Below are 72,089 nucleotides of genomic sequence, written 5' to 3' on the forward strand. Positions count from 1 at the left end.
ATATTTGATAGTAAAATTATTAAATAAATAGTCCCTAAACATAGCACAATGCTTTCTTTGTACACAAAATGGCCCACATTCATTACATTTACTTTTCATTTTATTGAAAATTCCAGTAACTAAATTTACTGAGAAACAATGCAAATAGGCATTCAAAAATAAAAGGCAGCTTAGACTAAATTTTTTCACAATGAAGAAAATGGTCTCCCTAGATGGGAAATAATTATTTGACACAAACACCTGAAAGAGATGGTAAATGCAAATGGAACTCCATTGAAAAGCCTGCCAAAGACAAACAAAAGAAAGAAGAACCTCTTGTGATTGGGCATTAAGGGCACTTCTCTACAGGTAATAATAGCTACATAAACTACAGTGGCCCACAGTGCTGCCAGATGTCACAGTATTTTTCTTCTCTGGGTAAAACCACTATGGGACTCTCTCTCTCTTTTCATATTTTTCATTAAAAAAGAATTATGAATATAATCTATAAACTCCCAAGCATAAATGAAATAAGGGTTGCTGTTAGAACTCTTAGAAGAAATAGATTAGAAACCAATGCTTCACAATATACTCAAAAGCCAACCCTTTTTGTTTCTCTTGCATATGTCCTTGAACTCGGAATATTTAATATACTAACAAAAACATGCACACATACATACATGCATGTACACACACATTGAATCAGATGTGCATTGCTTCAGAACTACTGCAGGCAACCACAATATTAGTTGCACTCTTCTAAAAAGCAGCAATACTTTTATGAATATTTAATGAAAATCCAGACAGCAACTGCTGTAAAGAAAATTCAAATATATGCAATCAATTGATAAAATGTAAATAGATATATATGTCAGTACATCAATTAAAAAGGGAACACAAAGTTTATAAACAATTTTCTAAGCTTTTTATATACTAACCTAGATCAAATAACTAATACCTTACCTTAAAATTCCAAATAATATTAATAAAGCACTATGATAAAAAGAACAAATCTCTCTGTAGCACTAAGATCTCAAGGAAGTGAATGAAATAAGATACAACATGATATACAACAAAGAACAAGTATAAAATGATGTAAGAATGAATGGCTTAATCTATAATACATATCTCAAAGGGAAACTAGGTTAAGGAAGTTCACAGAATACAGTGGTGCCATGGCACATATCGTTAATTCGTTCCGACAAGTGGACAGCATGCAACAATTAATGAATCATTTTCTCTTGCAGGGTGGCGTCGTGACTCATATAAGAGCTAGCAAAGTGCAACAGGTGGCAAGCAAGTGCCAAGTGTTGAAACGTGTTGTCGCATCAAAATGCAATGAGTACCAGGTTTGGAGAGTTCTGAAGCCAACAAGTACTAAGATATGACTGCATTTGCAAAGGGGACTTACCTTGAAATAAACAAACATATTTATCAAATGCAATTTACCTGGATTAGGATGGGCACCTAGGATGCAACTTTGAACTCTATATGAGGTTGATTTTTAGAGTATACTGGTGGAGCTTGTTACCAAACCAGTGCTATGATAGTACAATGCAAAATAAAGTGTGGATTATAGGCCTGTTATCCTGAAGACAAGTAATACAAAGGTAGGTACTACTACTTTAGAAAAAAAGATTCAACAATTCAACATATGATGACTATACAAGAATAAGAGATCCCATAGGGCATCTTAATTTCAGTAAACTATCAAGGACACTTTCTATGTAAAACAGATCATGTAAAAATGAAGAATTAAATTATTTAAAAAATTGGAACATTTAATATTATTTTCATTTAAAAAATTATTTTGTAACTGTGATGGCTGATCACTAAACCCCATTAATTGGAGTAAGGTATTAAGAAGAAATTGCAAGTGCCACCATATAAGACATCAAAAAGTAGGTAACAATGAACTGGACTTTGAAGGGACAATGACATTTCATCAGGGAAGCAGCGAAGTCATATGAAGTGTAAGAGTATAGAGCAGGGGACAAAGAGAAAGGTGTTTTCGCTGGGAAGGCAATATGGTCAGAAGAGAACTTAACAGCCTGGAGATGGTGCACACACATCAGTGTATGTGCATCGCTGCCGTATGTGTGCATTGGGAAGAGGATGTTTGTTGCCCCAGGAAGAGAGAATGAAAATACTGGCAGTGCTGGCTTAGAAAGGCAAAACCTCACTCAACATGTTGAACTGCCAAAAATTCCCAAATATGGTTGAGTATCACACTACTTTGAGAATTTTTTTAATGCAGATTCCAGTGTTCCATTCCTGGCTGAGGGGCATCCATTAGTTTTGCTCCACCCAAAGCCTCTAATGGTTAGCCGGCTTTAGGAACAGTGGCTACAGTCTATCAGCAAGAAATAGGCAGGGAAACTCTGACATGGCCCAAACCTGACATCTCCACTCTCATACCTGTGAGCTTAAGAGGCAGCGACAAGACCTTCACAGCAGAGCATTCAGAAGGAGATAATGGAAGTCACCTTTTCAGAGCTTCCCTCCCAGACTTCACTATCTGAAGTGGCCTGTCAGTTACTCTATGTCTCTTTAGTTTTCTTTTAATGTATTATAGCATTTTACTCTATTTGTTTATTGCCCAGTGCCACTGTCACCCTGTTCATATATAATCACTCGAATGAAACTTCAAAGAGGGCAAAACATGGCTGACAGTTTCACAGCTAATTTGCCCACCCCTCGGAAAGCTGCAGGGTACATAGGTAAGTGCTTAGTAATTGGTTATTAAGTTTTAAGGAAAATAACATTGTTAATAGTAAATAATTGTATTATTTATATAAATCAAATAAAGAACAGGTAAAGTTCTGCATCTAATTATGTGGTATTCACAACTGCAGTGGAATGATAAGCAAATACATTTTTGTGAAGATAGCAAGAATGAATTAGCCATACATTCTGGGGCTAAGTTGCCTGCTCATAAATAAAAGAAGGATGAGTATCAGCAAACCTTTAAGGTCAGTTTTTATTCATTTGATATTTGGCAAATTTGGATTTTGAAGAGGCTGGAAAATAATCTTCACATGCATTGAAACCATCTTTTGAGAGGACAGATGTTCCTTGTGGTCTCGACACGGCTGATGAGCACGGTTATAATGAAGGAAGTTTACAGCATGAAGTGCACTTGGGATTTTTTGTTCAATCTACTTTTTTTTACAAATGAGAACTCTAAAGACCAGAAAGAAAAATGATTTTTAAAAAGAGAAAAAGTTAATTAATATTAAACCTCGATTATCAAGAGCTACTTAAAATAATATTAAATTGGAACGAAATTTACCCCAGTATGTTTTGAAATGAAACTTTAACTTATAAAAGTATATTTTCTTTTTTCCAAAGGGCGTATTTTTATTTAATTTATTGTATTGTATTTTTATTGTATTTTTCTATTACCACTTACTGTCTTTATACTCTTTTCCACATCTGTCAACCCCTCCCCCCAACAATCGCCACTGTTGTCTGTGTCCATGAGTGCCTTTGATTCCATTCTGTTTATCTATATAAAATAAATTTTAAATCCCAAAATGAAATATAAATTACTCGAAGAGAATCATCAGGTAACAATACTTCAGATAACAACCATCATTGTACTGGGTATTTCCAGGACAAATAAGTTTACTAATTTGCAAATTAAAGAAAGAATATAACTATTAGAAACAAACTTACAACCCCTGTTGTGTAATGAGACATTTATTTTTAACATCTATGTCTGTAGAAATAAGGCTAACTTTCCTAATTCCCCTTTTATTATATTCTATAGATACTACATGATACATAAGTACAATTTTGAAAACACAACCAGCCAGTGACATATAACACATGAGGTATGCTGGTGAAGAGAAAATGTATATATTATCTGTTAAATTCTAAGACGATGACTTCAATTAAGCCAGCAGAATGTGTACTCTGTCTTGCTAGGAAAGCAGCCATCCTCTATTATTCAATCAGTCAGCAAGGAAGACAGAAAGATGAAACTATATATTGCGGTCTAGTCTGATCAATGAGCAATCCAATATACATTATTGCCAGTATGACCCATAATCCTTCTAAAACTTACTTCTCTAATGCTTCCTTAGGAAAGTATTCTCAAATAACAGAAGCACTTCTTCTTTATGAATAAAGTGAGTCCAAAAAGAGGCAAGATAAGAAAAATGGTGATTATGATCACAGACCCTATGGAAATATATAGCTCTATTTAGCAACTTACAAATTGTAGAGTTTTATGTAAAACATCTGAAAGTCTTTTATTTTTTGTGTAAGATGTCATTCATCTTCTCTAAAACATAAGTTAAAAAAAAACCCTATCAAGGAAGAGTATAAATAATCACAAGGGGAAAGTTAATCATTGGCTCATTCTTGAGCAAAAACAAACAAAAAAGGGACAAAGCCTGTGTCAGAATCGTGTAGCTTGTCCAACTTTAAAATATGTCCACTTCCAATATTCCTCCTTTAAAAATATCTCAAAGTCCTAACTTTTAGCAGTATAAAACAAAGTACTCTTTGGAGAATGAGTGACAGCAGCAGTATCAGTCCAACGCCATCTCGTTCAGAAAACAGAATGCATTAACAATAGATACAAATTTGTTTCCTGGAGCAAGGTTCTCAAAGTCAAAGAGGCTCTGAGAATTTCTTGGGTAAAAGAAGCACCTGTACCAAATACAAGTGAACAGAGTATGTCAACTACCCAAAGTTAATGTTTTTTTTGTCTATATCTCATCATTTCTCTACACAGCACAAGACGGAAAATCAGCAATAAACTGAAGAAAGAAGTGCGGAAACCTACTCGGGAGGGGACCTGAAACATACTAAGTACGTTTATGGCAGAATTAATTCCAACACCCAGGAGGAAGCTGCTAATGTGTGAGAGTGAGCTGTCAAGTGAAACAGGAATTTTTTTCCAGGCATTTTCTAATGAGTTTTAATACACCCCTAGTGTTTAAGACATTCTGCTTGTCAAGGTAGAACTCATTTTTAGACAATAGACGTTTTTCTTAAAAATCGTTATTCCATTTGAAAATATTAATAAAGTAGCCCACTTCAAATATAATTCTGTTTCTCCCCAAGGCACTTGATTAATTTCTTTTCAAAGCCAAATAAAGGAGAGCCCGCTGAAAGTTTGTAACATACTACTTTTCTTTCATTCTAACTCATGACTCGAATTTCACAATATTTTATCTTATCCTAGAACCAAAACCTAGATGTTTTAAAAATGCAAGTTTGATCATCAGTAAGACTTAGGTCATCTCATATGTGCCTGTGATTATGACATTTAGTATGTCACAGCTCTGTTCTTGTAAAAATATACTTTGTTTGCTACTTACCGCACTGAATCACTTATTTTGATTTTGTCGAATTGGATCATCGGAGGTAAATTAAGGAAACGTACCCTAAATTAGAGAAAACTTAAGATATTTAAATACTATTTAAATTAATCAAGAAAATTCAATTTAATTTCCATCAAAAACTTATTGATTTTTGATAGAAATGTAGGTATTCTCCATAACTCAGAGATGAATCAATTTTAATTGTTATATTTTAAAATGTAACAAACATTTTAAAGTTTGATTTTTATAAATATTGCAGTTATATTAGAAAAGAGAATTATTTTGTAATATACCATTAAAGTTATTTGTAGATTATGATTATAAATACATTGAGAATTTAAATCAGATCAAGAGATTTCTAACCACTGTGTTACTTATTCAACTTCCTTTTGTTTATGCACTTATTAGAGAATTACAAATTTTTAATTTTAGATACCTCATTTCCTAAATGATTCCTCAATTTAAATCAAAATAGCCCAAATTAACCAACAATCCAATAGCAAACCTATTTTCAGAAAAAGTAAAATGAATATCATACTTAGGTATCTAATATATTTTTAACATGATTTGTAGCTATGATTTAAAATTAAATTAATTTAAAATTTAATTTTAAAACAACTCCATAAAATTGTTATTTGAGATGAGTATTTCCTAAATTTTTATGTTCAAGTAATCTTCCACAGTTGTCAGATTTAAACTGATGTTCTGAGTTCTCAAAACCTGAAAAGTAGCCCTGGCTGCTGTGACTCGGTGAATTGAGCACTGGCCTGTGAACCAAAAGGTTGCGAGTTCAATTTCCAGTCAGGGCACGTGCCTGGGTTGTGCGCAAAGTCCTGGGTTGCAGGGAGGGCAAGAGGCAACCACACTCTGATGTTTCTCTCCTTTCTTCCTATCTCTCTAATCTCCTCTCTCTAAAATAAATAAATAAAATCTTTTAAAAAAACTGAAAAGTAATAAGAGAATGTTATACTTACACACTTCTTAAAACTTAAAATATTAGTGAGTTTTTACCTTTATATTACTAAGTTAATTATCCCACTATATCATTTAAGAAAATCATCTATTTTTTATTTTAATTGTTCAATTAAACAGACAATTAAACAGAAAAGACAGACAATTTTCTGTCTTTTACTGTCATCCCAGCCCACCTCATTTAAGAGCTTTTTAAATAATTAAAAGATTTAAATAAAAATTATTTTAAATATAAAATAATTTGAAATTAATATTCAATTTTTATTGAGTTTCTTTATTTCTGCTTTATTTAAAATAAAATACTTCTAATTTATTTAAAGTCTGTTAGGATAAGAATACATATAAAATAATTTTTAAAACACATGCTTAATTACTGGTGCAATAAACAATAGCAAAATTATGAAAAAATTTAGTGTAATTTTTAAAATTTATCTTTGTTTTGATTTGCATAGGTATGCAATGCTTTACAAATATAGTATTTGTGAATTTTCCCCCAAAATTTTAATTATAGAATATTAAAGAATAGTGCCAACTATGCAAGAATTATTTTGCTTTTAAAAATTAGATATTAGAATAGGAACTGACTAGAAGTTTGGCAACCAGGTGCATTTTTGGAAGAAGTCTGGATATGTCTACATGCCTGTGTGGGCACACATGCACCTCTGTGTGTGTGTGTATGTAAGTCACACGCAACTGTGTGTAAGTTATGAACTGGTACTTTCTGCTCTCTAGTGTCTTCTACTCCTTGAAATGTCTTTTTTTTTTTAGAAAAAATGTTAAACCCAAAGATTTTTTTAACACTGTTGTTATTAAATATACTGTATGATTATGAAGGGAAGGAACTAATGCAGCTAAGCAAATCAACAAGCAATGACAATATATTTAAAAAAACTGCTTCATGCCCATACCACATACTAGTAAACCATACTGTATCCTACATTATGTATATATTAGTTTACATGTGCTTTATCTTTATATATATTTATAGTACCCTATATTATATATTACATATATGCTCTACCTCTATCCCTATATATTATATAATATATATACGTGTGTGTGTGCTTTATATTTTTCACAGCTTCAGCAATGTGCCTGAGATGCAGTAGGAGGTATTACTAACATTTGGATTGAAAGAATAAAGTACTAAATGAAGCCCTTCCTAGTGAGGATAATGAAAACTCACCTCCCTCTTTATTTAGATTGTAAGGACTTTCAACTGTGACTCGTTCACAGGCTATAAGCAATGGCTACCCAAATATGTCCTTGAATAGACTTAAAAAAAATAGACTAAACTTGGTGAAATGTCTGTACTGCTTTATCTTTAATGGCAATCTAATTATTTCTTACTAAAAAATGTTATATAAACTAAGTCTAATCCTTATTTTGATACTGAAAAATATTGACCACATTTATATGCATAGACTACAGACCACATATACATATACATAGTCTGTTCAGAAAAATCCAACCATTGTTAATATAATGAGAACACTTTTTGCAACATTGACGTAACCTGTCAGCCAAGGAGAGTGGACTGGAATGTGCATTCAGGAACAATGAAGACTTCACTGTACCAGTCAATGAGGGTTAGTAGACACCATTGAGTGAGCATGTGTACTGGTGGCTCTCACATTTAAAATGACTGAGCCAGAGGCACCGATTATATTGAGGTGAGCATAGCTGCCTTCCAAAATGCCTGAGTCAGTAGAGCAATGAATCTGCATCAAATTTTGCATTAAGCTTTAACATTCCTCCATGGAAACTCTTCAGGTGATCCAGAAGGCTGCAGGTATGGGCAGCTGGTGTTTGGTAGCTTCATCAAGACAACACACCCACTCACGAATTACAACTTGTACAGAGATTTTGGCAAAATATCTAATTATGCAGGTAACTCAACCCCTCTACAGCCCAGATTTTGTGCCCCGTGACTTCTGGCTTGTCCCCAAAATAAAATCACCTTTGAAAGGGAAGAGATTTCGGAACACCAATGAGATTCAGAAAAATATGACAAGGCAGCTGATAGCGATTGGGAGAACTGTGTGAGGTCCCAAGGTGTGTATTTTGAAGGGGACTGAGAGGTCATTGTCCTATGTACAATGTTTCTTGTATCTTGTATCTTCTGCAATAAATGTCTCTTTTTTCATATTACATGGCTGGATATCTTCTGGACAGATATATACACACACAATACTGGATGGACATAATTTCCAATAATTACACTCCTTACATTGCTATGAAAGTCAGTGAGAAAGTATAACTTAGAAATATTCATTTTTAAAGCAATGCTTTAGGAACAAGTATCCATCATTTCTGGTGGTGAGTCTTTGTTATTATTAGAAATGAATAGTTAACTCTTCCGTTACTGTTATTGGCTCAGAAATTTTTTGTGCATTTCTTTGTTAGATGTATTCTCATGTATAGCCATTTTCGACGAGGTTATTTTTCTATTATGTTTTAACTGGTTATTGTTGATACAAAGTAATGGTATTGATTTGAGGATGTTAAGCTTGTATCTATCCACCTTGATAGATTCTCTTATTAATTCTAATAGTTTGTTCATTGATTTTCTTGGAATTTTGATGTTATCATAGCATCTACAAATAAAGAGCACTTTTTCTTATTTTTTTATTATTTAAAACCTTTATACCTTTTATGTAATTGTGCATTAGCTCGATCCTCCAAAAATATTCAAAGAAAGCAGTAAGAGCATATTTGTATTGTTGAAATGGACTTACATTTCCATCATATCTCACATTTAATTTTATGTTGCCTGCTGTATGATTGAGGATATTATCTAGCATGATAAAATTACTTTTTTCTAAATGATTAATAGGTATCTTAATACTTATTAAATGCATAGAAAATAAAATAACCCTTTGTTCAATCAATGCTTTTAATATTATATTCATAAAATATATTTATATTAAATGATATTTCAATACAAAATAAAAATGAACATTGTAATAGCTAAAGGCTGGGGTTTGTATCCTTGCTTTAAATTTCAGCAAAATAGGATTATGGGAATGATCATTGCTTTCAATGCTTGATTTGAACAAAAATATATGTCTTAAAAATGTTTTTTAAACAAAACACTTTCCACAAGTATGGAAAAGTAAATTCACAAGATAACTACAAAGTAAATTTTTCTTAATTTTTACTGTTGGAATATATTTCAGGATGTTTTACACAAGAATAAACTAATATTTACTTTTGGCACCAATTAAAGCTGAGTACAAAAATGTATCATGCATATTGACTCAGAATCCCTGGGAAAGTGACAGAGGAAATCAGTATGACTGAAACAGAGTTACTGAAATTAAAGTAACGTTGTGAGATACGAGGGCAAAGGACTGACTTTTACCCTCCTGCTCACCCTTTAACTATCTATACATTTGTGGGTTCATACTTTATTTTCTGTTGACAATAATTAGCCTACAAACAAAGTAAAAGCTGGACCACATGTTTCTCATTGGCATCAGAAATATAGCCTTTGATTTATTGTTTATTCCCTAGTATCTATTATCATGCTTCATCAATGAATTGTAATATTTAAAGAGAAAAATCACAATAAAATGAATTATCTGATACCCTAGACCCATTTATCCCTGCTTTCTTTTCTAAAGTGACTCCATAAGACTTTACAGAAATGTAGTGCTTTGTTTTTATTTTATTCTTATTTTTATATACTAAGTACATAAAATACCAGTTAATAAAAAGTAAACAATAAAAATAAGATTCTATTCTAAATCTATCCCTAAGAAGATGAAAAAACTCATATTACTTTTAAAATCACTTTAACAAAACAGAACTCTTAGTAACTATGTACATAGAAAGATTTCAAAATTGGATGAGTGTATGTACTTGTAAGTAGTTTCATTCATATATATGTATGTATGTATATATATCTGTGTGTATATATGTGTATGTATATATATCTGTATATATATATATATCTGTGTGTGTATTCACACACATCCACAGAACTCTATACTCACATATCAACATGTACACACATACATTCATATATTAGTGTTTTTTCTTACTTCATGTTAGTGTAAAATTATTTGTGACTATTTTTTATTTCTATCTGCTCTATCTATAATTTATAGTTCATTTACCTGCACAAACCAATTCTGTACTTTATAAAACTGGCAGCCCAATAACCACTCTGTCCTGAGTTTACACACGTGTGTGCACACATATGGGAAAGAGAGACTGAGAGAAACACAGAGACTTTGACATTTCATTCAAAGATTCTATAAGAATTTTCTTGCTGCACCAATTTAAGAATTATGAATCTATTTAAATCCTAATAGTCAGAAGGCTCTGAAAAATGTCTAATATCTACTTTGGAGAAAAACAATCCTCCAGTAAAAATGTTATTAACAACAACAACGAAAACGTTCTCAGCAAAATTTGAGTGTACTAGGAAAAAAGCCTTCTGCAATAAAATAATCCATTCAAGACACCTGCTAATCATTAGTCTTCTAGAAACAAGATGTGACTTATGAAACAAAGGGGGGATTCAATATCTTGTATTATAAGGCTTCAGTTACAAGTCATTATATTAAAATGGCCTAATTTGTCTTTTGATCAAATTATGGCAAGTTTTCTGAATCTTATTTATTTGTAACAAGCAGCTACACCCTGCTCCACTTTGAACATGTATGGAGAATTATAAACATTGTAAGACATATTAACAATGAAGAAATTATATTCAAATCATAAGTTATATTAACTATTGAACTTTTAATTTTACATTTAAACAAAAATAAACCAAATATCCACAATATTGATCTATCCTTATGTAATCATTTATTTAGTAATTCTTATGACTGTCCTGATGCATACCCTGAATTTATGTAAGACTGAGGATGGTGTAGAACATTTTTTAATGAAGGGACTGTAACAACCACATTAACCAACTGGAAGATCTGATAACAACAAGACATTTCTGAAAGTGATGAGTGTCTAATGAATAATTAACCTTAAATGACTTTTTCTGCTGTTGTTTAGATATTTTTTTCACTGCAAATATGTTGTTTGGATTTTACCAAACATTTCCTTAGATTTTATGGGTGAGTGTGTTTGTGCATAATAAGTGTACTCACATGCAAGTTGTTGACAGGGCTGGAGTTTCATCTGTCTAAGAAATCTGTCAATATATTCTGTTCATTTGCAGCATTTGCCAACAATGAATTCAACAGCGTATCTGCACCAGCGATTCTCAACTTGAGTTGCACATTAGAATTATATAAGAGCTTTAAAAAACCTGGTGACTAAGAATTAACCGTGACCATTTTATTCTGATCCTATGTAAATAGGACCAGGGCATGGGTTTTTTTAAAACCTTCACAAGTGACTACTTTCAGCACTTTGTATTTAAAATCACAGGTCTATTTATTTTATATGTTTCCTTCCCTTGGTTTCCACCAGAAGTCAACTAATACTATCAAATATTTTAGAATAATAAACTGCTCTCCTAAGATCAAGAATGAATCAGATGAATATACTCAGTTTAAAAGAGTCTTGTAAGTAGAGGCAAGTCTTGATTACAAGACTCCTGAAGGCTGTAAAAAATATTTAGAAGTTAGTAACCCTTTATATACTATAGATGCCAATGCTATGGAGAATAATGAGTATTCAAGTCTAAATGTAATGTCCTTCAAAGTATTGTAAATCGATACAGTTTTGCTATTTTGTTATTTTAATTACAGAAGATGAAAAGTAATTCGAATAGCCAATACTAAATGACCTCTATGTATAAGGCACTGTACAAGGAATATATTGCACATATATCTCATTAATTCTTACAATATCTCTGTGAAGATATTAAGTACAAAACTAAAGTAAATTGCTTTGTACTAAAAACATTCTGTAAATGGCAGGGTGTGTCTGAATCCAAAGCTCATATGCTTAACCTTAACTCCCTTCTTTTACACCAATAAAGCCCTATTAATATCCAGATTTCAATATGTACACATAATTAAACCTAATTCTGATTATGAATATTATTCTTAAATTTTTAGAACGGACAAACATTAGGTACATTCCAGTTCAAACTCTGTCCCTCAGCTTAAATCGGAAGAAAGATGAAGAAACTACAGCTCTGCAGTGTTTAATTTGCCTCGGAGCAGCACAATACTAAGGTAAAACGGAGTTATGACTATAAACCACTTCTCTCCTCCTTCCATCCTGGGTTCTTTATACTCTCCCACTGTGTCCGCTTTCATTTTTTATGAATTAGTACTGCATTTCCATAACAGATGATATCATTTAAAAACTTACTTTCAAAGGTGAGAGCATTTGTGGAAATTAAGGAGATCAAGTGCTAGACATAGACTCAGGAACTCTCACTTAAGGAATAATTAATTTGTATAATAACTTTCAACTGAGCAGTTCAACAATCTTATGGATAAAAATATTAATGTTCACCACACTGATATGGTTATATTTTAACCTCACAGAGAACTGAAGAGCACCTAACTTATGTCTTGTTACAAAAGTTGACTATGATAGTTGGATTTCAAACTAGTTTACAAAGCAAACTAAATGTAGTGGTGCTTCTAAAACCTTACAGAGCTTATGAATCACATGAGGACCTAATTAATGTGCAGCTTTGGATTCAGGAGCTCTGGGCTGGGGCCTGAGGCGCTGCCTTCAAACACGCTTCCAGGTGAGGCCAGTACTATTCAAAGTGTGGTCCATGGATCTCACTTCACAAGTAACACATTGCACCATCCTGTAACGTTTTTAACTAGAACTTCCATTAAAATTGTTTTTAAAATGAAAAAGAAAAGCTAATACAAGACACGCAGGTATAGCTGACAGGAGACCAGCAGATGTCTGCGGTGGAAGAGGTTATGCCCGTCTGCTACCACGGCTCCCAGTGATAAGGAGCCAATAATTCAGGAATTATGCAAGACTCTAAAAACTGTCATAAAAGCTCCATAATAGACATACTGCCAAAATATGCATATAAAATATGTAAGAGAATCCTCGCTTGAATTTAAAACGAAAGCACTTAGTGCAGGGGAGCTTTTAATAAATCCTACTTGATGATGACACTCACTTTCTAATAATGTGGATGATGATGGGAGAAAAGGCAGGCATGCATGCAATTTCATTTTATTAACTTGATGATATGTCTGAAAACAGATTTTTCACGACTTGGAAAAGAAAGTTTCCAAGGACTGCATTAGAATAACAAGCATGCCACATGAATAGTTTTGTGTCCTCGATCCATATGTTGTGATTAAGCCCTAAAAAACACATTGTCATACTGGTGTTTAAATAGTTCTAGAATACGAACAGTCCATTGAACTCTCAGCTTTAATACTGCATAGTCCTTTCTCATTTATCTAAACCTTGGGTGACTCTGCTTGTTTTTTTCTGTTCGGTAAGAAGGCACTGAGAGAAATGAACAGAACCGTGGGGTCACGGCAGAAGTACGGTGACAGACCCATCCAATGCAGCAGTTTAAAGTGCTTTCAGTGCATTAAGGCCAAAATGAAAACCCTTTCAGCACTTGATATTAAGTACATTAAGCATCCTATTTATGAGGTCTCAACCACCGCTTGCTGTGGTAATCATAATCATTTTTCACACCAGTGAAGCCTCTCAAATATTTAATAAATATTCCTCTCCCAAGATCCATATAGACTTGGGGCTATTTACTGAAGTACATCAAGCATCACAAAGAGAAGCAATTGTTTTATGCTTTTATGTAGTGTTTTCAAGCAAGTGTTGTTCATCATCGAGAATATTTGCACACCCTTCCTAAGTCTATGTCTATATATTTGGTGGCCAAAATGGTTATAAGGCTGTTCTGGTCTGATCTTTTCAAATCAAAAACATTCAAGGGTTTCCAAACATGACTTAGGAACAAGGTACACATTTGTCCTTTCCCATTAGCATCACCTTGGTTTTAATCTTCTTAGTCAAACCATTTTAATAACCTCATAAATGGTTATTCTGAATCCAGGCTTTCCTCCTGTTAATCCATGCCACGTAATTCCTAACATTAACCTTGCTAAAGAGTAGTCCTATGGCTCACCCACTCAAGGTCCTCAGTCATTCCTTGGTGCCTACGGAAGTAAGCCCAAAATATCTAAACCTTTACAGAGCCATACCTGAGATCCTCCAATCCTACCGCCAGCCTTATTTCTTAGTTTACTGAAGTCACAACTTACTTTATGCCTTATACTCTTTCTCCTTTCCATTTCCTCCAATTGTTCCCTTGTTTCTGCCAATTTGGATAATTCCCGTCTCTCGTGACTATTTTGTATATCATCTTCCCCATCTTTCCTCATGAGTCTTTCCTGATTTTCCAATGAGATAATATTTGTCCTTATCTTTCATTCTTTACTTTTGCCTTTCTCCTTTCATCCTGTAACACTGTTCTTCTTTCAAGGAACCTTTACTATATCTGCCTTATACATCATAGGCTCTTGTTCCTGATGACAACACATTTAACTATACAATTCTTATAGTGGATGATTAGTGTGATAATTATATAAGCACTTGAAATTACTTAGCTATTTTAACAGAAGAAATATCACAGAAGGTTCATTGCAATCATGAGGACTACAGGAATCTGTTCTGTTAAAATAAGAAATTCAATTAACTAGAAAACATTTCCATCTGAAGAGACCTCACAATTTGATTTGCTGTCCCAGTTAAACATGAGGGTGGCAGCCATTCCAGATGGTAAAGGCATATTTATACAAAGTTTTACATACGGAACTTCAGTGTAAGAAGGGACATTTAAGTTCATCTAGTTTAAGCCAATGTCTGAATCATTTCTTCTCCAATTATCCATCCCAAATTCTACTTGATCCCCTCCACAAAGTGGGAATTCACTATATGTAGAATAACATTTTCATTTGAGGAATAATTCTAATTTTCAGAATATTATTTTTAAAACACTTCTTTGTCTCGTGAACATTAGCCTTTGAAATGAGGCTCATTCATTTTTGTTTTTTAAATAAAGTACTCTGATGTTTTAAAACTATACCTTTGGGCATCTGAAATTTTGTCTTCTCCTAATACTCAATTCTTAAAATTAATTTGTCATGATTTGTTCTCCTGTGGCTTCTCCAGAACTTGGCCTGTGCGTGTAACGCAGTTTGTCAATACCATCTCTAACAGTTTCCAGACGTCAGGAAAGGCTGAAGAGAGCAAAGTTAAAATAGTATGATCACCTTTCGGTGACAGGATATTATACTTGTATCCACCCAAAGTCCTCATTAATATTTTTTATAGTATTTTGATGTAATCACTTTTGAGCTTAGCATAACCACAAACTTTTGGTTCAGCTCTAAAAATCGTAGCCTTCATTTTATAAAGTAATTCACTTTTGCTAGCATGGAAAATACTTTTCCTAACAGTAATTTTGGACATTTCTTACTGGGAAATTCTTAATACTATTACTGGTCTTCCAGGTTCTTAAAAACATGGCATCATTTCCTTAGTACAGTGCAGGTCTCTTCACGCTAACTGCAGTTTTTGTATTCAGAGCCGAATGAGCTGTTCTGAGTTGTGCCAAGGAAGTGGACTGTAGCCATTCATTTAAATTAGAACAAACAAGAAAATTTATCACCACTTATAACACAGCACTAATTTATTTTCCACGTCTAAAAATATAATTATATGGTTTTGTAATATAAAAGGCATTACTGGATATACTTAACATAAATATTTTGTAAATCTAAACTAATTGAAATGCATATTTTAAGAGCAGAATGATTTTAAAATTACAAGTTATATAAATTAGGATTTCAGGAAAATGCTGTCAAGCAAATATTTATGGAGCACCTGTAAAGAACCCTGTTGTAGGTTCAGTGGGGTAGGGTCACCACTAAATTCAACGACACACTTGATATTTCAGGAGTGGAAGAGTTGGATGCTTTCCACAGAGTCATCCATGTTAACAGAGATCATTCTCAATTCATACATAACTGTAGCTTTACCCTCAACACTATCCCAAGTTTTGGCTTGGGAGAGCAAATGTTGTCATAAGAAGAAAAATTCCCTTCTTCTATAGTATCTCCAAGGGGAGTTTGTGCCCCAGCCATCCCTCCAAAATATTTTTTTGGTTTTACTTCTCAGGCACAATATCTATTTTTTAAAAAATATGAGATTTAATTAAAACAAATATTAGGGACACTTTTCAAAAGAAATAAGTCAAAAAAATATCCAACTCTTCTTTAAGGAGAAGTTGGTGGTTCCGTATGGAAATGTGGAGGGTATGTCCATCCACTTTGCCCTCACAAGACACTAGAAGTTCTTCTTGAATACTTTAGATGTACATTGACACTTAAAAATATGGTTGTAGTGGTACCTCCACCTCGTCCATCAGCAATCTTCCTAAGATTCTGCAACACCACCAGCAACCCAGTCCCCCAAACATAAAGTTTTGGATGTTCATCTCGGTTGCCTATACTACAGAAATAGTTTTGACATTGATAAAGAGACTTCTGAAATATTTTTAGTGTTAGTTTAAACCAACTCTTCCCTACTCCAATTAAAGTGCCTACGTGCATATATCTGAAGATTTCCACGTTTACCATAATTACAAGGTATTTATGAGGAGGGCAAAAATAAAGAAGTATTCTACACTTAAATGGTGAAGATCCATGTTCTATAAAGTTGAATAGCTTTCATAATGCCCCCAGTCAGAATAAATAATTTTGTGGGTGGTCATATGAGGCCAGACTTAAATTTTTCAAAGTATATTTAGAGTCACTTAATGACCTTACATTTACATCTAGACAGACTTGTACAGAGTTTCTGAATGTCAGAGCAGCTCAGATGACAGATGAGAAAGTCATCAAGTCATTCTGAATCCCAGAAGTCTGGCTAGTCTCCCTATAAGCTTTGGAAAGGCCTGGAGCTTTTTTGCTCATTCCTTTAAAAATAACATGAAGCAGGCTGGCAGGCATTTCAGCAGCAGCTGAGTGAATTCCGACAGTCCGTGTGTGCTCCCTCATGCCAAGTCTAAACTGACATGAAAGAGGGGCTTATCCCTGCCTCCTTAATCATATGTGCCTGGAATACGTAACTTGAAAAATTCAAAGTTTCTCGTCCTTTCTCTTTAGACAGCAACTGTACATTACAGTCATCCTTTTTAAAGGATTTGAAGGAAGAAAGAAGGATGTAACATAGTTTCCATAATTTAACTATGTTATCACTACATTTTCAAGAATACAGAATTATATACTGATATAGTCCATAGCAGGGTTCCCCATAATTAGCCTGAATAACTCAGATTGACTCAATTCTAGCAATATGTGTGCTATCTAAAGGATTTTTTGACTGCATCATTCAATTTTTAGATCTCTTATTTATTCATTTCTTCAACTGTAAAATGCTTATACACCTCCTTTCCTATGTAATAAGCTTTGTTTTTAGTATCTTATGAGGTAAAAATAGGCTTAGAAAACTGTAGCACTCTCAATTATTATTGATTTATTGTAATAAGTCATGGTGAATACTGAAATAACATTCCATTGTAGTCTATGTCGGGTTTTCAAGTTTTGGTCATTTTCCAGAGTTTTATTTTTCTTGATTTTTTAAATTTATTTTACTGCATTTTCTGTGTACTCTGGATCACATGTGCCCAACCAGCATCCTGCATGTGGAACACAGGTGTCCTTAAAGGCACTGATCCCCTGACTCCTTGGCACAAAGGCAGTCTGAGCCTCCTACCTGGGGCATTCAGGCCTAAGGGGCCTCTGGGCTGCCACAAGAGTGAACCACACTCATAGGTCAGCAGGGTCCTCTCAGTGAGCATTAGGAGCAATGTCCAGTGATTCAGAGCTCTTCACTCCACACTGAGTGTGCCCTGGGAAACGCTAGTTCTCAACAGGCACTTCTGCAGCCCTCTACAGAGTACACTGATTTCCAAGAGGGCTGATGGGACCACTGAAGGATATCACACTTTTAGTGGTCAAGAAGTGGGGAGGCCAACACAGAGTGTCTCCTGGGCAGATGGAGAGATCAGCTGGGGATTCTTATTAAATTAAATGTGGCTGCCCTGCATTTTTCTCTTGAAACAAATGAGGAAACTTTCCATTTGCTGCTGTGGTGTATAGGTATGTGGGATGTGTATGTGTGTATGTGTGTGTGTGTGTGTGTGTGTGTGTGTGTGTGTGTGTAGTGTCCAAGAAAAGCACAAAATTACAGTTTTAGTTTCATAGCATTGTGGTCAGAGAAGATGCTTGATATGATTTCAATCTTCTTAAATTTACTGAGTATTGTTTTGTGTCCTAGCATGTGCTCTATCCATGTGCACTTGAAAAGTAAGTATCCTCTGCTGCTTTGGGGTGAAATGCTCTTAAGTATCAATTAAATCCATTTGATCTAGTATGTCATTTAAGGTCACTCACTGTCTTCTTGTTGATTTATCTGCCTGGAAGATCTATCCATTGAAGTCAATGGCGTGTTAAAAGCCCCAAATATGACTATATTACTGTTGATCTCTCCTTTTACCTCTATCAAGATTTGCTTTACATGTTTAGGTGCCCCTATGTTGGATGCATCAATGTTTACCAGATCTTCTTGTTGAATTGTTCCCTTCATCATTATGTAGTGTCCTTCTTTGTCTCTTACTATAGCCTTGGTTTTAAAGTCTATTTTGTCAGATACAAGTACTGATACCCTGGCTTTTTTCTCTTTTCTATTTGCATGAAATATCTTTTTCCAACCCTTTACTTTTAGTCTCTGTGTAACTTTCAATCTCAGATGGGTCTCTTGGAGGCAGCATATATATATGGATGGGTCTTGTTTTCTTAGCCATTCAACCACCCTCTGTTTTTTGGTGGGAGCATTTAAGCCGTTTATATTTAAGGTGATTATTGATAGATATGTATGTAGTATCAGGGTTTTTTAAGATTTTATTATTTATTTTTAGAGAGGGGAAGAGTGGGAGAAAGAGGAGAGAAACATCAATGTGTGGTTGCCTCTTGTGAGCCCCATACCGGGGACCTGGCCCACAACCCAGGCATTTGACCTGACTGGGAATCAAACCAGGGACCCTTTGGTTGTCAAGCCAGCACTCAATCCACTGAGCCACACCAGCCAGTGCTGTAGTGTCATTTTATTATTAGACCTTTTTCCTTTGGTTTTTTTTTCCTCCTTCCCCTTCTCCTAGCAAACTCTTCAAAATCTGTTGCTGTACTGGTTTGGTATTAACAAACTTCTTTAGTTTTTTGTCTGGAAAGCTCCTTATATCTCTTTTGATTTTAAACGATAGCCTCACTGGGTAAAGTAGACTTGGTTTTAGGTCCTTACTTTTCATCACCTTGAACATGCCATGCCACTCCCTTCTGGCCTCATACGTTTCTGATGAGTAATCAAACATCAGTCTTATTGGTGCTCTCTTGTAGGTAATCATCTGCTTTTCTCTTGTGGCTGTTAGGATTCCGTCCTTATCTTTAAGCCTTGTCATTTGAATTATGAGGTGTCTTGATGTGGGCCTCTTTCAGTCAGACTTATTTGGGACTCTGAGCTTCCTGGAAATGTGCAACTTTTTCCTTTACCAGATTAGGAAAATATCTGGATATTATTTCTTCAAATAGGTTCTCAATCCCTTGGTCTCTCTCTTTCCCTTCTGGGGTTCCCATGATGCAGACATTGTTACCCTTCATGTTGTCCAAGATGTTTCTTAAGCTCTCATTTTTTTAATTCTTGTTTTTTCTTTTTGCTGCTCTGATTTTTTCTACCTTGTCTTCCAAAACACTGATTATATCCTTTGTTTCATCTAGCCTACTGTTTATCCCTTCCAGTGTGTTATTTATCTCAGATATTGCATTCTTTAATTCTGACCGATCCTTTTTTATGATTTCCATGTTTTTCATGCTGTTGAATATTCTTATAATCATTACTCTGAACTCTCTATCTGATAAATTGCTTACTTCTATTTCATCTAGTTCTTCTAGAAAATTCCCTCATTCTTTCATTTGGTATCTATTTCATTGTCTTTCCTTCTTGGCTGACTTTGTATTTTCAGGCTTAGATGGTAAACTAATCATCCATTAATCTGATCAGTTGTTATTCTAATCAATCGCAGCAGTCAGGATTAAACACTATAGGGTGGGGCAGAGTAATTCCTGTGGATGGGGCTATTGCTTTCCCTCAGGCTGATGCCATTCAGAGAGGAATGTTATGCCTGAGAGAGATGGTTCCTACAGCAAGGGGGTTGACTCAGCACATGGATCCTGGTGGCTGTTCCTTCAGTCCTCTCCCCAGAGCTCCCAACCACAAACTCTCCTCAAGCATCTCTAGTCTACTCAGCCCTCCCTTTGCTGGCACCCAGGGTAAGTTGCTGCAGACAAAAAATTGAGCTTTGGACCTTTGAAATGCTGTCTGTATCTCCAGCCAACTCTCCCTGAATGACATAACCCCTGATGTTTTTCACAGCTAGATGTTATCTGGTTTTCTTTCTGGCTCTGGTGCTGTAGGCTGGGGAGTCCAAATTGGGGTTCAGACCCCACACTTCTCAGGGGGAACCCCCCACCCACTGAAATATTCCTCCAACACTTCAGCTACCACTCATGGGAGCCCAGCCAGCCCTCTCAAGTCTCCTCCAGACTCCCTACCAGACGTGTGATGCTGAAGTGTTTTCTTCTGTCCATCTGTGGTTGTAAGGCTTCTCTCTAGCTAGTGCTCAGTTGGTTATTCAAGATGGTTCCCCTACAATTTCATTGTAATTCCAGATTGGTCCTGGGAAAAGGTCAGTGTAGCTTTCACTTGCCCCACTTCCATCTTGGATCTTCCAATTTTTATATCCAGAATTGTAGTTCTAACATTGCATTTACATTGTAAAAATTATGGATTCATCAATATTTTGAATATTTGATACTAGCTTATTATTGGATTAGAAACTTGAAATCTTAAAAATACATATAGATGGAGAGCAGGTTCCATCTATAATCAGTGTTTTGGAAGATAACAGCTAGTGGGGGGAGGTTAGGGGGTGGAGGGATTGAGCAGAAAGGAAAAAGGGCTGATGGGCATGGGCAAGAGTGTGGTAATTGCTAGGGGAGGGGGTATAAGGAGACTAAAGGTAATGTCAAAAATACAATAAAGATTACATTAAAAAATAATAAAACTCCAAATAAATTATATTATTCAATCTATATTATCATCCCAAATGCTTTTGTTTTATTATAATATTTAACATGATGATGTAAAACTTTTTTTCACCAAGACTCACTCAGAGAAAGCCAAAATCCCCTTAGTTTTAACCAGTGCACATACATTTTTTAAAAATTCTACATTTATGCCCTGGCTGGAGTAGCTCAGTGGATTGAGCACTGGCCTGTGTGTGAGTGAAAGGACTGCAGGTTCGATTCCCAGTCAGGGCACATGCCTGGGTTGTGGGCCAGGTCCCCAGTACACAGCACACAATAGGCAACCACACATTGATGTTTCTCCCCCCCTCTTTCTCCCACCCTTCCCCTCCCTCTAAAAATAAAAATCTTTTTAAAAATCTATATTTACTATGTTTTTTATGTGGAAAAGGTGGATAGCACTGCTTAAAGATTGTGCAAGGGTTGTGTCATATGAAGTTGTAAAAAAAGTTTTATGAAGTCATTTAAAAAATGTTTATCTTACTGTGAAATGTATACTTTGTCAAGCATTGTAAATGTGGAAAAAAAAAAGTTTCCCTAAGGCTCTTTAAGTGATATTTACCCTTAACTAATCCCTTTTAAAGGAAAGGATTTTTATTTGGGGTAGAAAAATAAGAAGCAGTTGTTTAGAACTCAGGTACTCTACAGAGATAGAAAATGTTAAAAAGAAATAATTCACTGAAGACGTATTCTATTCCAAAAACTATGCAAGATTTTACATAAATTATTTTATCCAGTCTTAACAAGTGCATTTTAAATGAGGTCCTTATTTTCGTACATGGACACTGAGGCCGAGTAACTTGACAAAGATGATATGTAAATTCTTAAGATAATGAGGATTCAAATTCTGGACCTTCTGATTCTTATACTGTGTGACCTTCAACTCTTGGCTATTGAAGAAAGCTTATTTATTAACACTGTACGCATATTACAATATATAACTATATTTGCACACATTAGAAACTTAACGTTATACTTTTCTTCACACTAAAGAAAACATTTTTAATTGGAAGATAAATAATACTTTAAGATGGCAAAGTATTAAAGCAAAACTATATTATAGTAACTTGTCTAAACTGCAGTTTTAAAATACAAGAGTATAGCTGAGAGGAAGCTAATAATAAATCACAGAAAATTACTGAAAAAGTCAGATGGTAATTTAATTATCTACCTAACATTCACCCTATCATTAGTTTTCAGCGACAACTGAACACCACGTTATCTAGGTGTTAATGTTTATTTTTTAAAGCCATATCTTCATTGTAAATATAGATTTTATGCAGAATCACTAATAATACATTCAGAGTACAAGGGAACAAATTAATTAAAGAAAATGTTAACCATTCAACCAATGTAAGTTAAATTATCACTTTTCACACTCAAGTTCTTGGATAAGCATTATATTCATTGTTCTGCAGCTTCTCTTTCAATTCTTAAGACCTAGAGAAGATGACTCCCACTCCTAATACTTCACTGAAACTGTTCCACCAAATCTCCAATGATCTAAATGCTGAATTCAATGAACATTTTTCTATGAACTTCATGATAATGCACCACTGTACAATTTGCCACAATTAACCACTTCCTTTTTCCTGTAACTTTTCCCATTCATTACTTTATTCTTTTTAAGGGCTTGTGGTTTCTTTCTACAAGGTACTATTTTTTCCCTAATGTTTCTTAAGTGCTGTATTTTCACATATGCAATTCTTGGCTATCTTTTCCTTCAGGTTTCCCTTGGCATATTTCTCCAGGTTTATTTTTCTTATGCCCAAAATGTTAGCTATCAGAGTGGAGTCTTAACTTCCTTTTCACAATCTAGACCACATTTTGGACCACATGCATGGCTGGCTACTAGTTATCTCTTTTTGTGTTTCAGAGAATCTCAAACTCGGCTACCCACAAGTGGAACTTATCATCTTCTCTTTTACATTATTTGGAATCTGGTAAACTCCATCAGCAATTGTTTTTACCTCACATCATACATAAGTGGTCACTAAGACCTCTCAATTATATTAACTTTATCTTGAGAACTTTTGTTTACTGCTTTTCAATCCTTATTGCATTATCCTGATTCAAATACTAAGAATACCTTATGTTTATTATTGAAACAAACTTTCTTTTCTCAAGTTTGACCCTTGCTATGATATTTTATATTTGCTTCCTGAAGAGACTTTCTCAGTTGCCACTATAATCATTTTGTACCTGCACAGTCCAAACTCCTTACTATGGAATATAAGATCTTGGAAATTTTGCTTTTGCCCCTTTCTTCCTTATTATGAACAAGTACAGTGTTAGGCATTAATCTGAACATGTTTTCAACCATCTGGAATATTTTTCCTCAATTCCTGTCAGAGGAAAAATTGTACACATCCTTGAAGACAGATGTCAAAATTCATCTGTTATATAAACCAAATTCAATCCATCTCCTATAACATGATATATTTCTTCATTTGTGAACCAACAACCTGCTCTCCATGTATCCTTTTATCAGTGAACAAACTGAATCTAACCTATCCCTCTAAGAGTTGAGAGTTTCCGGAAAAAATGTTTTTTTTTTCTGCAAGTACACATAGTTCTTAGCATATTACATGAGTCCCATAATGTATAACAGATGTACAAAAGTTAAAAGATGGGCAATAGACTTTGTAAATTCTCACTTTTCTAAAAATTCCATTTTTATGTCACAGTCTTCTTGATGACTCAAAGATGGTCATGGCTGAGTTCTGACTGTATGCAACTTGATTCAGAAGAACTGACTATAAGACATGAAGTAAAACACTTGGTAAAATATTTTAAAATCTTCAGCAACTTACTCTCAGGTTTCTTGTATGTAAGAAGTAATATCAAATTTAGAACAATTTTTGAAGACTAGATCATTTATGTAAAAAATATTAGCATTCTTTAGCATACTGTATGTATTCACTACATTTGACTCTTTTATGTAAGAACTCCTTTCCCAAGACAGTACACTCTTGCTCACTGATTTTCCTTCATTTTCTTTTAAAAATATAGAGTGATATATAAATGTGTGTGAAAGTTGCCTCATATTGCAAAGATCATTGGTAAACTGAAATAATCATGGGGAGGCCCTTTATTATAATTTCCGTTAGTAGGAAGGCTTTATTACTTATGACCAAAATCATTGCACCCACTATTAGGATTTGTATTGCAACTTCCATTTTAAGATATATGGGACCTATAGTAGCAAGGTACAAAATGTATTGTCTTTTAATAATAATTGTATTTTTGTGTGTACTCTGTATGAAAAATCAGTAGGCCATGAAGGGCATTAGTATGGTGAATGAGTGGCCAGCAAGGACATCATCGTTCTACAACAGAAGCAAATGCAGTGTCTCTGGTGATGGAAATAATATAAAAGAGCCAAGGTCCAGGGTGACAGAAAACTAAGCAGTATTTATGGCATGAGGGAACAGAATATAAATATTTTTATGTCATTTAACATGTAGCCTATTAAATGTATTTTTATAACATGAATGCACAGTCAATTAAATAGACATCTAGAGAACCCTTCCATTTTTCTTATTTTGTTCACTATTCTGGATAAATCGTAAGATATTTTGTGGGCCAGGGTCATGGAAAATGCCTCACCTACATTTGTATTGCACTGGATCATTGAAATAGCATATGCGTCCTAACCATTACTTAAGCTAATGCGACAATAGTCTTTACGTGTAATTAATTGCACTTTAAAAGCTATATTTTTTATTATTTAACTCTGTTAGGTAACCTTTTTAAAAAATTAAAAGATTTATCTATGTTAGTCTGTCCATGAGAATGACTGACTACAGCTTAATGTAATTGCAAAAAAAACCCTTTACATTAATTTAATAGTTTTCAAAGTTATATTTTGTCATTTTTAACACATGAGAATTTTAAGATGCTAACTTTAAATTATAGTGTTGGTAAATTTATCCTTTGATTTGATTTATTCTTTCAGAAATAAAACAAATTTGCATTTTTCTACTAATTAGTAGATGTTTACATGTTAAAAAACTTAATTATAACTGAATATTGGCATCTGATATACTGTACTTTACACTTTAGAAAATACAATCAACAAAACAGACTGATATTCTGTAATTGACCCCATGGGCTTATGCTGTTGGTTGTAGAAATGGTGGTTTAATTTGTGCCTAAGGTAGCAATGAACAATGGATTTCTCTCTTAAAAATAAAAGAAATTCATAATGGATTTAGAAATAGGGCAGCTGGAGGAGAAGTAAAGTTTTGGTTTACTGAACCTTTGTATATGTTTTGGAATAGTGCTACAGGATAAGGTCTTCTGGCTTTTCTAAAAAAATTACCAACACGAGCTTTTGAATAGTCATGGCTTATGACTGACAGTGTAGTCAGAATTAGTAAACTTCCTTAAAAATAATTAGACCTCTCAGGAATGGGATCTGTGCACATTGTTTACTAGTTTCCCAGTGCATCAACAACTATGTATAATCAAAACACAGATAATACAGTTTTAATTACCACAACCACCTGTCCTGGCTTCTTCTATCCTCCAGTTTTTTAATCACTTGGGACATTTTCAACCAGAAAAGACTTAATCTGTGTTCCTAAGATGGCTGTTTAGGAAATGATGCCGAATAGAACAATATTAAAAAACACACGAGAATATAGAATGGAATTTTTAGTTAAATTATATGAACGTTTCCCTAATACATATTTTTTAAAAGAAAAGATCTAAATCATGATCCATAAAACTGATACCATATACTTGTTTACATGATGGGCGTGCTGGACATTTATCAATGTATTTCCTTAGGAAAACAGTTTTGAAAGATGCCGTCAGTTTGGTTTCCTATCATTACTCAACTGCAGGTCCGCAGGGGGAAAAAGTCTGCCTGCACTCTTCACCTGTGCTTCCTCTTATTTGTAAAATACACACATACTATCCTACTTATTAATTATGGGTATTATACACAAAATCAATTTTAAAATCAGATGTGTTGAAAATAAACAAAAATAAAATTCCTTATATTTTTCCCACACTAGAGGTAGATTGTCTTCTACATGGCCCACATTGTAAAACACAACATACCTACTTCAAGAAGCATGAAAAAAATGAGTGCAATGTGTAAGTAAGCTGGACTCCAAACTGGACATTTCTTGAAGGGTTAAGTGAGTAGAACATCTAAATCCTGCTGTTAAATTTGTATTTCATGTAATTAATATCCAACATGATATTGCCAGGTCAGGTTTTCTAACATGAGTTTCTAGAAGAAAACAAGAATGCCAAGTGAACGATTTATTGTGCTATATGAATAGCACATGCAGGTTCAGGATTTCTCCCATTATTCAGAGTTACTCCAGGGTTATTGAAGCTAGGTATCGGAATAAATATTTGAAAGATACACTGAGCAGCAACCTCAAACAATGTGACAAAGCAATGGACTGCTGGCAAACAATTGTACACAGTCCAGATTAGCAGTCATGGATGGGGTGGTTTTTATAAAGAATAACCCCTGCACTCCAGGCCACATAAAGGCACAGTAACATTTCAGACAGTGCCACGCTCAGTGCACAGTGCCAGCTCTAATGAACCAAAGAACATTTTTTATGAGTCCACTTTTGAAGAGTGTTGGAAACATATCAGTTTAATGGATTGTTTTTTTCTAATCCACATCTATTCACTACCTGCCTCTCTCAGTTATTTTCTTTCAAAAAAAAATAAAGACACTAAAACTTTTTTAAAACCAGAATGTTCTTAGTTTAGGTGCCAAACATCCACCCAAGAATTTCACTGATTCTTCTTGGCAACAGCCTTTCCTGGAACCATCCCTGTCTGATTGGTAAGTCTTTTCTAAAAGGTAAAAACAGTGTACAATATCAGCCCAGAAAGTCTTGGCAGAAAGTATAAGAAAGAAATATAACCTACATCAAAGAATATCCTCACTGCTGAGAGGAAGCAATTTCAGAAAGTTGATATACTAACCCCAGCAAATTTCTTCTGGAATGTATCCCTCTATAATGGAGAGGGGACAGACCCTTTCAACTGACCTGAAATCCTTTGCCAGGAGCCACTTTCATCACTCGGTGCTATAACAGATCATCACTAAGCAGGAAAGCCAAACTGCTTTGGGAATTGCATTGTAAATCTCACATTCCCCAGACCTTCTCTGGAGATTAATTCCATTTACCACTGAATAAATATGTATGTCCCTGTACTGAGCATGGTTTTGGCCAGCTCTTACTAATAGGTACTATGCTTCCCCTCACCCCTACTGAACACAGAAGAAGCCCCAGAATTTATTCATCTTGAGTCCCGTGCCTATGAAGGCAGTCTCCAGAAATCTACGGCCCAGGAAGATAGTGGACAGAATGGTGCACGTTCCTACACAGGCCACGGGGATTTCGAGGGAAACACTGAGGAACCACTGTGTGTTCACACTGTGAGTCTCCAGCACGAGGAGACTTAGAGGTCCAAATTGGAGACAGCACACTCTTCCCATTCACAACAGAGCTCCTTTCTGGGGCTTAAAGAATTAGAAGTTGGGGAGCATCTAAGATATAGCTATTGAAGGGATATTAGATTTGACATGACAGATAATGGCAGACCTAATGTTTCTTCAAGTGGTTTGGTTTGGGGAGGAACCCCATGAGAGCTGATGTTGACAGATGTGTTTTTGGAAAATAAGGTCATACACATCCCTTGAGGTTACTGAAATCACCAGGAGGGAGGTTTTCACAAAGGACTAAGACTGCTATCCCCACACTGCTATCAAGCTGGGTGGCATTTGGGATGGACAAAACTGTTTTGTTGTAATGCACATAAAAACAAAGACTTTAGTATGCCATTCATTTTTAAAATAGTAGAAATTTTGAAATTTTACAGAGTACAGATGCAGAAGGAATAAAATTTGATTAAAAAATTAATCATACATTGATCTTCTAAATAGAAATGTTAAAAAAGCATAGTTACAAAATATCAGGATGTCAAAAAACCCTCAAAGTTCAACAAAGGCTAAAATTAATTGAGTGTACATTAAACGAGAATTGTTACCACCTTATTTAAGTTGAGCACCAACCTAAAAAAATAAAAATACAGAAAATAAAGGCAAAGCCCACAATTCAGTGTGAAGCATGGAGCTTGCTTTCATTTCTGAGACAAACAATACCTGGGTTGAAGCATTTGTTCTCAAAAAGAAAGCACACAATTAATGGGAGCTCACTCTCCCTCTCGCCATTGCTTTCCTGATTTGTAAGCAACACACCTCTGAGTCTGCATTTATGAGTGTGGGCCTGGTGATGCTGGAGGAACTATTCCTGGGTCCTGATAAAAGAAGAGTGACTGATAGGGTAATATAGGGGAATTACGTTCTGAAGGAACGTGCACTAATATTTAAAGCTCATTTCATTTTCAATATTATGTATGTATGTACGAAATGAATCTTTATTCTCCTTCCAACGTTCTTTTATAGTTTGGTGCCTATTACAGCAAATAGCCGAAAATAAGCAAAGTGACAACTGTCACTTACTTGAAGACACTTTTTTTTTCTTTAAATTCTGACATTTTCCATCATTTCTACAATTAGCCTATGGACCTGGCTGAAGAGTCACTGTCCATCTGCCAGGACACAATAAAAGTACAGAATTGTAACACCATTTTCTTCCTGCCAAAGTAGACAAACCCCCCAAAGGGATAATTTCTCTCTGGGGATAAAGCCACACAAGGCTCTGAATCAGATCTGTTTTAAGAGTCTTTTGAGTCTGAATGCCAGTTATGCATGAAATAGTGCAGGGACTACTGTATATGACTAAAGCCCTTCTCCTTGAGATTAGGAGCAAGAGCCTTGGTACTTCTGACTCCCCCTTCTGCCTTATACTCTCTCTCTCTGTTTCTCTGCTTCCCCTACATCCCTGTCCCACAGAAACACACACTCTCAAAGTTAACAGATAACAAACTGCTGACTCTGTGAATTAAAAAAATTGAGTAAATATAGATATATGACTAAAATTAAACCCTGGTAACAATTTAGAGATCAAAGAGCATGCAAAAAGATGAAATATAAGGCAGACTTAAGTTGCTAAGCAACGTAGCATTCACATGAAATCAGATACAGCAATTTGCTTTAGAAAGACTACATGGTAAGTTTAAAGTAACAAAACCAGTTATTAGTTTGAGCTACTAAGTAATTAAAGGAAGAAGAATTAAAAGATTGAACTGAATTAACTCAGTGTTTAACATATAAGAATACAACCAATTTGTCTCAGAGGCCTGAGGGTCCAAACTGAGTATTTAATTACAAGACAAAAGATGATTGTCAATTTGACGAAGACAAAAATAGATTAAAACATGATACTATATTTAAACCTGATCTTGTACAATGAGTTTTGACTTTATGCTAAACTCCTGTAGTATACCTGCTGACATCATGTAATAAAATGTTCACCTACTAAAATCTCCCTGCACACAGATTCTGATACATCTATTCTTCCTGCTCCATCTAAAGCATGCCACCTCAACAGAGATTAAAGCGCTAAATATAGTGAACATTTATCTTTTTTGTTTCTGAAAGAATGAAAATATGCATCATTATTAAACTTTGGGAGTGTGCTGGTGTGGTTGCCCTTAGCTCACATGCACAGAATGCAAAGTAGCAGGCCATCTATTCCAGGGGAGGGCAGTCTGCTCCTTTTAAACGCCACAGTCCAAAGGATCAAATGGCTGTTTGTTTGAGGTGACTCAGTTTTCCTCTAGCAACTAGCCCCCTAGCCTTTCTTCATTCAAGAGAATATTTGGAAAGGAAAGCAAGATTTGCTGTCAAAAGTTTTGTCTGCTTTCAGACATTAATCTGCATTAATGAGTCTCTACCACTTCAGTCCCAGGTAACAGAAGCAGTGGAACAAGAATAGACTTGTTACAAACTAACAAGCAAACAAGCTAACAAAGGCAAGAAACAAGTAAGTTATTTAAAGGATGTTCCAGAGCAAAGGAATACATATTGCTCTGATCAGCTTCTGAGCCCGGAATTTTCACTGGCTCAAATACTTTGTACAATTAGTAATTTCAGTTTCTCAACAACACAAAACCAAAATGTAATTTTAACTATGAAGAGGTCACATTTTCTTTGTACTCTCCAAAACCTTTGCATGAGGTATTCCTTTGTTTTCAGGCTCATTATTAAGATCCTGAATATTCAATACTTATGTGCTCATATTTCTTATTTGAGATCTCATGGAATTTTAGCCCCCGTGAACTTAGAATCTTGGAGCTCCATTAATTTATACTGCCCAAAGGTTCAGTCTTAATGACATTAATCTAAGGTGTTGAACATTTGCTTTTTATTTACTCTAAAAGAGATACAGTCAGTATGGCTCAGTGAGGCCATTTTTTTTCTCCTTCAATGTGATTGCCAACTGATTGCCAGTTAGGATGAGGGCCAGCAAGTTTCAGAATGACACTGGGCTTCTTGATGCTGACAGTGTAGGAGAAGGTAGTCAGTTTCTTCTTTAATATACAACTTAACTAGATGCTGGCAACATTAATAATAGAAGCAACTCTTCTACTGGCCTCCTCATTATCTTGCAAGAAGGAGAGTATTGAGACTCACAGGGGAAGATACGGGTTGAGAGGAAAACAGGTAAAAGCTAAAATTTGTGTATCTATAAGTCATTTAAATATTATTTATTTGTATTTTTAAATAAAGTATAGTTTTCAGAAAACTTACACAATATATCAGTTATTTGTGAGAAGCTGGAAGATAATTACTAGAACTATACAGGGAACATCTACAGAGATGTAAATGATAAAATAGAATTAAGGTATTTAGATTTTATCCTCACTTATAATTTAAATCTAAAGACTATCATTATTTTAAAAATTACAATAACTGCACAATTTGCCAAATGTTTCTCTAATGTTCTCTTATGTCAACAATCTTACCACACTGGGTACACACACATATGCCCAATTCATTCGAGATCACCTCTCTCTGTCTGTTGCTTGCTCACTCAATGTGTATATGTTATGCTTTATCCTTTTGTGAAAAAAATACAAAGTATACAAAATGACAGAGGAAAAAGTTTTGAAAATACCTTTAGAAGCCCATCTTTCATAAAAACTCCCCCACTCAAGTATAGATTTATACCGTTAAGGGGAATGGAAAAAAATTGCATTTATACTTTCATAGATAATCCCAGGTCATAATAGTATTTCTTCTTTAATCTTGGTGTTATAGTCACCTCTGGGAAGGTCATTGAATTATTTATTTCCATAGAAATATTCCCACTAGACTACCATTGTGTGATTTGCTGAGTGTTTTCTATATGTTAAGTATGCAACTCATTTATCCCCCTTACAATAAGCATACAGTGTCTCAACAACTAGGTCAGGGTAACATGTAGTAAGCCTCAAAGACGGACTGGGCTCAAGAAGGTGCAAGTCCCATGTCTGGGCACCTAATCAGAGGTCTCTCTGGCAACAGTATGAGAACTACCTATTGGGATTGATTTAAAATGTGTAATCCTGAATCCCACATCAGACACAGAATGTCTGTACTTTGTAACAAACAGATTTGGAAATTCTTAAACATGGTATTATCTAGTGACAATGAAGCAAATAAAACAGAATAAGACAGAATAGAACACAGTTCTATTACTAAGACACTAAAGTACAACGGAGTTAGGAGGCCATTGAGGAAGTGGGGTCTATAACTCGCTCGTCTCAGTTTTGGAACTATTATTACACTACTGACCTGTTGCTAAGTCCAGCACAATGGTGAAGAACAAATCTCCTGATTCAATGATTGCTAAGCAGACATGGATGGACTTTATTTCCTCCTTGTCATGGTGGACAGATCCTCTGCTTTCTTCACCTTGAAAGGAATCAATCCATTTCAACAACCAGCATCCTTCATTTAGAGAATGCACCTAACCAATCCCAAGTGACCTAGCCAACATCCTTCATTTACATGGAGGACCTAAGTGAGAACACTCTCATGGTTTTGCCCCTTACGAACCCTGCTTTTGTTTTCATCAGAGCACAACTGAGGTTGCCACCTGAAACTGTGTCCTTGATTGCAATCCCTCCTATGCTCAAATAAATGCTTTTTATTCTTATTACAGCCTAATTTCCTTATTAACATTATGTATCCTCTGAGACACATGGCTTGCACTAGCAACATACAATAGGTTAGCCACACTGTCTTTGTCTTGAGTGCTGAAGTTGTAGAACATGAACTGAACTATACACATGTCAAGTATTTTCTCATTTAATTTTCTCTTATGACAAGCATGCTTCACTTTATGTGTAAAGATACCACTGTGAAGGACATGCCTAAGATCTCACAAACTGGCCATCAGACTGCTCTTTTGGCTCTTCTGAACTCACAGTTAATATCTGTGAATGTTGAAATTGAACTGACCTTTCAAAACTTCAGAGGAAGCCCTGGCTGGTGTAGCTCAGTGGATTGAGCGTGGGCCTGCGAACCAGACGATCGTGATTCGATTCCCAGTCAGGGCACATGCCAGGTTGCAGGCCGGTTCCCTGCAGGCCAGTTCCCAGCAGGGGATGCATGAGAGGCAACCATATATTGATGTTTCTCTCCCTCTCTCCTTCCCTTCCCCTCTACAGATAAATAAATAAAATATTTTAAAAAAATTTCAGAGTAAGTAAATAATGTAATCATTTAACTGTACTTAATACTAAGTGCTGAGAAAAGACTACAAACTAGACCAGGCCTTCATATTTTTACTTTGCCTATTTCAAGAAGCTTTCTCTCATCCTAAGTTTGACCTCAAAGAACCCAATAGTTCTTTTTCAGTTAGGTTTTAGATTTCATGCCACCCCAATGAGGCTAATATTAGCCCCAGTAATTACTTTTATAATTAAAGAACAGTACAAAATTGAAGGGAAAAAATAAAACAAGAAAGGGAGATAGAAAAGAAAGATGAAAGGAAGAAATGGAGTGTAATGAAAAGGGGGCTGTGAACCACCGTCACATCTGGACAGGAGGAGGACAATGTTCTTACAGGCAGAGACTAGGAGTGAGGGGACTCGAGTTTGAAATGAAGTAGCAAAGTTCATAACCAGGCTCTGTCCCAAGTCTAATACATAAAGTAGTAAAATACAGGAAACAAACATAAAGCCTTCTTGGTAAGGAAGAAGGGCCTACTACACAGTCAGACTGGATGATAGATTTTTTTTTTATCTTCACCCAAGGATGTGTTACTGCTATTTTAGAGAGAGGGGAGGGGAAGGAGAAAGAAAGGGAGAGAAATATTGATGTAAGGGAGAAATATTAATTTGTTGCCTTTTGGTCACACCCTAACTGGGGATGGAACCCACAACCTAGGTATGTGCCCTGACTGAGAATTGAACCCACAACCTTTCAGTTGGGAGGTAACACCCAACCAACTGAGCCATACCTACCCACCAGGGCTGGCATAGTATTCTTTTAAAGAGACAGGGATAGCGACTCTCACCCTCCATGCTACTATAGAGGGACAAAGCGTTCACACACACTGCCCTAACTAATCTTGGCTACAGCAACGCCACAATGACATAAAAGCGAATTGTCTGTTAATAGGAGTCCCATGTAGTGCTTTTACCAGAAACATAAGAAATTCCAGTGTGGGCGTAGTTTTTCTCACCTTCTTTGCCCCTGAGTTAAAAGAATCTTTTAAAATATTTATATTAGAAGAAATACCTGAACTAAGTGAGAGGATCTAATAGACTTTTAGCAATTATCTTTATTTCCCAATTGAGTAGACAAGTTAATTATAACCATTATACTTGCCAATAATTCAGGATCCTTACTTTTTTTCCTCCTTACCCCTGAATAAATTGCTTATAATTATTTAAAACTTATCTTGTTTATTCCCAAACATCCTTTTTAACATACTGAGTTTGTTCATATGCACCTCCATGTTAAGTTTTCCAGGTTGTTTTGAGAAAGGCAGTGCATTATGCGGGATCTACCAACAGTTCTTCAGAAACACAGAAGAAAACAAAATGAAAAGAGAATAGAACATAAACAAGACATGATAACCAGATCTGGCATTCACTTTTTGCAGAATTTGTAAACTGGGGTTAGTAATTCCTGGTCATCAAAGTTAATGTAATATATAATACATATCAAGAACAATGGGGGTGAGAGGAGAAAATGGGTGTAAAGGGTCAAATACATGGTGACAGAAGGAGCCTAGACTTTGGGTGATGAGCACACAATGGACCATACAGAAGATGTATTGTAGTCATACACATGAAACTTATATACTGTTATTAACCCACGCTATCCCAGTAAGTTTAATTTAAAAAAATAAACAGACTAAAAGAAAGCTTGCATTTACACTAATAATTGAACAAAGTAAATATATAAAGAATTGTGAAATCATATACTGTAACTGTTGCTTGAATTTTAATGACTCAAACTTTAAAGTACAGATACATAAATTGAACAACAATGCTTATATATTTATGGCTATTGCATGTACCGATACAAGTTAAAATGATAACACTGTTCCAAATGCAAAATATAAAGAAATGTATACCATAACAGATACTAATATGATTCAGACTTAGGTTAAATAAAAATTTTATTTTTTAATAAAGAATAGTTACAGCTGTGCCTTACACACAGTAAAAAGGCAAAACCAGTAGCTATTTTCATTCCTTCTATAACTCCAGATTTCTTTAAATAATTCATACATGTTTTCCTGTAAAACACCTTACAGAAAAAATATTGGAAAGCTATAGAAGACTTAACTACTTGAAAAACAGAATCATAAGTATAATGACCAGAAACACTGGGTGACCAATATGAACATATTTTAAATGGACACATACAAATAAAGATGTGATAGACCCACGGTCTCCTGGTTAGACAATCAAAGAAAATCCAGCCGACAGTGGCTTTGGTAACTCTTTGGCACTCTCAGTGTGGCTAGTCTACAGGTCCCCTTGATTCCTAACCACTTAGGCCTTCTTGATACAGATTTATTGTATTTGCCTTTCTCTTTTCCCCACAAACAAGCCATACATATTCATAAATGTGTATTGCCCTCAAAACATTTTAATAAAACCTCAAACTGTCATTCTTATATCTAATTTCTCCATTACAAACTTTCCCTTTTTTAAGATAATTTCTACCTTAACATTTTCTATGCTCTGGTAACCCTGTTGCCTAGTATCATAACCCTATCATGAAGTAAAGGGTATCTGATTAGAACACAGAAAAGAGCACAGAGATTCTATATTAATATTTTATGGAGTGGAGAAAATAGATAATGCTTGCCTTGGACATATTTCAAGAAACACAACAACTTAATTTAGAGTTGAAAATTCTCTGCAGTGACATTTAGTTATAGCTGTCTCCAAAAATTTGGAAGTAAACAGTATAAATGCAAAAGAGTTACCTAAAGTACCTAAAAATAAACTTAATTCCCATTCAATGAACGCCTTGGGAGTAAAATCCAATCAGGAAAGTATGAAATGTAATGTGTGCTTAGGGAATAAAACCACCTTTTAATTACTGTTGATAGCTAGAGAATATAGTCCTCACAACTAGTTAATTTCACATTTTTTTTTTTGCAAAACGTGATTTTACCACCTTTAAAAGCAATAATGATAGCACATAAAAAATAAAAACATAATACAATTTGGCTTAAATAAAAATAAAATATCACCTACATTTCTTTAACTTTAAAAAAGACTGTTTTCTTATCCTTTCCGAATACAAAACACTGAGAGCTATGAAGGAAAGATACATGAAGAGAACATATACTAAAAAAAATCTCTCAGCATGAGAGAAAAAGCTAAGACATAGCTTATTAGAAATTAAAAAAAAACAGCTTTTCTCACAATTGCCAGGGCAAGGTTAATGTGGAATCTTTCCTTAACTGAGCAGGGAGGAAGGGCACCGAGGTCACAGCACACATATTTAGTCCATTTCATTCTCTCTGTCAAGGTAAGCCATGCAGAATGCCCGTATAGCACTCGAACAATGAAATCATTTAGGAGGACCATTCCTAAAAGTCAAAGGATGATATTCCACATGATCGACTTGACAAAACCTATTAGAGCACAATTCTCAATACAAGAATGCAGACTCCTTCTGAGGTAATTAAAAGGAGAAGCAGCTAAATATATCACTGCAACGCATAAATGATTGATAGGTAACATAAAGAGAGAAATGTACAGCAGACTAAAATTTATCTATTTAAATTCAAAACCATTATACTGTGCTAGATAATTTCAGTTTTCCATGAACACCACCACAAATTTAGTATATTCAGCATGTGGCTTTAGTGGTAAATTTGTCACTTTTGACTCTGAGTGTCCCTACATAACTTTCCCTCTCTCAGTTCTTTTGGAATAACAGCCCTGAAAGAAGAAAGGCTTCTTTTTCAAAGAGGCAACGTGGACCTCTGCCCATGACTTCCTTTGAATTGTCTTTGATGCCAGTGGCATCTTTGTGACCTTGTTTCCAAATCATCTTTTCTAATTTATGCAACTCAAGACAAAACTTAGCAACTGGGACTGGGACTACTACACCTTTTAGAAAGTGATTTTCATGTTAAATATAGCCACGTATTTATTTATTTCCTAAACAGATTACCCACATCAAACTGTATTAAGCATAGAGGTAACCCTAGTATGACAGTTATTAATGAAAGTCTCAGTACTGGAAGAAAGACAGATGACATGCAAATTAATAAAACACCTAACTTTGGAGGATCTAACATGAACCAAGCAACCATGAGTACATAACTCGGAGAGACAAATGATAAATGATATCCAGTCATTGGTACAAAGCTACTTGCTGGATCATAAAATGGAAAATTGTCTATGCTGGAGATATGTGAAGACTTTATGGAGAAATAGGAGGGGAAGTAATTAATGTCCTGGTAATAATGAGTAAATAATATTAGAAAATAATTTGGTTCCAGCAGCTTGAAAAAAAAAATCAACTTGGGTTGGGGAACATGTACAGCTAACTGGACAGAATCCCAAAAGAGTAGTCTTTATTCTGGGAGCAACCAGCTGTTCAAAAAAGCTGAAACGGTAAAGAAAATCAAAATATGGTGAATAGCCATCATTTGCCCACCGGATTCAACTTCCATCCTTCTCTAACCTGTTTTATGCCCTGTAAGACTGACATACTAACTCAGTCAGCTCCCTTGTCATCGGACTGCCTGTCTGGTTAAGTCAAGAAAAAACACTGATAGGTAACCAAAGAAAGGAGAGAGATTAAGATTATGTGTTCTCGGTATTTACTGCCCTAGCTCTTTATCTCTTAGTGGCTGCATTTAACGACCAAGAGTCACAGCCACCACCCAGCAGCCCTTTGTTTTTCTTCTGGTCCAGTCAGTACAAGACACCCACCCCTCACATTTTTAGCCCCTGGATGGTCAAGTGCCCCACTGTTACTAGTCCCTGATACTTTACCATCCCTTCTGGTTTCCCTACATCCTGCCTACACCTCTGTGAGTGTCACCATTCTACAATTCTCCTCAAATTAAACTAATTTTATCACACCATCTATTTTTGGTATAATCCAGGCTGATATACAAGATGAAAAGAGATTTAGATTTTTTGAGTGGAAGTGTCATATGGAGTAACAGAAAGACTTCCAAAGAGAAATTAACTGATAAACCAAGATTATGGAGGAGTCAGCAAGCCAGGATTAAAGACAGGAAAGGCGTGGGCTATAAATGGAGTTTTCTTCTTCTGAGACTGGAGAAATACATGAGGTCTGTCCAGAAGGTATCCAGCCATATAATATGAAAAATAGAGACATTTATTGAAGATAAAAGATACAAGAAACATTAAACATAGAATAATGATACTTCAGTCCCCTTTAAAGTAGACACCTTGGGACTTCACACACTTCTCCCAATCACCATCAAATGCCCCGTCATATTTTCCTGAATCTCATTGACAATCTGAAATCTCTTCCCTTTCAAAGGTGATTTTAGTTTTGAAAAAGCCAGAATTCACAGGGTGCCAAATCTAAGTTGTAGGTGGGGCTGAGACACCTGGGTGATTTAATGTTTTGCCAAAAAAAACTCTGCATAAGACATCATGCATAAGTGGGTGCATTGTCATGATGAAGCTACCAATCACCAGTTGCCCATAGCTGTAGCCTTCCGAATCATCTGAATAGTTTCACAGAGGAATGTTCAACTTTAATGCAAAATTTGATGCAGATTCATTGCTCTATGGCTCAGTCACTCTGAATGAGACAGACAATTCACATGTTCACTCAATGGTGTCTACCACCCCCACTGACTAATACAGCAATAGCATCATTGTTCATGCATGTGCATTACAGTTCACTCTCTTTGCCTGCCAGGTTATACTGATGTTGCACAATCCATTCTCATTCTATTAACAATGGTTAGACTTTTTCTGAACAGATCTCATATATGTACTCTATTACAGTGGGGCAAAAGTAGGTTTACAGTTGTTCATATGGAAATAGCAATACTTAATAAATAATATTGTACAAGAATAAATTGTTTTGCATACTCACAACTGTAAACCTAATTTTGCCCCACTCTATATGCATATAATGGAGGGTCACAGGAAGTCAAGTGAGATCATGTTTGAAAAATTTTATTTGTTCTCTTAAGTAGATAGCATGGTAATTTCTTACATACTGAGGGAGCTCAGAGTGAGCTTTGAAGTTAAAAAGAATGAGAATAACTTTGATTAGAAGGAAGGGAATCAATGAATGATAATGATAAAAATTACCAATGAGCTGAGGTAGGAAATCCCCCATGTACAATATGTGGGTTTGTGTAGAACCCCGCCATCTTCTCCAGCAGTGTCTCACATATGAAGTTAGGGTCCATCTACTGGGATTGGCTAACGGATGACAACAAGAGAGCAAAGAAAAGGAAAGCCCAGATGAGACAGCAATTGTTTTAACCTGGGATTCTGGTTACATAAGAAAAAAAGAAATTAAAGTTGAATGACTAGGATATGAGGAAGCAGTTCATGGTCTAAGCTTTCAGAGGTGAAATAAGGTAGAGAGAAGGAGTTAGAGAGTGGATCTTGTAGTTTAAGATATTACATGTAAAACATTACAGTTCCGGGAAGGGTACTTTCTTGGGACCAAACAAGTGGGTTACAGGAGTAGATTGGAGCAGAGGAAGTGACAACAAAACCAATCTGTGGATGTTAAGAATTGGACATGTGCAGAAGATCGAAATACTTTAGCATGAGCTCCGTTTTGAATTTAGAAGGATGAGAGTAAAGAGATGAATAAATGCTATAAGAACATCAGCTCAGCCACCTATGTAAAATGCTAAGTGTGAAGACACATGGGCGATGTCCTGTTGAAAGTGTTGGGTGGGCAAGAACAAGTGTCACTAGTCAAATTAGGGTGAGGATTCAGTTTGATGCCAATAGAAGTTTTTCGGAGAGCAGAGTACCAGCAGTATGAAAGGAGATGAACAGGTTTACAGCAGAACTAAAGAGGGAGGCCTGAATTGAATAAGAATGATAATCCTGAAGATAAAAGCCCACTAAACTTGAGTGCTGCATGAATATTCCACTTCAAGATCATGGGGTGAGGAATCCACTCTGCACTGTATTATCAGAATCCCTACAGAGTGTCTGTGGCCGCTGCTGGTGTCTTTTCCTTTCAAGATTCCTACTGTCCAAGATATACCCTTTCTCGCTTTGTGACATTCAACAGAGTAAATCAACTGCAAGAAAACAATTAGCATCCACTTTTGTCAAGTGGACATCATTTATGAGACAGAGCCTCAAAAAAGAGACCCTCATCCCACTTTAAGAAATTACCATGATACTCTAGAAAAAAATCAGTATCTTAGTTACACTTAACATTTTATTTGGACTGATGAAATTGCAGGCATAATGAATAATTCAGTTAATTAATAGCAGTGATACCTAAATAAACTGTGGTGATTTGATTGCTATTAGATGTATAGAATACCAGTGAAATGACAAACTTTTCAATACCAAATTTAATTAAAACCAAAAAAGCAAAAGCACAATTTATTCTTCCAAATATTAAAAAGACACTTTTAGGATAATTACAGTTCTTCAAACAGAAATAAATTCTAGCATATAACTCTAGTTAATAACTACAGCTAGTAAGTAGCCAAGTTTTAGTCTAAAGTTTATGAGTGAGAAAGAAAATAAATGCTATAAAAAGTATTGAAACCTACTTAAATTACTATAATTCAATAAAAGTCAATGAGAATTTGAATATCCAATTAATAAGCTACATTTTCTAGAAACCTGGATAACAATTTTGATTTTTTAAAAAGTTTAGATGACAAATTTATGACAGTTTTGTTGTGGAAATTAGTAACAGAAGAATCATTTGATCCTGCTTCCTGATTTCATGTTTTTACTGTTAGAAAAATTCAGACTCCTTTAACAGAAAAATGGGATTCTTAATACTTACACAGCCAAGTATATCAGTCCCATGTACTTTGACACCAAGTGTCACCAGATAGCTATTCTCTTCCTTAAATACACTTAATATATATTTGCTTAGTCTACATTTTTGATGTATTATCTTTTATTTCTGTCCTCTTTTATTTCCTTTATCCCCAGTCCTCGTAATAACTTTCACACTTATAACCTTATGTTAGCCAGCTGCAATTGTTCGTTCATTCACTGACATGTTGAATGTGATCGTTTGTAACACTTTCTGCTTATTACCTCAGCCAGGGATTTCTTTTATTTTACATTTTTTATTATACATTTAAAAAGAGCCCCCAAATCAAGGTTACAGAGATCTTAAAATCAGATAAATTTGTATTTAAAGCTACCGAATGCTACAGAGTATTAGATGAAAAATGTATATAAAGAACTAATATAGTGGCTGTCATATACCAGGAATTAAGGAGAATTTGGTTATTTTATTCATCTCTGTCTCCTTTTAAAAATTGTATTGTTTAATAATGCAACAGCAATATGATAGGAAAGAAAAAAAGGATTCTAGATGTTCATATTTAAAAAGGGCATTTTAAAATAAAACTATAGGGAACTAATTTTAAAATACAGATTGATGGTAAAGTTAAGGCTCATTTGGGCAACTGTGTCAGGAGACCTGGACTCAGAACCTCTTTGCTACTAACATAGTGTGAAATCACGGGAAATGTCATCAACCTCACTGATGTGATATCTACAAATACACCTACCCCAAAAGTTTAATTAGAGAACCCAATAAAATATTGAATATAAGGCTCTTTATATAATGTCTAGCCTAAAGTAAGTTATCTGAAAACATTTGACTTTATTATTCTGACAAACTTATGATTTTGAAATTCAAATAAGTGTTTTTGTAAAATATATTTTTGCTCATTTTAAAATTTAGAAATACTAAAGATAAAATATACTCTGAAATACAGAAAAAACTTAAGTATAAACCTGATTTTTAAAATACAATTGCATAGTTGTAGCATAAAAAAATTTACTCAAATGAAACTTTTCAGTTTTTCCACCTACTTACCTAAAGAGATTTTTTAAAGAGCTGAGAACAGTGTCCTAAAAACATCACATGAATAAATATCAAGAACACTAAGCAAAAAGATAAAACTAAGAGAAACATATCCTGCAAAAAGCTGATGCCTAAATTTTCTTAGTGTCTCATTGCCATAAATTAGGTAGTAGCATAAAATAGTTGCTTACAAGAAATTTATTACAGGGTTTTCATACTAGCATCTTTAAAATAAAGCCAAGTATCTCCATTTTCAAAAAAGCATATTAATGCAGAACATGTAGTTAGTTGTATTCCTATCATGATTTCAACTCAACGTAAAAAAAAAAAAAGTGCTCTCTAAAATGCATTGCCAGCTGTGAAAATAAGGAACTTGTTGCTCAGTTGCCCCTAGGCAACATCTCTATTCAATGAAGTATGTTTTCAAGAACTGCTGCAATTTTTGGTACATTGCCTTTTGGGGTACACATAGAAGATATGCCTCACCAATGCATCTTGTTTTCAGATTCTCTAAAAATTCAATTTAGTATAATAAATCATGAGTATTGGGAGTACATACACAAAGGAAAATTATCATAATTTGGAGAAAATATAAAATTACAAGGAGAATTAATCTCAATGTTTCATAATCTATCCAGTTAAACAGCAAAAGAAATAATTAGAAATGCTTTATTCAGCTTTATTAGAAATATTTTTGAATCAGACTGAAAACTCTGAAATTGTTTACATATAAATATATTTGCAAAATATTATATATTTTAACCAGAATAATCATTATCCTGCCAGTTTTGTTTAGCAGCTGGCTTACAATTAGACTAAGTAACCAATGTATTCTTATAAGGGAAGCAACATGTGATAGTCACCTAATACAATGGGTATTATTGTAAAACAACAAAACTATTTTTGGAAATCTAAAAATTCACAAATATTAATTTGCTATGAAAACTTACACTTGACAATAATGTAAATTTTCTGAAAGAAAATGTTTATTCTAAACTTATTTTTACAAGTCTGAGACCTAAAGTTCTTACACTTTACTTTTGAATAATGTGTTGGCAAGTTGAGAAAAAGGTAAATGAGGCTGAGAGCCAGAAATCATTAATATCTCTGAGGAAGTCACTACACACTTGCGGACATAATTTTTCTCATCCATTAAGAAAAGTTTAGATCAATGATCCAAAAGCTTTCTGCTGTCTCTAGAATCTACAAGTAATACATTTGACAAAGCAAGATATAGTAAAAATCATTAAGAAACAATAACTTTGATCCAGCAATTCCACTGCTGGGGTTATACCCTGAGAATCCTGATACACCAAGTCATAAGAACCTATGCACCTCAATGTTCGTAGCAGCACAATTTACAGTAGCCAAGTGCTGGGAGCAACCTAAATAACCCATCTGTAAATGAATGGATCAAAAAAGTATGGTACATTTACACAATGGAATACTACACAGCAGAAAGAAAGAAGGAACTCCTACCCTTTGTGACAGGATGGATGGAACTGGAGAGCATTATGCTAAGTGAAGTAATACCAGCAGTGAAAGACACATACCATATAATCTTACCTATAAATGGAACCTAATCCACAAAACAAACAAGCAAGCAAAATAGAACCAGAGACGCTGAAATAACGAACATACTGACAGTAACTAGAGGGGAGGAGGCGAGAGGGATAATGGAGAAAATAGGGGAAGGGTCATCAAGGAACATGTATAAAGGACACGTGGACAAAGCCAAAGGGGGTAGGATTGGGGGTGAGAGGTGGAGATTGGTGGGGCGGAGGGGAGTGGGAGGAAAAAATGGAGACAACTGTACTTGAACAACAATTAAAAAAAGAAAGCAGTGACTTTGGAGTTTGTTTAATACGAACTCCATCTCACCATTTGAACAAACCTAGGCAAAATAACCTGCAATGATGATTCCACAGTGATATTTTGAGTACCAGGGGAACTGACATGTGTAATAATGCTTTATAAACTCAAATGCACTATGACAACTTACATATTAATCCAGTATTTAATGTTTATGAACACTTACAGTCAAGCAAGAGAGAATATACAAGTTGTCAAAGATTAGGGCAAAATCTATCAAGGCCAAATTGTTAGGTTGATGTCATATATCTTATTTTCAGCTATATTTTGTTAAATAAGAATAATATTTTCTAAAATTTATTCATTGCAAAGAGAACAAATTACCCCAGAGATTAAAGAACATGACATCTTTGAGCTTGTACTAAATCACAGTTAATAAAGGGTATGTCCAAACTTTCCATGATTTTGACATTTGAATCAAGTTTCTTGACTATGACTACATCCACTTTGCCTCAGTTAAGCTGACGAGAACTTCTTGGCCATTAAGAATATGACCAGAAGTTATACTCCAATAATGTAAACCAAAAATAACTTTAACTTACTCAACTGAAACATGAAAAAAAAACTTGTTTCACTTAAAAATTACCTCAGGGTTTTTTTTTTAAAGATTTTATTTATTTATCTTTAGAGGGGAAGGGAAGGAGAGAGGGAGAGAAACATCAATGTACATTTGCCTTTTGTGCATCCCCTGCTGGGAACTGGCCTGCAGGGAACCGGCCTGCAACCCAGGCATGTGCCCTGACTGGGAATCGAACTGAGATTTGTCTGGTTCGCAGGCCCGCACTCAGTCCACTGAGCTACACCAGCCAGGGCACCTCAGGTTTTACAGATCACTGAATTTCTGTACTTTAAAAATGATGAACTCAATTAAAAAAGTTAAGTAATTATTTTTTTAGTAACAACTGACAAAGTTAGTTTTAATTAGCTATAGTAAAACCTGGCTTAAATACTGTTGTTTTTATGTTGAATGACATTTATACAGAGTTTTACTTAATGAAACAAATAATAAGAAAACTTCAACTAAAACATATGCATGCCTTAAACTAATTACTGGATTTCCTAATTCTCTTGAACATTTACATGAGTTTTCAATAGACCTGTTGTATATTGCATATTAACCAATATTTCCCTTATGAATGAAATAAATGTATATACACACAAATCAGCAATTGCTTCTTTTACTTGTTTTACTTCACACTTTTAGTGTTAAAAATAGTTGATTAGTCAGTTTTTTTTCATTAGCAATTCCATGTTAGAAACATTTAAAGAATAAAAAATCTATAATACTCTAACATAACACCCTTAATATAACCAGCTATGAATCTATATTAATATGTCATAAGTAGTTTTATGATTTGGTTAATATATTTTTATGTGGATAAGAGTGTCATTTTATTTTTGATAAAATATTAAAGTGGAATGCTTGCGTAAAAGTAGTGACCATCTTATGCATAACCAGAAGTTTTAATAATTTAGTAATGATCATTGCATCTGCTATATAGGATGATGGTTAAGGAAAAAGGCTCTGAGATTGGAGACATCTGGATTTTGAATTCTGACTCCTACACTAAATAGTTATATAATATGGAGCAACCAAGCTTAAACTCCCCAAGCTGTCTTCCCTTTGCTGTCTATAAAATTAGAAAAGTAATACACCCCACCTCAAAGAATCTACCTGAAGATGAAATGAGAGAAGACAAGACATTATTGGACTCCTAGTGTTCAGTATCAAATGGCAGTTACTGTTAACTGTATTCTTCCTTCAATGACATATTTTGTAAGATATCTGTGACTCTCATATCAGAAGAGAAAAAGATGGGTTTTATACACTGTTTGAATAGAGTCTTCCAGTTCCATAGTTTCAAATCACAGGAATAAAAGTGCCGTGGCTGGTGAAAATGAATACATATTGGGTAACTTCACAGTTAGCCCACACAAAATATAAAACAAATTAATTTATTTCTTATTTGAAAAGGACATGAAAAAAACTTCTGAAAATATTATTGCATGTGTATTACATAAAAAGAGGAGCAAATCCCAAACTCTTGTAACTATTAATAATGAATTATGAATTCTGGATAATGATGATATTCTTAAGCCCATAGGAAAATATGTACAATGAAACAGAGAGAACTCAGCTATTTCAAGCATCTCATTAAAAAAAAAAACACTAAATTAAAAAAAAATCCTGATAAAAATAAGTAACAAAAGTGCATGGAATATTCATATGTGTATTTTATTTAGAAGGGATTCCTGCTTATTCTATGTTAAAACAACCTATACAAATTTTATTCTAATTGTTTAAAGCTAATAGTTATGCATGAATAGTAAGGGAAACATTATATTCTCAGCTTGAATATATTGGTGGTTATATTTATAAAAATATGTGTGTGCATGGGTGTGTATAGAAAAATGTTGGGAATATATTAAAGTGTCAAGAGTAAAAAGGAATATTCCAGTTCAAGTAAAGGGAGAGAGGCTGAAGCCATTTCCCCTAAACTTGGGAAAGAATCCAATCTGTACAATGAGTAATAAACCTCCTAGGACTACTGACAGGGCAGGTGGAGAAAAACAAAATTGGCGCATGCTGTTTCAAGAAGAGAACAACCTACACAACCCCATGTTAAGAAGAGAAGAAAGAAAAAATGCCCGAGAAATCACAAATAAAAAGTATGTTCAAGAAGATAGAAGACATAGTAAAAGAAAAAAAAAATGCCCCAAACCTAATCCTATGACACAACAACAAAAAACCCAACAGCAATAACAAACAACTGACTAAAATTTTAGGTATGCCTCTTTCTAGAATTTAATCTGAATTCACTTCAGAAATCAAACATTCCTGCGATTCTCTTCCATGTTAATGGCACTTCAAGCTTTTTTTTTTAAAACTAGGATTATTCACTTTGCTTACACTGAATTAATCTGAAAATATTTCAACAATTAAAAATTTTAATCATAACTGCAAGTATAATTTCTGTAACAGATGTTTCAAATAATTAGGATCACAAATAGGGTCTGTAGAATATAATAAGAAGAGAGTCTAATATAACACTTCAGGAGTCTTAATGAATGCATAGTATTTATAATTAAGATAAAAGTAGATGAAGTGTATTATTTTCTTTGCATACACATTTTTTCTAATTTATCGAATTGCTATTTAATGGTGTAGACTCAAGTGAATATATATCAATGAATAAGAAATGCCATCTACCGTAAGAGGGTTCAAAGAACAGTGAGAAAAAGGACATTAGTGAATTTTAATGTTGTGTGGCCTGAGCTATAATGGTGGCACAGATAACATGCAATGTTATAGACATGCAAGGTGGTAGAACACAGGAGGAGAGTGAGGGATTTGGAGGCTCTTCTAGTGGAAAGGGAAAACATTTTAGGCAAAGAATCTAGTAAAAATGACGAGCAAAAGCAATTTTTGGTAGAGTTTAAGAACTAAATAACTAACAACTGAAATACTTCTCTGGGAGAGCGGAATCTCTATGGTCAATCTCGAATCAAGACCACTGGGAAACTAAGAAGATACTCAAAGAGGACCATTTCCCATGTTGCTGCTTCATAAAGACTCTCACTCTAGGTCCTAAAGTTACAAGAAAAAAGTGTACCCCAGCTGCAGGCAGAAACCTAAATAATAGGGTAAAATATGTGATAAGAATATTTGCATGTGACAATTTGGGAAACTGGGTCTTCTCAAGGGAATCACTATGAACAAATTTAGAAGGTGACGGTGCCACTCTGGGGCTGCCCCATCCTCTTTGTCCAAAAATTTCTACAGGATCCTGGTTCTTAAGCCATTTTGTTCTTCACGTTGTTTTGTTCTGTTAGTCACATCAACAGAAACACATGGTGCTTTTAGAGGAATGAACCACTAAAATGATGGTTGGATGTTTGGATGCATCAGTGTGTGTGGGAAAATGCGGTGTGAGAGGTGGGAGGGTTATGCCTCTGTTGGGACAATACAATCCCATGAGCAATTCCAAACGAGGACTGTGAGATCAGACAGGTGCTCCAGGAACATAACACATATCGATACTGGCACTATTTTTCTATATAGTTTATTTTTAAGTGTGAAAAGGAAAGAAAATTTCCTAGGTATATTTTTATAGCTAGGATTATGTCCCACTGTGTATCCCTTTCAGAAATGATTCTTATTCTGGATAAATTCCAAGATGTGGTCTGCAGAATCACCTAATACACTAATTTGTTACTTTTGCTCATTGATGTTATCAGAGGCACTTCAACTGGACAATGCATGTTGAAAATGAAAAGGAGAATCCTGTACTTTTCAAATTGTAATAGGAACAAAAAAGACAAAAATTTGGACCATTTTACTGTGAAGATGACTAAGCAGATTTGTTTCTAAAGAAAACATATAAAGCTATATAAAGTGAATCCCTGATTTGAGGAGTACCAAAAATGTGCATTTTTAATTTTCTCCTGCTATAACTATAGAAAGTAAAATGTTTATACTATGTTGCAATGATAAAATGCAAATAGATATACATATTTAACATGTATGTATACATACACATATATACATGATGCTATATCTGGTTTACCTCCTTCATACCAAATATTTAGCTCATCTGTGAGAGACATAGAAGTGTTCTCATTTTAAACTGAGAATTATAACCAAAATGTAAAATGAAACACTGTTTCTCTTTACCATCATTACTTTGTAATCTTAATCAAATGTTATTTGTTTTTTTATTTACTTGTATAAATCATGAATAAAATGAAGGTGTTTATTATAGCTATGAGTGTATGCATAACACCATTTTTACTTCAAATTTGATGTGTTCACTATACCTCATGACTTATCACTGATATTGAATACATATCTTAATTTTTAAATTGTTCCATAATCAGTGAGCTTTGAAAAACTCCGATCTAAGCAGCCAAAGCACTTTTTATTTAATCCTATATAGCAAATGCCAGTTAAAATACTTAACTTCATTAAAGAACTATACTGATAGCATCCCTTCCGATACTTTCAACATGAATTCAAAATGATTCTCACTGAAACCACCAGGCAACATAAGTGGTGTCTTACGGCCATAACAATCTGGATATTTTAAAATTCAAATTACTTAGTTTAGGATCAGTCCTAGACAGATCAGGTTTTACTTTCTAATAGGCCTTATTCCAATCCATTATTAAGGAAAAAAACTGTCCCAGGAAATAAATTGTATTTAAAAGCTCAATGGTTAAATAACCATGGTGTCGCTATCTGGGGAATGATTACATTTGTATACACTTAAAGCAACTGTTAGGAGCTGATGTCATTTCAGATATACCTGTGTCTGTGTGTCTGTGTATTTTCAGCTGAGAATAGTGACCTGAAGAAAAGAACTTGGCATTTGCAGCTCTTTTAAAATATTGTCCACCTTATACTACAGTGTGATTTTGGATTGGCCAGTTAACACCTCTGAACCTTAAGTTCCACAAATGTAAATGGGATATTTTATATACTTCATAGGGCTGTTCTCCTAGGGATAACATAATTTCCTTGGCACTTTTTCAGCTATCAATTAATGAAGATTATGATAATAGTGGCTTTTCTGATTATATTCAGGGCTAGTTACGGGTTTGAGTTTTTATTGCTCCTGTTGTAAAACATACTAATAAAACTTCTCATTCAAGCCTGTGGAATGGATGGTTGACCGTGCTAGAGTAGCAAACTCTGCTGATTTGCTAGGGACTAAAAGGATTTCCAGGATGCAGAGTTTTCGATGCTAAAACTGGTACAGTTTTTGGCATCAGAATTACTGGTCACTCTATAGTGCCTAAGTTTCATTCTTCTTGTTCTTAACTATGGGTTGGCCAAAATGTTTGTTTGGCTGTTTTCTGTACAATGGCTCTAGTAGGGCTTAGTTGTCACTAACTTCATTTGAAACAATTGTATTAGATTGTATTGTGACAGCTGTTGTATCAGCATGCATTTAAGAAACATCAGCCCTGGCTGGTGTAGCTCAGTGGACTGAGCTCAGGCCTGCGAACCAGACAATTGCGGTTCGATTCCCAGTCAGGGCACATGCCTGGGTTGCAGGCCAGTTCCCAGTAGGGGATGCGCAAATGGCAACCATACATTGATGTTTCTCTCCCTCTCTCCTTCCCTTCCCCTCTAAAGATAAATAAATAAATTTTAGAAAGAGAAACATTAAAATTGGTGGATTTTTGTGTAGCTGTTTAATGGTGAAGGTTGAAGAAAATACACTGCAACATTTTGGCATATTATGCTTTATTATTTCAAGAGAGGTAAAAACGCAACTGAAATGAAAAAAACAAAGGATTTGTGCTGTGTATGGAGAAGGTACTATGACTGACCAGATCAAACGTGTCAGAAGTTGGTTGCGAAGTTTTGTGCTGGAGATTTCTTGCTGAACGATGTTCCGCTGTCAGGTAGACCAGTTGAAGTTGATAGCAATCAAATTGAGACATTAATGGAGAACAATCAATACAATACCATGCAAGAAGTAGCTGACATACTCAAAATGCCCAAATCAATAAAATTGTTGGTGAAAATGGAAAATGTGTCTTCTATTTTTAACAACAACAAAAAATCACACGATCCTTTGGCCAACCCAATATATTTTAGCCAAAAACAGTATCTCCTACTACCCTGTATCTAAGTCCATATGACTAGTTTTAGCCAGTCATGTGTACATAATGATGTGTACACCTCTGAGCCAGGGATTGATTGAAGTACAAATGTAACTTCCAGAACTCTTTCTTCTTATTGCTGACAGATGGCAACATCATAGTGATCCTAAAACTACAAGTCACTAAAAGACATGAAGACTGTCTGGGGTCCTCAATCACTATGTAGAAGATTTCCCAAATCTCATCATACTGTGAGGAGAGTAAGAAATTAACTTCTTTGTGTTAAATCATTGCTTTGTTTTTCAATTTTTTATTTATTTTCAACAGAGGGGAAGGGAGGGAGAAAGAGAGGGTGAGAAGCATCAATGTGTGGCTGCCCGTCACACACCCCCTAACAGGGCCCCGACCTGGCTGGCAAGCCAACCATGTGCCCTGACTGGAAATCACACTGGCAACCCTTTTGTTCTCAGGCCAGTGCTCAATCCACTGAGCCACACCAGCCAGGGCTTAAATCATTATTATTTTGGAATTGTTTGTTGTATCAGTTAGTATATTCCAATTGTAATAACCTATTTTTATTATTCTTTTTTGTTTGTATTGTTATTTATTGGGGTAACATTGGTTAATAAAATCATATAGGATTAAAAAATTTTTATTTATTTTTTTCAAGAGGAAAAGGGAGAAAGAGAGGGAGAAAAACAGTGAGTGGTTGCCTCTTGAATGCCCTTTGCTAGGGAACTGGCCTGCAACCCAGGTACATGTCCTAGACTGGGAATGGAACCACTGACCTTTTGATTCACACAGGCTGGCACTCAACCACTGAGCCACACCAGCCAGGGCAGGATTCTGATATGCAATTCTACAACACACCATCTGTATATTGTAGTGTGTGTTTACTACTCCAAGTCACGTCTCTTTCCATCACCATTTATTCCCCTTTAAAAGAATTTATTATTTTTTTTGCTGTTTTATTTTTTTAATTTTTTTTTAATATTAAATTTCATTTAGTTACTTTTCAAGTACATTTTTTTTTCTTTCCTCTTCCCCCCCCCCCCCGCCCGGTCTCCCCCCCCCCCCCCCCCCATTCCCCCCCCCAGTCCTCATCTCTGTGTCTTTCATACTTGTTCCTCAAAATCCCTCCCCCTTGAATTTATTTTTAAATAATATCAGAAGTGAATGTGATTTGTCATTTTTTCTTGACATAAGAAATGGCACACATGGCAGCTACACACCAGCCATTCTTTATTAATAGTATGTTGCTATAAGAAGTTCCCCTACTAACTTCACATTAACTGTGGGTTTGTTTACTGCTCTCAACAGCCTTATTGGGCAAGCAGTATCACTTCTTCCATTTTAGAGGTTTAAAATAGGACTTAAGAGTCATGACTTATTTTCTTCCAGTGTATATCTGATACCAAAGTCCATGTTCTTCCACAAGGCTGCCTCTTTGATTACATTTAAATGCGCATACACACACACACACACACACACACACACTGCAAGGCAGTAACTATAATTTGAGCATATGTACATCTTCTTTTCAAGTGAAGATATCCATTGCTGCCTGACTAGAAGACTGTCAGGAGTTGCAGAAACTAACAGCGATGCGAATAAGTCTATTATGTACTCAAGTGCAGCCGTTCTGGGAACACGCACTGGCCACACATGAAGCAGCACTTTTAAGATGTGTTTTGTTTTGATTTTGTTTTGAGAGTCTTCTCTATTGCAACAATATTTAATGTAGGTAACAGTACCAAAATAAAAGCCTCATGTTAAATAGCTAAAAATTAGTTTCCTCCAAATCATGGAAACAAGACTGAAACTTAAACACAATAATATTGTGTTTAACATTAAGAGTTTACTTTACAGAGATTTATTTACATTCCTCACTTTAAAAAAAATTAGCTATAGAAGCAATAATAGATTTTAAAGTCTAGAAAGGTGAGAAAAGCTATCCAAAACTCAGTTGGCAGGATTTTGTTGCACTGTAGGGAGGAATATGTAAAATTAAATCTAGAGTTTAAATTAGTATTTAACAAAATTACATCAGAATAAGAATGAATTTTTCCTATGGCTGAAATGAGAATTTAAATGGGGAACATGTATTTTCACATGATGATAAAAGTGAGAAACAACATTAGAATATATTGCTAGGTCAAAGCACAGTTTCAGCTTCATACCAAAGTAACCTGCATTGGGAATATTTTCAAATATTCTATTCTTCTTCCAACACTTAATCTGTTTTTAACCTCAAGAGAAATACAAAGTAATTTCAACTTTAATATGTCCCCATAATATTGTATTCTCTCTTCTTTTCACTTACACTTCTTGCAAAAGAATCATATTTTCAGAAATTCCATTTGTTTATTGTTCACTTCTTTAAATACAAACAGGCTACCCTTGCATTACTTCTCCCCGCCCCACCCCCCGCTTGCAAATAATTAGCTATTGTTGTCTGTTATCTACCTTCTACAATTCTCTGTAGCATCTCAAATGGCTGATGACCTGCTCCTTCAAGTACTTTGCACCTTAGGTGTACCATGAAGAACCCACTTCTCCAAATGCTCCATCTCACTCTTTGGTGGGTATCTTTATGCCCACGGTCCTCATGACCTAAAGAGTCCTGGACGTGGCTGTTTCACTCAGGTAGGTTACTTCCATTCCTACTTGTCTTCATTTTTACCTCATTCAACACTGTGGCCTTCAACTCTAGCTCTAAGTTTTTCATGAAGTACAGACTGACAGGTGTTTATTCACCTATTTTAAAAGTATGCAAATGAGTGTGTGTACTGAATCCTACATCTCAGGCTAAAATTCAAATTCATAGTTATCATACATTCCATAAACCATATTCTCTCCTCATCTCCTTTTCTTTTGATTGTCCCAATTACTTGGAATTGTATGGATTTTTTTTACTTTTATTTCTAAAACATTTATTCATATAATTAGTGTTTCCACATGTTTCTCATTTCAGCTGCCTTCTCCCTGTTCTCACTGTGAACACTCCAGGTTAGGCCCTCACTGTACTGCGCTTATAGTATAGGAATAAATATGCTCCACTTAATGGTTACTTTATATCCTCAGGGACTTGTCTCTTTGCCTAATGAATCTTCTCACACCTTTTTTTCTATTATAATTCATTCAGATATATGTTCTTATATTACTCTAAGCACAAAACGGCTCCTGTCTCTTTTGCTCAGAATGGAGTTCCATGTATCCTAAATTAAGTATTCACTCCTCAAGTGAGCATTTCAAAGCATTCCTGATAGTCCTCAGAGATGCCTTCATAACTGTATCACAACTACTCACTAAGCCTCAGTCGAGCAAGACGATTGCACATTCCCCGAATATGCTGCAGACCATGCCACTCCTGCAGGCTCCATCATTTCCACCCGGGAATTCCAGGCGGGCTCACCCCTTCGGAAACCTTAATCATCCTTTTAAGACCTAGCTGAAAGAAGCTTTACTTTGTAAAATGATTTCTCTCTGTCCTGTCAAAGTACATTTGATAATCCTCTTCCTTGAACCCACAAAACACTGTCTTTTACTTCCCTTGATACTTAGCTCAGTCAAATAAAATCTCCTGTGAATGAGCTTTGCTCAGAGATGATTCAAGGTTTCTTGTGGGCAGGCATTAAAATAATCATCTCTGTGATCAACAAGTTCTGAGCATAACATCTCATATGTAGTACTCTCTAAAAATATTCATTTATACAGGAAAACTTTCATTGTAAGGTATTATTTTTAGAAACAATTAAAATGCCAGTGTTTGTGGTGGGCAGAGTGATTGGTATGCAGTAAATTTAAGTGGAACTAGGTAATCGAGGCAAATTCCTTCTGAGAAGTAAGTTTAAACACAAAAGTAAGTTCAAGTTTGTGTTTAAAGTAAGTTTTTAGCTAACAGAAAAAATAAAACTAAATTTCAGTATGTTATAACTTGTTATACTAGTTTTCAACAGTGCCATGGATTTCCAATGCATGGTGCAACAACAGAAACTACTCCGTATGTTTCTTTCTGGTTTAAGTAAGATAATATAAAGCTACATAAAATCGCATATTGTTCTCTCTATATACTCATGCATGTATATGCAGCAGAAAAATGTAATGCCCTGATAACATGTTGGCAGTTTTGGATTCTCCAAAGCAAAGTATTGCATTTTCAAACTGTAAAACTGTATGAATTATGTTAGATGATGATTTTATGTTTCTAAGAAATAGTCAATGAGAACTAGAACAGGTTAGGCAGGCTTCCAAATGAGTCCCAGTGCTTCCCACCTTCTGGTGTTCACGCCTTTCCTAACTGTACTAGAGTTGTTCTGTGTGACCCATAGCATATAGCAGAGGAGGTGATATGTCATTTCTTAAGTTATAAAAAATGATGGCTTCCATCTTAGACACTCTCCTCTCTGTCGCTCTCATGCTGGGAGAAGCAAGCTTCTAGTTATAAGCAGTCTTGGCCAAAAGCTTCATGGCTAGCAATTTAAACTTCTGGCTAAAAGCCAGTGAGGAACTGAGGCCTACGACAAACTGAAACCTGCCATGGTCCAAGTGAATAAGCTTGGAAGTACTGCTGGAGCCTTGAGATAAGGCTGTAACCTTGTGAGGGACTGATCCACAGCCAGCCAGTAATCTAGCATGAACCACACACCAACCCTCCAGAAACTGAGTGAGGAAATAAAGGGACTGTTTTAAGCTGCTACATTTGGGATACTTTGTTATGTAACTATATAATATACAGATACACAAACTTTTCAGGTTAAGCCCATTTATAATAAAATTAATCATGTAATCTTTTTAAACAGTTTTATTGACTATGTTAATTAAATATCCTTAAAATATTTATTTTATAAGAATGTAGATTCTATTTAGTAAAAGCAATTACAACCCCTTACTTCTAAAGATTCGACTTCTTGGATTTCATACAACCATAACAAATGCGGGTTATTTTACTTTTCTTTTAAAGTGAAATGTTTTGAGGATCAGGTTCTATCTGCACTAGTGGTTCTCAAAATATGGATTCCAGGTAAGTTTCAATGTTTAGGTGAAGATCAAAAACAAAGAATTTTCAACAGCAGTTTGGGTGTAGCAGGAGAGAGCCACAGGTCATAAAAAAGATAAAATAGATTAGTTTTCCCAGATATTCTTCTTGTGTTTGCCTGAACCCAATTTTTAAATTTGCTACAAGCCAAAGACGACAGTCTGTAGGTTTTTCTTCTCCATGATTCTATGAATCTTATTATGTATTTTCCAGTTCTGTTTCAGGAATTTTGGGTGGCTTAGATCATACAGTGCAAAAAAGTGATTTATTAACAGACTTTCTATATAATCAATATTATTATATATTCACCATTATGCCAAGGCTTAGCCTTTAAAAATAGCTCAGAACCTTAAAAATCAACCTTAATTTTATTTTAATATTGACTTTCTTGGATATATCCAAAATATTCCAGCTAGGAAACTAATGGAAAACAGTACAAATGTACACTATACATCAAAGAAATAAATCTTGGTACTGTTTTTCTGTCCTTCAGCAATGCTGATAATTGGCTCCATCAATCTAAACGGTATTATGACACTATAATTTTATTAACAAGGTCAACATTAGATGACTTAAAATATGCATAATATAGAAATAAATTTTAACTGGATTAATTATATATCATTTTTTAAATATGTAATGACTACATTAGAAAAAAGCTGAGCTTTTTGTATTATTTTTATACTTTATATAAATACATATAAAACATTCAAATGGTTGCATATTTTGTTACTACTGAAAGCTAGGTAAACCATTTAAATATTATAGAATATATCATGTTATCACATTTGAAATAACTAAACAAGAGTCTCTTGCATGTTATAAATATAAAAATACTAGAATATGCATATATTTTAACTTCATTTTTGCTATTTTGTATCATAAAAAATTAAAGTCTTAAGCAGCTAACTAGTATAAATTAATAATAAACATTTTAGAAATAAACATTAGGTCATCTGGGAAGAAAAACAGTATTTTTGATAGAGATAAACAGTATGAAAAAATTGGAAAAGACTAAGTTTATTACAAGAGATGCATCATCAACGTGGTAGCAGCCAAGTGCCCACTGTCCACTGTCGTTTTTGAAAGTTGACTGTAACAAAGATGACATAGCAATGGTCTCATGTTTTTCAAACTATGCAAAATTTTTATGACTGAAAAATAATTTTTATGCTCCTCCCTTTAAAATACAAGAAACAGATCTTTGCCATTACATCTCAGTGTTTAGATAAACTCTTTTGTCGTTTAAATCAAGAGTTGAACTGATAACTTAACCTGTTATAGCTGAATATATTCTATGTATGAATGGTACTTCCACTCAAAACAACAAGCATATGTCACGCACCATACATTTATAATTCTCTGTGCTTCTGATAGTTACAAGATTGATCAATTCTACTGCATCTTTAGAAAACAAGCATGGTGGTTATTTTTATTTGTTTTTTTGCATACCTTACTTCAGAAAGAAATCACCATATGCCACAACAGGCTACATGGAATTCACATTTTTTTAATGTGACAATTTCTAAGATGCTGTATATGATTTCATACTCAAGAAGATTAATCTTGACATTTATTAATTCTGGAGTTAATTCTGGAACCATAATTAATTCTGGAGTTTGTGTAGTAAATATTTTCTACCAAATCCCTGCCTATAAGCAAATTATAGCAGGATGCCCTACCTAAATAAAAATATCATCTGAATAAAACACGCTAAGTGGTAAAGGAAACAAAGAGATGAGTAGATGCATACATGTTACAGATGATAATGATAGATAAATCAAGTAGGTGAGTAGCTATACAACAGGTCAGAAAATGAGTGTCAAAGGTGATATAAATAGTGATTTTGGAAAATTGAAGAAAAAGATTTCAGTTTACTAAAAAATCCTCAAATTATTTTTGTAATGTCCATAGTAATTAACTGGACATAATAAAGTCAATATTAATTAACTACTCCATTTAAGGAGAAAAAAATTTTAACTAAGACATATGACCATCTTTAAATATCTACCACAGGACAGGAGAAACAAAGGTCACAGTCTGGTTAGCTGAGACAAGAAGCCTTTCAGGTAGAGTAAAGTTGCTTTTTCTTTTTTTTAAAAATCCTAACAGTATATTTAATGCCAAGAATTAATAGAGTTCTAAGTGATTGGAATCAGGAGTTACAAGATTATTTTATTTCACCTTCAGCTTCAGTAATGGAATCATGGAATATTGGAGGTATTCCAAAGCTAAGAACGCTTAGCTTTGAATGTGATTATTTTGTTCATTTTACAGTGCTGGCACCTCTGTAATAACATACAGGGTTTTGATGTTCCTGGACTGAAAACTTTTAGGCTTCAGTTTCTTGTGTTGTTTTACTGGGTTGGTTTAACTTCAATTTTTGTGCTATTTTTGTAAGTTTTATAACTTATGTTCTTTTTCTTGGGGGGAAGGGGTTATCACTATAATTCTAATGGTTAATATATTGGGATTTTGCATTGTTTTAATAAAAGTGCTTCTTGTTACTCAATTTTCCCAAATACCAAAATATTCTTAAAAAATTTCATTTTAAAGAGGGTTTTCCATTATTTTCTTCAAAATTCCTCTTTAAATAACTTCTATATACCAATATAATGAGGTGCTCTTGTAAAAAATATAATTCTAAGTTAGTTTTCTTTTACCAATGGTCAATGGGTCACTCTATGACTTTGGAAGGTTTGAAGTAATGAATATTTTATATTTTCAAAATTAAAATTAGATGTGGCCAAGGCTCAAATATAAGTATTTATTCAAAAGTGAAATAACGTGATTGAAATCAATACCATCAAGTCCAATCCTCTTATTTTACACCTGAAGATCAGAAAGGTTCAGTGATTTATCCAAAGCTATATATTTATGTAATTGCAAATTCTGAAATTTGAACACAGAGCTTCTGGTTCCTCTTGACCTGTGACTAAAGTAGGTCCACCATTCAGATAAAATCTACCTTCTACTTAGATTTTTATCACTCACAGATAATTTCTATACATTGTTCTCTAATAAGCATTTGAAACCACTACCATCTCTAGGTGTCTGAGTCTGCAGGGAGGGAATAAAAATATCAGACAAGAGAAACCCTGTATGGTAGAAGAAACACCAAATATTGTGAGAAAATTCAGGCCCACTTTTTCTCAAACTCTCCCAGGTGGAAGGGGAAAGGAGTTTCAGCAGGTTTGCAATAAAGACCTGAGAACACTGCCCAAAAAAGATCTGAGAAAACATCCCTGCCATCTAGGCTGATTGTCTCACACAGATATACTAGAAACATATTATTCAAGCAATGAAACCAGAACTACGTGTATCCCAACAACACATTTCACCCACTTAGTGTTTTCCCCCCAATCCTCCTTATACCACCTTCATTGTTCTTTTTCTTGTTATCCTGTTTCTAAAGTGCTGATTGAAGATTTCATTGGCTTATCCTTCAGGCTCGCCTCTACTCTAAAACTACAGAGATGGAAAACATGAGCTCCATGCCCCAAGCTCACTTTCCTTGATATCCCTGTGAAAAAAAGTTCATCTGCAAAACCACAGTGTCTTAGAGAGCTGAACCAGTGGATCCCAAAGCCATGGATTCTTGCCAGGGTCAGTTCCTCCTTTTAGACAGCTATTATTAGGTCACTCTGAAATCTCCTGGAATATCCAACCCTAGTCTCAAATTCCCAGAAATTCTGCATTTCATCAGCTCTTTGGACCAAGCCCACCAGACCAGTGACTGTCTGCAGGCCCTTCCTTTTCCCGTGCTTACCAGTGTGCTGTCCTGACACAGAAACGGCATTTCACACCCTTGGTGTTAAGATCACTGATGGCTGCTCAGTAGACATCAAGTTCATTAGGATTTCATATGAGGCACCGACAATAGTGCCAGCCTCATCCACAGACACACGTGTGATGTTCCAATGCCATATGTAAGGGCTGTTTAAAAACATTATGGTCCATTTGTGTTTGTGCTCAGAACGTTTCATCTGCTATTCTCTACTTCCTCTGGCTCATTAATTTCTACACATTATTTTGGATTGTTTAAAATACCAGATTCTGTGTAAAGTATTTCCTCAGATCTATCTAAACTTGACAACATTTGAATACTTCTATCCTAGTACTATCATTTAAATGTAATTATTTTTTCATGTGTCCCTATTGCCCTTTCTACCAAAAGTTTTGGCTCTGGCCTTCTGTTTGTGTAAAGTATTATATTATCACAGTCGTATTCATCTGTTTATTAATTATCAGTGGCTGCTTTTATGCCACAATGGAAAATTTGATTAGCTGCCACAGAGAATATATGGCCCACAATCCAAAAAATATTCACTACTTTTCCCTGTACAAAAGACCTTGATGACCTCTATACTAGTCTGGTAATTCATAAATAAGATACACTGTCTCACATTCACCGCAAGCTTGCAAGTTATCTGAATAGGGAATAAAAAGTTATTGAATAAATAAATTTTTCTTGATCTCTGTCTCTATGTCTTAGCATTTTACATATGACCCCTCACTACAGAAAAGACTGTCATTGAAAAATTCCAGTCAGCACTAAGTATGTACACAACAAACACGTATAATCAATGGAGTTGATTAAGCATGCAAATCTAAGCAACAAATCATTGGACTAATGGCAGATGGAAAATACCTTAAAGGATATTCAATATTCAATGCAGAGATGCACGATGTCAAAATGAAGAGAAATTACATGGTCAATTTAAAACACAGAGAATTTACACTAAACAAAGAAGGCAAGTTAAGATATTGGCATGAGTGATTTCCCTTTTATAGTTAACTTTTTGTTTCCTTGATATTATTATAACAGTCTTTTTAAAAATAAACCTTCAATACTAATCTCAGCATTCACCTTGAAATATACTGAAAGGGTAGATTATACAAGGTTTATCCAGCAAGAACAGTTTGTGTAACATCAATGCAACATAACTCAGCAGCCAAGGACAGTGGGCTGCAACCTGGAACATGCACGTGTGAACAATAACTTCACTGCACTAGTACAGTGCCGGCCGGCAGTGGATGCTGCTGAGTCGAGCATGTGCACTGAGTGGCCATCACATTGAAAATGACTGAGCAAGTAGAGCAATGAATCTGCATCAGATTTTGCATTCAGCTTGAACACCTCCACAGAAACTATTCAGATGACTCAGAAGGCCCCAGCTAAGGACAACTGGTGATTGGCAGCTTCATCACAACAACACACCTGCTCATACATCGTGTCTCACAGGAAGATTTTTTGGCAAAATATCAAATCACCCAGGTGACTCAGCCTCCCTACAGCCCAGATTGGGCACTCTATGACTTCTGGATTTTCCCAAATCTGAAATCACCTTTGTAAGGGAAGAGATTTCAGACCTTTGATGAGATTCAGGGAAATAAGATGGGGCAACTGATGGCAATTGGGAGCAATTTGTGAGGTCTCAGGTGTCTATTTTGACAGGGACTGAGGTCTCACTGTCCCATGTACAATGTTTCTTGTATCTTCAATGTCTCTTTTACGTATTACATGGCTAGATATCATATATATATATAAAACAAAAGGCAACATTTAAAAATATATTAGAATCATCTGATTCTGTTTCCTGACAAAACAACTGGTATTATGCCATCTATGGACTTCAGATTCTCAGACAATGCTGCTGGATCATTGGTATAAATGTTTAAAATGCTGTTATTCTAACTGGGTAGTGAATTTGTCCTGATTCATTTCCCTATAGTTGGGTCATCTTGTCTGTGGCCTGAGGTATAAGCTAATAATATAAAAGAGAACTAAAACAAACAGTTTAATTTAATAACAGTATATGTAGTGAAATCAAAAGTCTACCCTGTCCACTAAATGTAGTGAAGCTAGTGTGATTTTCATTCTATTAGCCATGATCCATGAGGCGAACTACAGCCAGAAGCACAGCTGCTTTCTTTTGTAAATAAAGTTTTATTGGAACATAGCCACATTCATCTGTTTATGTTTGTCTGTGGTTGCTTTCTGGCTATAACAGCAATGTTGAGTAGTTTCCACAGAAACCATAAGGCCAGGAAGCTTAAAATATTTACTAGAAGTTCCCTTAAGGAAATGTTTGCCAACTACTTCTGCAAAATATTGGAATCTGAGACACTGGTCTCAAATCAGATGTTCTGCTATCTCTAATAACCAAGGGCAATGGAAATAAAAATTGCCCAGATACTTATTCCAGGGGCTATGAATTTACCACTGACATGGATTTTTGTTTCTCATGACATTAGACTGACACATTTTCTGAGTTTCAGACCAGAGCACTCAGCTGCCCACTTTTCATTTTCAGTTGGTCGTACTAACTCATCAAATTATCTTCCTTTTCCCAGACATCAGTTTTAACCATCTTCTAGTCAGTCCTCCAAATTGCGCCCAGAGAATGCTTTGAAAAGACAAAATTGGCCATGAAAGTTTTAACACTGCTTAAAATCTGTAAGCACTATTCCATATCCTTAAAAAAATCAAATTGCTGAGTATGGCCTCATAATCTTCATGAGACAGATGAAAACCTATGTGGACTCAAAACCCAGTTGGATCCAAAGCCCAGTTGGATCCAAAGCCTATTTGGATCCATTAGATGGATCTAAATTATTGATAAAGTGACTACCTGAAATTCATCTTTTGCTTCAGAGCCTTCAAATAGCCACCCATTTCCTCCACCTTTGCCCGGCTAAAGACCACTCATCAAAAGTACCAGCTCAGATAATTTCCTGCCCAAAAAGTCCTTAATTTATGACGACCCCTAATTGAGGTTAGACATCCACATGTGTGCCTCATAAGTACCCTGTGTACTATCGTGTTATTGTGCCATGATAGCTATAGTGCTATTGGGGCTGTGTGACCTCACATGGCTTGTTTTATTTACTTTTGTCAGTGTCATTTTTTAAAAGTTAGTTTTTTATATTCTCCAATGATACATCTGCTAAGGGGTTAATATCCAAACCCCTTTTTTGGGGAAGAGTCACTTATACATTTATAAGTGACACTTCCAACTAACAGAAAAAAACAAACAATCCAATCAAATATTAGCAGAGGACCTTATGGAGAGCAGGACCAATAAAATTGCATTGGTCCAGTCAAGGTAGGATACAGTATATGAAACAACATGGAGTCACTCATGTTTTGTAACCAAGATGGAGTAACCTTGATTAATGTGAACCAAATGGAGTAACCAAGATGACTGCCAGTCAACCATGACATTTTAATTCAAGAGTGAAACTACCTAAGTTATATTAGACATGTCTGGCAAGGAGACACACCTAAGATATCTGCACACATGATCAGTACAGCCGTGTCTGCAGAGCAGGACCACCCACAGACTCCTGGGGACTTTCCCCAGTTGCTATCAAAGGTGCCAAAGATACTTATCAAGAAACCCAGAAAGGTAGAGTACATCACTTTCCAGGTATAACTGAGGCAGGCTCCACACCACTGCTGAGACAGCTGAGCAAAACACACCAGAGAGCTGCTCCAGGCCACACTGATTTGCCTTGGCATCAGCCACGGGAGGCTCTGCCCTACTGGAATGAGGACTTCACCTGCCCCACTGCCCACCTGGCTCCAGAGATCCTCCCTTGCAAGATGCCGACAACTCATTTCCCCAGACACCATGCTGTCTCTCAGACTTGAAGGCTGAGACTCTGGGACTCAGGTTTGTTATTTCCCATTGATTGCTTTTTGTGTGTGTGTGTGTGTTATATTTATCTTAGTTTGTTAGAGTGTGAGTGGGATATTAATGTATGTTGATGTTCTACTTCAAGTGAACCTGCATTCAATAAAACCTGAATGAATAGCATAGTTACTTGTGTAGCTCTCACCTATCCCTTTGTGCTGGGTTGCTCAGTAGGCAGCTAGCTGAGCAGCTGTTCTGCTGACTTATAGGAAAGACTGTATCTTGCACATACACTCGTGACAGACTGAAGAGACACTCCTCCAAAGAGGACATATGGAAAATATAAACACATGAAAAGATGCTCATCATTATTAGTCATCAGAAAAACACAAATTAAAACCATGAGATACCACCTTACACATTTCAAAATGACCATCATCAATAAATCAACAAACGAGATTCGGTGAAGTTGTGGAGGAAAGGGAACCCTCAAGCACTGTTGATAGGTTTTACATCAGTGCACCCAGTACGGAAAACAGGGTGGAGGCTCCTCAAAAAAACTAAAAACAGAACTACCCTGTGAGCCAGCAAATTCCACTTCTGGGAATTTATCTTAAGAAATTCAATTTGAGAAGAAATAGGTACCCCTATGTTCACTGCAGCATAATTTACAATTAGCCAAGATGTGGAAGCAACCTAAGTGCTCATCAGTACATGACTGAATAAATAACAAGTATGATACATATATGCAATGGACTATTACTCAGCCATTAAAAGTAAAAATAAATAAAACCTTACTGTTTGCAACAACATCCATGAACCTACAGGGTATTATGCTGAGTAATGTAAGTCAGACGGAAAGCAAATACCAAATGATTTCACTTAAATAGGGAATCTAAAGAGCAAAATAAATCAAACGAACAGATGAAAGGAGGGTTGGGGAACTGGGTAAAAAAGGTGACAGGATTAAGAAAACAGGGGGATATAAAATACAGTCTATGGAATATAGTCAATAATATTATAATAACTATGTACCTGCCAGTTAGATACTAAACTTATGGGGGTATCATAAATTATATAATTGTTTAACCACTATGCTGTATACCTGAAAGTAACATAAAAGAATATTTAATGTCAATTGTAATTTAAAAATTAAACAAATCAGAAAAACAAAATAAAAGTTAAACTTCTTGGGGATAGGGCCTCATTTTATTTTGATTTACAGATTCTAAGAGCATAAAGCAAATAAAATATTTCTTGAATACTGAATGAGTGAAGAGTAATGAGTCTACTTTGGTGAGACAAAAGAGCTTAGTTGAAAATAATGCTAGAAAAGATGTGTGCAATGAGAAAAAGCTGTTTTTATTGGTATGTGTGTGTATTAACAAAAGTAACTTTTCCTTTCCTCTTCTACAAACACTAAATAGTTTAGGAAATATTTGAAAAAAATTAGTAAAACACAATGGCCAAATAAAAAAAAATTCCTGACTTCATATTGTTATCAGTAATCAGTAACTCAATTATTTAAAATATTGTGTTACCAGAACACATTTTTGAAAGAATGGCTACTGACAATTTAATTGCTTCTTTAAAGTTTATGAACTGAAAAAAAATAATTCATCTGGTAGACAGATATTATCTGTATCTGGTAGACAGATATTATCTGTATAGTTTCTAGAGACCTGTACTTTTACAACTTGGAAGCTATAATTACAGTTTACACACTAATTAGCTTATTATCTACATTTTACAGATGAGGAAACATACATACACAGGTAAATTAAACCATCTATTGAGGGGACATATGGTAAGTAATAAAATTGTAAAAGCATAAATGTCCATCTTATTTGCAGGGCTAATGCTTAAAATTAGGAGTTTAGTTATCATATTTTCCTTATAAAGTTTCCAACAGTAAAGAGCTATTTGTATAACAATACACCAAAGAATTTTCTGGGAACCTTTATTACTACAGAACACTCTGTAAGTAATGTGTATACTTATAGCAGAAGGAAAAAAAATCACGAAAAGTATTTTTCTAGTCTAAGTAGTTGCATTTGTAACAGACTGGTATAATAAAACTTGCTAACTCTAATGGCCTAAGAGACTCAACAAAAGACTTAATTCCAAAAATAGATTCCACTTTGCTGTCTGATCCTTATCTTTCACCAAATATGGTGAATTCTCTCTCTTAGCCATTTAATATCGTTAATGCTTGCAGCTAATTTCAAGCTTTTTCACAGAATTTCTGGGTTGTAAGTAAGACCTTTGTAAAAAGCATCTCATCTTTGAAAAATAAAACAATAATAGCTTATCACAGCAAAGCAATTATTTACTTCTTAATAAGGAACAACCTGAAGCAGATTTTTCTCTAACTCCAAGAAATCATGTTGTTTCATACCAAATAAACCAAGAATAAAGAAAAATTTGGACTGGGAAGCAATCACATTAATGAATAATCAGAGCATCACTTTTACTATTTGTCTGTTTTATTTCTAGCCCCTGCAAGTTGTGGGTAACACATGCATCTCTGTCAGGAGGAAGGTCTCAAAGGCAAGCAAGTAAAGCGCATTGCCTAAAAATTCTGTTCATCAACTCTGTACACAGATACTTTCAACTTTACAATATTTACTGGCTACTTCTTAGAAAGCCACAACTGTAAGGAAATAAAAAAATAAAGATTAAAAAAAGGAAAATGCATATTCTAACAAAGTGTTCTCTATATAAACTGTAGTTTTAGAAGTACTGTATTTTTTAAAAGATATCTGAAAACTGATCAGTCCATGCTTCTTTTCAGTGAATCTGTATGCTTTTAATATGTTTTTTTTTCTGATTGTGATGAGCTGTAAAATGAAACTGGCTCTAATTTTGATCTTTGTAATACTGACTTCAACAAGATCAAGAGTCTCAGAAATTCCTCTTTGCTGTTACTGACAGAAAGGTCTGTGACAGTGCACAGCAGGAGAGGCAGCCTTGAAAACGCCAAGGAGCAGAACGAAAGAAGTATCCCTGGGAAAGAACAGAATACATGTAAAGCAGACACAGAGGAAAAGGGGGCAAAACCATGGCCAGAAAAAATACAAGTGACATATACAATAATTAGGGCAGAAGGTCACTTAAAATATTTATAACTGAAATTAGAGTGACATAAATATCCGATTGAGCAACTCATGTTACCATAAAAGAATTTATGATCCTGACAACAGAATATATAGTCATAATACTGAATGAAATTCAAAAAGCTTTGGTTTACCTAGCAAATACTTATCAAAGAAGCCACCTCAATTTTTCTCAGTTGGACTTACAGCAAAATATTTAGCAATTTTGAGTTAACAGAGTATTTTCTACAAATGTTAATCAGATATTTGAAGGCAAGACATTTTAGGTATTTGCAAGCAGGTGTACATGCCAAATATATACTTATATATTTATATAGAGGGTGCTGTAAACTGAATGTGTTTGCCCCCTTAAAATTTGTGAGTTGAAACCTAATCCCCTCAATGAGATGGTATTTGAGATGTGAAGTGGACCAAGGGATAGAGTCCTTGTAAGTGTGATTAGTGCTCTTTTAAAAGAGACCCTGGAGAGATTCCTCACCCCTTCCACCAGGTCACATTAGTGAGAAGGAAGCCTGCTCTCACAGACACCAAATCTGCTGATGCCCTCCTTGTGGACTTCCCAGCTCCCGTTAACTGGGAGAAGAAATTTCTGTTGCTTAAAGGCTACCCAGTCTATGGTATTTTTGTTATAGCAACCTGAATGGACTCAGGCTTTGAGATAGAGGATATTTAAGTATTTCCTTTTAATTTCACATGAAATAAGTTATGTCCGAAGGGAAAAACAGATCAGAATCTTGAAGATATTAATGTTTTACAGTTATTTAATATCCCTTTTCTGTATCAAGCTATCAATAGCACCACTTCCTTCTAGAAGGTAAGTACTGTCATGATTTTAATCCTATTGTATAATGAATCTGACCTCATTTATCTTTAACATACCTCTGCAAAATAAATGGTTATCCTGCAGAGATGTGAAAAGAGACATTCATATTGACAAATGACCATTTCTAAATGAACAAGAAAAATAACTTGCCTTCCTGATCTTTAGATATTTATTATTATTTTAAAAAAATGAATTTGTCAAAAATAAGCTCACAAGTTGAGGATATTGTAAGCTGTTAAATTATGCTCCAGGAGATTGTAATACATAAATAGCAGGTAGGAGGATAGAGATACAAAAAAAGTAGGTAAAAATAAAATATTAAAAATATTAAATAAGGACACAAACAACATAACTTTTGGTATGAAGTGGAAACAAATATCCAAAAACGATTTTGAGTAACTCTAAAGAAGCTGGAGAGTCAAATAGATTGAGAAAGGAAAGTAAAAAACAAAATGATACATGACTAATTAAAGGACATAGAAATCCAAATAGATCATTTTAAAGAGTTATTATTTGATTCACCCCAATTTCTTCATTAAACTCCAAGAACAGATTAAATTATCAAGGTTAATATGATTGTAGCAATAAGAGTATCCATGTCTCTGTTTTTTTGTAAAGAAAAGTGCATTGAATGTGAAATATAGCATAATCACACAAAGCTAATCCTTTGTAAGACCAAGTTTCATTAGTGAAGATTCCTTTTTCCTATTGGCACCGTCACCAGAGTGGCTAAAAATTAATACAAAGGTTTTTTGGGGGGGGGTTCATAAAAGCACTTGGACAGAGCAATTGAAGACAAAAAAATCAACTATTATCAGTATTTTGATACATAGAATATTGAGCAAAATGTTACTGTCAACCATGGTAGAAAGCTTTAAATCGTTGTACATGAGCCTGTATTCAACTTTTATTTTTTAAATCAACAATTTAGATAGAGGCATAGAAAACAAAACAATTATTCAGAAGTCATTTAAAAAAGATTTAACTTAGAGAAGTATCAGCATATTAATATTTAGCAACTTTGGATCTCTAAAAGACTTATTTTATTTGAACCTAGAAGAGGACTATGCTCTGCAGCTTTAGAAGGTGAGAAGTAGACGTGATTAATAATCTTAAAACAGCCAAAAGTCATAATTAGTGCCTACAAAATTTGTAAGGTACTATGACTGGTACATCATGTTAAAGCTTAAATTTTATGTCAATTCTATAAGATATTTAACAGGAAATCCCTACACGGACGGTATGGAAGTTTGAACTAGTTGACTCCTAAGATCTCTTGCAACTTTAAAATTTTCTAATTATTTCCCAGAATTAGAAGAAAGCTCCACACAGTCATCACAGACACACACACATTTTAAAATCATTCTGGTTGGCAACATATGGTAGAATCAATCCTCATTATTCCTGGATTCTGCAACTTGCAAAATCACATCTCACTAAAATGCATTTGTAATCCTAAAATTGATCCTCACAGTGTTTTGGGGGTCATGCGAGGACATGTTCAGAGAGTTACTCAATGTACACATTCCAAGCTGCGATTGAAAAAGGAAACTGTGCCGTTTCCTTATAGCTTTGATATGCTATACAGATGTCCTCTGAGAGACGTATTTAAAGCCACATTTTCACATTTCTATGCATCTATAATGGCCCCAAGCATAGTGTTGGAGCCCTGCCTAGTAACCCTAAGCAGAAAAGGCTGTGATGTGCTTTAGGGACAAAATATTGACGTATCAGTATTTGTGTTAGATAAAGTTCATTCACATATGAATTACAGCGTTGTTGGCCATGAGGTTAAATGTTAATGAATCGATGATATATATTAAATACCATGTTTTCAAACAGAAATAACACAGAAACAAAGATTTATATTCCTCTATTGACAAAAATGTTGTGACCAAAGGCTCACAGGACTCTTAAGACAATATCCTACAGTATTTGCTAAATCAGTGTTTCAAACACTTTCCAGAATAAAATTACTGTGAATAATAAAAATATACCACATTTCCCCATATAAAGCTAATACTGAATACATAAATCTCTGCAAAAGATGTCTGCAGTTTAGACAAGGAAAAGAGCAAGGTTAAACTTAAATGAATACCTTATGGCTTGGTATTCTTTGTGAATTCTTTGTGGGTCAGTAACAATCACCATCATGTTTAGGAAAAGTTTTCTCTCCCTGTGATAGGAAAATCTCTCCCTCCTCCAGATAAATATACACATACCTTTCTATGTCCCATCCTTACTCACACTACGAGATCCCTGGGGGACTATCTAGACACAAAGAAGTCTAGAGACATATAAAGCATTTTTCACACTCACTTTTATATACAGAAAACTCTAGCTATTAGCCAACCAAGTGGGTATTTATTAGTGCCAAGTTGAGATCAGCAGATATGAGCCTCTGGCTGCCTGCCCCTGATCATGGAGGAAATCATGCCTGTTCTGTCTGTTCCTGGAAACCTTCAAGCCAAACTTTTAATAAAGGTGTGTTGAAGCCTAAGAAATCCATCGAGTTGTTAAACATTTTTTTTTTAGCACTAGTTGCAATAATCAGAACTGACTGTAAGTATTTACAGAGCCAGTAGTCATATCCACACTATTGTTCAACTATAACCATTACAAAGTAAAATTAGAAGGGTTTTTGGGAACAACTATAAAGGACACATGGACAAAACCAAGGGCAGATGAAATCAGGGGAGGGAGATGGGGATGATTGGGGTGGGGAGAAGAGGTGGAAGGGACAGCCAGAAAACTGTGCTTGAACAACAATAAAATTTAAAAGTATTTAAAAAAAATTTACATTTGAAATCTGATCAATAGTTGTATAGTTTCTGAGACTTCTTCCCCAGTATCTGTCCTTATACTTAAATGCTTTCCTTCAGTCCTGTGTTTCAGATATTCATTCCTAAGGGGACATCAAGTCCTTATAATCAGATGGAAATTAATGGTTTCAGAAATCATATTTGCTATATTAAAACTGGCAGAAAAACCTTTTATGAATTTAATCTATGATTATAAGATATGAACAAGGTTATATTTAAGTTTAAAAAGATATTCTAATAAAAAGACAACTGTAGGAACTTCACACTATGTGACCAGGCATCATAAAATGATTCCTTCACTTGATTGCCTCATAAAAAATAGCTTAATGGCCCTGGCTGGTGTAGCTCAGTGGGTTGAGCACGGGCCTGTGCACCAAAGGATCAAGGCTCAATTCCCAGTCAGGGCACATGCCTGGGTTGCCGGCCAGTTCAGCAAGGGGACGCACGAGAGGCAACCATACATTGATATTTCTCTCCCTCTCTCCTTCCCTTCCCCTCTAAAGATAAATAAATAAACCCCTTTAAAATGAAATTTAAAAAATAGCTTAATGAACCTCAAGTAGATTCAAAATGAACCTTTATGGAAAACAACAGGCAACAGGCTAACACTGACCAGAGGGGAGGGGATTTCAGGAGAAAAAGGGGAAGGATTCACAGGAACTAGTATAAAGGACACATGGACAAAAGCTAAGGGGGGTGGAAATGGGAGGGAGGTGGGGAGCACTGGGGTGGGTGGGCCAGGATGGGAGAATAAGACAAAAAACTATACTTGAACAACAATTAAAATAAATTTAAAAAAAGAATCACAGAAAGAAAAAAACAACAGATAACAAAGGGTTAGTTAGGTTTGCTTTTTCTGGTGAAATGTACATATTGCTTTTCCCTATCATGAACAAATTAAAGAGATAGAACCCACTTGCAAAGCCACAGAGCCCAACAAAGTCGAGTAAAATGGTTGCTTTTATTTTACATGGGGAAAAATTAACTTCACAGTCAAACAACAAGACGTTCATCAGGATGACAACCACAAAAGTGAATTTCAGTAGTCTTCCCTCATGGGCAGCAACAGCTTTCTCACATTGAAAGTGCTACTATCTTTAGTCTTTGCTTGGATTGCTCTCACGTGAAAATAAACCCAGGTTCACATTATCATCTAAGAGAACCACGTGAGTTACCAATAAGTTTGAAAGCATTTCACAGTGTGGTGATTGCTGGGGGGAGCGTTTACAAGGGGATTAAATGGTAACAGGAAAAATACAATAAAGTACCTGAAGTTTAAAAGGAGTTTTAAAAGAAAACAAAATATGATAAATAATACAAATAAGTTGATAACTTTCAGATATTCACAAAGGATATATAAATATAAAATCAAAACAACAAATGAAAGAGAAAAACTCTTAATTATTTTTAATTTATCATGATCTTTTCTTGAGAGATTGCTGATATTTTTCTCATTTCGTAAAGCAAAGGTGAAAAATAGGTATATATTTTCTAATGTTGTAAAATATTCTCTCTGGCTTTTAAATAAATTCTAAAAATAAAAACAATTCTTTGTAACTTCAGAAATATAGAAACTAGTGGGGAAATCAGTCAAAAATTAAGATATTTGTTCACTCAGTTTTGGAGTCACTGTCTCCAAAAATGTGTAGGCGCATCTCGGACAAGAAGGAGCAGCATGTGTAACAGAGAACGCACTGTGTTAAATAAGCGCATGTGTCTCAGAGCAACACAACATGCAGAAGTCCATCCCAGGAACAGGAAAACAATTTTAAATTTTACAGAGCACATAAAAAAAAAAACTAACAAAGCATCTTCTAAATTCTATTCAGATAAAGAGGATTTTTAAATGCTATTTTAAAAATCTGATCCCAGGGCAGAGTTCAATTATATAGTTTTGAAAGAGAATCATGCTGTGATCCAAAAGGTGTTTATGGCAACTCCTCTTACTGTATGTAATATGTAAGAGTTGAGAAACAGTTAATATTCATCCAATATCTTTCAATAAAAGTACTACATAAACATTTTTTAAAACAAATCGGTTCTCTCTTTTCTTTCCTTCTCAATTAATTCAGTGTATTTGTACAGGAATCCTTGAGCACCATAAGTTTATTCAAACTTCTGGAGTGAAACTGATCCAAAGGATATCACTAAAATATTTTTAATGATGCTGACTTGTTAATTTAGAAGACAGGAATATTAGACAAGTTATAGCCTAAAACTCCCAGACACAGGGAAAATGAAATATGGGGTAATGTGGCTCCTATACAAAATACAAAGAATATAAGCC

Source organism: Artibeus jamaicensis, unplaced genomic scaffold (genome assembly GCF_021234435.1).
Source record: "Artibeus jamaicensis isolate MK-2021 breed Jamaican fruit bat unplaced genomic scaffold, CSHL_Jam_final contig_466, whole genome shotgun sequence".
Lineage (NCBI taxonomy): Eukaryota > Metazoa > Chordata > Mammalia > Chiroptera > Phyllostomidae > Artibeus > Artibeus jamaicensis.